This window comes from Clavelina lepadiformis, chromosome 4, assembly GCF_947623445.1.
Source record: "Clavelina lepadiformis chromosome 4, kaClaLepa1.1, whole genome shotgun sequence".
Classification (NCBI taxonomy): Eukaryota; Metazoa; Chordata; class Ascidiacea; order Aplousobranchia; family Clavelinidae; genus Clavelina; species Clavelina lepadiformis.
Genome location: NC_135243.1, coordinates 5,002,190 through 5,070,731, shown reverse-complemented (window position 1 = coordinate 5,070,731; position 68,542 = coordinate 5,002,190). Strand labels below are relative to the sequence as shown.

At 38.4% G+C, this 68,542-nt stretch overlaps 10 protein-coding genes across 12 annotated transcripts in view; 3 read left to right on the top strand and 7 right to left on the bottom strand.

The window, feature by feature from the left end:
- Positions 1-489, top strand: part of LOC143453179 (synaptonemal complex protein 3-like) — a 3,663-nt gene extending 3,174 nt beyond the window's left edge. The window contains exons 6-7 of the mRNA XM_076954358.1: positions 1-54; positions 284-489. The exon at positions 1-54 is cut by the window's left edge and continues 49 nt beyond it. Of these exons, the coding sequence (XP_076810473.1) occupies positions 1-54; positions 284-340 (111 nt within the window). The 3' untranslated portion in view covers positions 341-489. The remainder of the gene's footprint in view (positions 55-283) is intronic.
- A 24-nt stretch (positions 490-513) lies between these two features.
- On the bottom strand, positions 514-3,204 carry LOC143453180 (ras-related protein Rab-10-like). The gene is made up of 6 exons (XM_076954359.1): positions 3,014-3,204; positions 2,607-2,667; positions 1,969-2,107; positions 1,763-1,852; positions 1,335-1,436; positions 514-1,201 (listed from the first exon to the last, which is right to left on the bottom strand). Exons 1-6 carry the CDS (start codon positions 3,147-3,149, stop codon positions 1,082-1,084), a joined length of 648 nt encoding a protein of 215 aa, XP_076810474.1. The 5' UTR covers positions 3,150-3,204; the 3' UTR covers positions 514-1,081.
- Positions 3,205-4,964: 1,760 nt separating this feature from the next.
- Positions 4,965-8,331, bottom strand: LOC143452092 (ras-related protein Rab-13-like). The gene is made up of 6 exons (XM_076952932.1): positions 7,391-8,331; positions 7,187-7,247; positions 6,803-6,941; positions 6,619-6,708; positions 6,252-6,353; positions 4,965-6,105 (listed from the first exon to the last, which is right to left on the bottom strand). The coding sequence occupies exons 1-6, from the start codon at positions 7,527-7,529 to the stop codon at positions 5,935-5,937; spliced, it is 702 nt and encodes a 233-aa protein (XP_076809047.1). The 5' UTR covers positions 7,530-8,331; the 3' UTR covers positions 4,965-5,934.
- Positions 8,332-8,425: 94 nt separating this feature from the next.
- On the bottom strand, positions 8,426-11,610 carry LOC143452190 (ras-related protein Rab-10-like). The gene is made up of 6 exons (XM_076953060.1): positions 11,419-11,610; positions 11,166-11,226; positions 10,783-10,921; positions 10,489-10,578; positions 9,496-9,597; positions 8,426-9,342 (listed from the first exon to the last, which is right to left on the bottom strand). Exons 1-6 carry the CDS (start codon positions 11,561-11,563, stop codon positions 9,226-9,228), a joined length of 654 nt encoding a protein of 217 aa, XP_076809175.1. The 5' UTR covers positions 11,564-11,610; the 3' UTR covers positions 8,426-9,225.
- A 1,556-nt stretch (positions 11,611-13,166) lies between these two features.
- LOC143452915 (uncharacterized) lies at positions 13,167-17,940 on the bottom strand. The gene is made up of 10 exons (XM_076954058.1): positions 17,758-17,940; positions 17,429-17,601; positions 16,900-17,044; positions 16,559-16,734; positions 15,998-16,105; positions 15,659-15,782; positions 15,339-15,436; positions 14,956-15,084; positions 14,543-14,710; positions 13,167-14,366 (listed from the first exon to the last, which is right to left on the bottom strand). The coding sequence occupies exons 2-10, from the start codon at positions 17,523-17,525 to the stop codon at positions 13,636-13,638; spliced, it is 1,776 nt and encodes a 591-aa protein (XP_076810173.1). The 5' UTR covers positions 17,526-17,601; positions 17,758-17,940; the 3' UTR covers positions 13,167-13,635.
- An 850-nt stretch (positions 17,941-18,790) lies between these two features.
- Positions 18,791-29,141, bottom strand: LOC143451661 (E3 ubiquitin-protein ligase znrf2-like). Its single transcript, XM_076952364.1, has 5 exons — positions 25,008-29,141; positions 23,977-24,072; positions 22,794-22,899; positions 22,349-22,408; positions 18,791-21,042 (listed from the first exon to the last, which is right to left on the bottom strand). Exons 1-4 carry the CDS (start codon positions 25,408-25,410, stop codon positions 22,351-22,353), a joined length of 663 nt encoding a protein of 220 aa, XP_076808479.1. The 5' UTR covers positions 25,411-29,141; the 3' UTR covers positions 18,791-21,042; positions 22,349-22,350.
- A 5,306-nt stretch (positions 29,142-34,447) lies between these two features.
- LOC143452027 (GPI-anchor transamidase component PIGT-like) lies at positions 34,448-36,394 on the top strand. Its single transcript, XM_076952845.1, has one exon. The coding sequence runs from the start codon at positions 34,499-34,501 to the stop codon at positions 36,158-36,160; it is 1,662 nt and encodes a 553-aa protein (XP_076808960.1). The 5' UTR covers positions 34,448-34,498; the 3' UTR covers positions 36,161-36,394.
- Positions 36,395-36,422: 28 nt separating this feature from the next.
- LOC143452026 (ribosome quality control complex subunit TCF25-like) lies at positions 36,423-41,773 on the top strand. Of its 2 annotated transcripts, none has more exons than XM_076952844.1 (15): positions 36,423-36,566; positions 36,749-36,871; positions 37,613-37,746; positions 37,887-38,072; positions 38,349-38,445; positions 38,547-38,646; positions 38,886-38,979; positions 39,157-39,249; positions 39,541-39,646; positions 39,807-39,947; positions 40,049-40,137; positions 40,253-40,411; positions 40,585-40,675; positions 41,048-41,127; positions 41,421-41,773. In XM_076952844.1, the coding sequence occupies exons 1-15, from the start codon at positions 36,438-36,440 to the stop codon at positions 41,653-41,655; spliced, it is 1,857 nt and encodes a 618-aa protein (XP_076808959.1). In that variant the 5' UTR covers positions 36,423-36,437; the 3' UTR covers positions 41,656-41,773. The 2 variants fall into 2 exon arrangements, with proteins under 2 accessions (XP_076808959.1, XP_076808958.1); XM_076952843.1 differs by having other exon boundaries at positions 37,610-37,746.
- A 216-nt stretch (positions 41,774-41,989) lies between these two features.
- On the bottom strand, positions 41,990-48,348 carry LOC143452025 (uncharacterized). The gene is made up of 15 exons (XM_076952841.1): positions 47,715-48,348; positions 47,477-47,626; positions 47,148-47,307; positions 46,862-46,962; positions 46,060-46,168; positions 45,721-45,931; positions 45,318-45,495; positions 45,040-45,151; positions 44,503-44,710; positions 44,215-44,392; positions 43,360-43,499; positions 43,192-43,281; positions 42,953-43,089; positions 42,268-42,455; positions 41,990-42,128 (listed from the first exon to the last, which is right to left on the bottom strand). Exons 1-15 carry the CDS (start codon positions 47,794-47,796, stop codon positions 42,124-42,126), a joined length of 2,049 nt encoding a protein of 682 aa, XP_076808956.1. The 5' UTR covers positions 47,797-48,348; the 3' UTR covers positions 41,990-42,123.
- A 2,554-nt stretch (positions 48,349-50,902) lies between these two features.
- Positions 50,903-64,313, bottom strand: LOC143451386 (uncharacterized). 2 transcript variants are annotated; one of them, XM_076951884.1, is made up of 5 exons: positions 64,164-64,313; positions 62,658-62,793; positions 60,052-61,489; positions 55,696-56,350; positions 50,903-52,156 (listed from the first exon to the last, which is right to left on the bottom strand). In XM_076951884.1, the coding sequence occupies exons 2-5, from the start codon at positions 62,724-62,726 to the stop codon at positions 51,571-51,573; spliced, it is 2,748 nt and encodes a 915-aa protein (XP_076807999.1). In that variant the 5' UTR covers positions 62,727-62,793; positions 64,164-64,313; the 3' UTR covers positions 50,903-51,570. The 2 variants fall into 2 exon arrangements, with proteins under 2 accessions (XP_076807999.1, XP_076808000.1); XM_076951885.1 differs by having other exon boundaries at positions 62,658-62,763; positions 64,164-64,182.
- Positions 64,314-68,542: the final 4,229 nt, after the last annotated feature.

Genomic DNA, 68,542 nt, shown 5'->3' with positions numbered 1-68,542 from the left:
GATGAACTGCAAAAAGAACTAGCTAGTCTGCAAAAGAAATTCTTGTTGGAAACGGTAAATTGCCAAAATTCAGTGCCTATTGCGACCTATACGCACAAAGCTGCCCCGAATACCAATATTAATAATAAGCTCGCCACTGTAGAATAGCAGTAACGAGGTTTTAATTATGATGCTGCAGTTAGTGACTTTAGTATACAAGCGGCGCTCTTTGGGTGTATGTGAACTTTTCCAAATTGAAAGAAAAGTTCCAAAAAGCTGGTTACGCGAAACCTTTTTAATGCAGAGAAATCAGGAAATGGCCAATATGCGGAAATCTCTACACTCCATGCTTTACCAATGAATGCAGGAGATTGAAAGACCGGGGCCCAGTGCAGTCGGTCATCTCACCGCAAACTGACGATACTGCGTGATCAGGTCACCAGGATTATGTTTAGAGTTGTTTATTGTTGTTGGCGTTTTTGTTAGAATAAATGGTAAAATATCGATAAAGTAGACTCATTTAGCGTCAGCGCGTTAAACATATCACAAACACGACAAAATTGATTCAATGAAAATAAACACGGCACTTATTAGCACCAAACCTGAAACAAATTGAAGATTTGGCATGAAGCACGAAAACGGTAATTAAGCAATTAAAAATTAAGTTTAATTGTTTAATAAAAAGAAGCTTTGCAATTGCCTGCGACAGACAACAAACTGTTCAGTGATCTTGTAGAACAGTTTTAAAGTCGGGCAATACGATATAAATAAAAAATGTGTGACACAGGAAAACTCACTAATCGGGGCGGAATGGCGAGGAGTCATCGCCGAAGACTGTATTTAGTCCGCGAATAAAGATCATGGTACCAGACCGTAAATTTGGGAAAATGTAAAATTTATAAAAGTTTGATCAGGGAAAACCACAACTATACGTTAGCATTCAAAGGACTCTCCATACTGTATAGTCCGCAGCTCAAAATCCATCATTGCCTTTTACTTACGGGTTATGTTGAAATATTGAACCTAATGTGCATAGACTCTAGCCTTGTAGCGTGCAGAGAAACTTTATAGAAAATGTCCAATACAAATTGTGCTGGAAGTTTCAACAACATTTTCTCTTTTCCGCTTCGCCATTTGAAGTTTTTCGATCAAGTACGATGGCCTTGTCTTCAGTTTTCGTTTTATTGATACCTTCATTTTTAATTTTGTTGGCTTTCGTTTCCTAACAAAGCCAAGAAAAATCGCATTAAAATCTAATTTGTAAAGTCTATAAATCATTTATCTAACAATTAAAATTTCTTTATTCAAACGACGAACTAGTGGCATATCAAATAGCGTAGTGGCCCCAAACTTACTTTATCGATAATTTTCGTGAGCAGCTGCATGAACGCATGGTCAACGTTGACGTCATCTTTAGCACTCGTTTCACTAAACATCATCTCGCTTTGTTTGGCCAGCTGTAACATAGAAATCGTACCATAATAATGATTTACATATGTTGTTAGTTTGCATCATGGAGTTTAAAAAAAATTACTCTTGATCGCTACCTAAAGCTCCTAAAATATTAAAGTTTTTGTCGCAAGGGTGGTGAAATGTGTTTGCTTGTAATTCAAACTGAAACATGATGTTCTTTGTAATAGTTGAGATACTGTCTGCAGATTGGTGCTAATTTGCGAAACAACTGAGTTAAAAAGTTATACGAAAAAACTAGCAGAAATATTTCATGAAAAGCATTTCATTGCTTAATATGCGGCAAGGACTGACACCATCTTTCAGCACTTGCCTGTTCACCTTCGATTCTTTCAACTAGTCTCATGTCTTCTTTATCGCATTTGTTACCGATCAGCAATCTTTCCACGTCGTCTTCAGCCCACTGCGACAAACGAAAGAGAAGATTCAATCACTTACAACTATCCAATGCAACTAAAATTAGTCGAAAATAAAACTATTCAAACAGATTTACCGGTTTATTGCTAAGACTTAGCGTACCCTGCTAAAATTCACGATCCACTTTGTGACGTTTTCGAACGACTTCTGGTTTGTGATGTCATACACGATGATGACACCCTTAGCGCCCCGGTAGTACGCAGTTGTTATAGAACGAAATCGTTCCTGACCCGCGGTGTCCCTGAACAGGATCAGTTTGTGTGCAAAAACAATCAATAATTAATTTCAACCAATTAATTTTCCGTCAAAAGCGTGGGTATGGGGACAAACAAACCAAGTCAGGTGTTACTTACATGCGCTAATGAACGGGAAAATGTGACAAAACTAAATGGCTTAAAACGTGCTCGAAAATAATTATGGTAATAATTGCTGGCAACAACTAGCCTGGCCTATAAACCCAGCGTGATGCAAAGAATAAGAAGAACTTCTACTGCAACTTGTTATGTTATGCTACACAAACAGCGTTGTGTCAGCTGGCCGATTACATTGTTACGTGATAGATTTCGTAGGCTAACAGCGACAATGAACATATAAACAAAAAAGGCAGTGACATGTCTTCGTTGGATTGGTAGCGCCTACACAGTTGGTGCTGCAGCTCTTGGTACGAGTAATCTCATAATTCTGTTACGTACCTTTCATTCGTGACCTTACGTGCTACAGTGGACATGCTGGTAACTCACCAAATCTGAACTTTAACATATTTGCCGTTCACATTCATCATTCGGATCTTGAAGTCAATCCCTGCGTTTTACACAAAACACAGAAATATGAAGGGTAGTGCAAAAGTTCAGTTAACTGTATGTCGCTAAGATATTGCATTGACTTCTTATTATTCAAGCTTCATGATTTGATACCTCCCAGCAAAAAAAACATTGCTTTGTCGCTTAGTGCTAACAATCATACTATAAAGCGTCGGATTTCTGCTCTACTATTATGCAATGTAATGCAGCATAGCTGCCAACAGTATTGGAAGTTACTGTTTTGTTTACTATTTCAGTGATCTCAGAGTATAGAACTAAATGACATAACTTCGACTTGGTATTTTCGCGATAAAGTCAAGGCAAGAACTGTACTTATTAGACCTCACCGATGGTTGCCACAAAATTGTATGAGAATTCGTTGTCGATGAATCTTCTGATGACACAGGTTTTTCCCACTCCGGAATCGCCAATCATGACAACCTTGCACACATGCTCTGCCCTCTTGCCTGGTATTAAGTCCATGGCAAATCAATATCTTGTTTCATATAACCTTATTTACTAAGAAAAACATAGGGTTATGAAAACATATGCCCAGCGTAGGCAAAGTTGTTTGTAAGGTAAAGTACTGTACATAACCAAGATCAAATCACTGGGTATAACCTAAAAGAGACACCAGCATTCGCACAGAAATTATGCCTGACCCTTGGTTTATGTCGTACAGTGTACTTGTGAAAACATAATAACCGATTTCTAATGGTATGAAGCATTTTTTGGCGGTGACAAGCTTTTAACAATATTTTATTATGTTCCTGACGTACAAGCAAGCGTGTGTCAGCAAACAGGTTTTCTTTGACAAAGCAAATATTAATAAATATTACGCTGTAGTTCTAACCTCACAGCTAGGCTAATAAAAACGCTAAGACCTGAACCTGAGGAAAGACCTTGGTATCGGGTGAAAGTTGCATTTGAAACTGACGAGTTACTTACGGCTTGCCCTCATATAGCTATGAAAATGAACTCCAGTAACTTATGGTTCAAAGTTTTCAATTGTGCCCGAATTTATATCGGCTGTTTAAAAAATGGAACAAAATATCCTTACGGTGTCATTCTTTATACACGTGATCTCACTTCATATAAGGTATTGAACTTCAAATATATTTTGTTATGCTAATTGCGAGAGGCATAATCCTACACCAACACTGCGCATCTAACTGCATAATATTGCATTTGCCCCAAAGCATTTAGTTACAGGTTAGTTACATGTTCATCGTGGCAAATATGTGCGTTATATGAAGCGTATAGGGAAACTGTTATCGTAACCGTTAAGTGTTGTCTTAAAACTGTCTGCCTTTAGTTGAAAACCTAAACTCGTTTACAGTCCGTACACTTGAAGATTTTCGTATAGGCCGGTTCTGTCCTGACTGTAGACTACAAAGTAAACCTACTTGTCCATATTCTAAAGCCTTCAATGATCCCATGACTGACATGGGCAAAAGCATCGGTTGTAACACTAGTCGAAAACATTTCACTGCCCGTTGCACAGCTTACGAGTTGAAGCGCATGTCGTTATTCGTGACTTGTCTATGACATTAACATGCTTCACCCGGTACGAGCTAACTCTTATTATTTACACATTTACGTGGTTCCGCTTCACTCGGCCAAAACATTTGGTTTGCAATGTGCATCGGTGTATGTCTGGAACAGAAGACCCTTGACTAGACCTATACACAGGGTTGTCATACCGCCCTTATTTCTAAGATTTGTCCTTATTTTTAAGGTCCGTGTCTTAGAAAATATTTTTGTCCTTTTTTCTAAGAAATGTCCTTATTTTCACTTGCGTCCTTATTTTCTTCTTATTTTTAGGGCAGCGGTTCGTATTTTGGGCATTTTGACACCTTTAGTATACTATTTTGTACCAAAGAGATACTAAAATTAAGAACATGCAGGTAGTGTCTCGTTTTTTTTTTAGGAACATTGATTGCTTTCTCCTGTGGTGCATCGTTTAAGGTGGTATTCGTCTTTCATTTTCTGCATGGTCGTGCTTATTTTTGAGTTGAGACCGATGGCAATCCTGCCTATACTCTATTGTTAATCAAAACCTGCTTTTTATTTGTAAACAATGCTACATTCAATAAGTTAAGTGTTAAGTTGAAACTAAGCTTAGGTTACCAATCTCACTCCAACATTATAATAACTTTGTAACGTATTTGCTCAACACCTTATGCAACCATGTACTTTCTCGTAGCTTAAACACCTGTATCTTGAACGTAATAATGTGCGATGGTAAAACAGCAGTCATCTAATTTGTACCATACAATATTACTCAACCGTACGAAATAAAAATAAGCACATAGAGAAATAACTTGAAACAGACACACAGACCTGCAGAATCTGCGCTTTACGCAATGAATTGTGTGTTGCAAGGCATAAGAAATAGTTTTCAATATATTTCCTCGCTGAGCAATTTGCTCGGTTGCAGTGCTTTACGAAACTTGAAGTTTCTACTTAAAAGTTTCCAAAGCATCTGTCCAAACTGCAATGAATAGCCTTTGTCTTGAGGCAACGCCACCGGCGGATATGTAATGTCGATTTAATGATGGGTCACCAATAAAGGTGGTTACTTATTTTCTCTGCATTTCTCGTGCTCGTGCACGGTCAGCCGCACTGCTCTTACCTTGTATCATTTTGGCCTCAAACGCAGTCGTCGGTAAAAAAACAAAGTGACTATTTCACCTTATGTAGGTCATGCATCCCATTGTTGAAGGCAGGCGATTAGATTAGGAGAATGGGTACGCAAAAAGTTGATTTTAGTTATTTAAGGTTTTATCGGAGTTAGATATATATTAAAAGGTAGACTTAGCTAGGCTTAGGTTACTATGTTGTAACATTTAATTTACGTTAACAAGAAGTTAAAGAATAGCTTCGAAAGCATGACTTTTTCTGGCGAAATAGTGGCAGCCATAAAAAATGTCTGCTAAAAAGCACGTTGTGCGTTGCCCTCCTGAAAGGAACTGCTTCTCTGTTTTATAGTATTAGCTATAATCATTACGGCGGTTTAATGCGCATATACATTCAATTTAATTCACGTATAACATTGCCAGAACTCGAGTTAAGAAAAATTCAATAAAGTACTGTAGCAAAGGTCAGTCAGAATCATTTCTTCACAGCTGAAAATGCAAAATAAGCGGTGGACGGCGAGTAAAAACATTTTCGACCGAATTGAACAATGTTCACAAACTTCAAATCCGTTCCGTTCGCATTTGTTGCTTGTTGCTCTCGTATCATTGTCCCTCCCAGCATCGGAATGTTAGCAACATTTTTTCTTCGTTTTTTCTGTGCTATTGTCCTGAGTGACGCCAACGTTTCTTTCTTCGTTTTGTGGTTTCACAGTCGTTGCATCTGTCTCGCTGAAAGTCGGTTTAGGTCGTCGTTCACCGGCACTATTACTTTTCTGCGTCATGCGAGTGTTGTTATTTTCCTATCAATGAAAACAGTGTTATAAAAAAATGACGTAACATCCACTAACATTTGGAACGAAGACATAATTAAATGGAAGAAAAAAGACCACGAAAAGGGTAGAATATCAAAGAAGGAACATATGTTTAGTAACTGGTTACCACTTACCATATCAATCATGTTTTCGACAAGTTTCATAAACACATGTTCGATGTTAATGTTGTCTTTCGCACTTGTTTCATCAAACAGCATGTTACTTTCCTTTGCCAACTAGAAAATAGTTAAGCATCAGTTCAGCGGTTTAGATTACTATAAATTTTTGCTGCAAATTTGTTTTGGATTCATGTTTTCATATCATCATATCATAGCATACCTTGCAGGCTGATATGGTTTTATCTGGTTCTCAATAAATTACGCTTTTTTTAAATAAGTTTTTGCGTTACTCGCCGTAGAGGAGAAATGCCAATAATATACAGGTATGTTGGTATATTTGGGAAACGTCGTTAGGCTTGTTAAAGTCGCAAGCAACCGGTACCTTCTCTCCTTCAGCTTTTTCGATTTTTCTCTCCGTTTTCAAGTCGCATTTATTTCCTATCAGTAACTTGGGAACACCGGCATCCACCAACTGAAACATAAGACGCTGGAAGTAGATCGAAACTCAAAAGCGCATTCGTAGGACTACGTATAAGCAATGGGCTATGAATTTTACTTTGAAGTACCTGGTCAAAGTTACCCATCCATTCCTTGACATTATTAAAAGAATTATTGTTTGTGATGTCATAAGCAATAATAGCCCCATTGACGCCACGAAAATAAACGCTTGATATGGAACGAAATCTTTCCGCACCGGCTGTGTCCCTGCAAGTGAGACATAGTATAAGCATTTTTATCGCATTTCACCTCATGCTTCACTTTTCAGTTTAATTTCCAGGTTTTTGGCTCGCTTGCAATGGCTTTGTTTGCAAATTTCCGTGTCCGGGAACTTGTTTAAGTTCAGTGGAAATATTGGCAATACTTTATTCCCTTTCAAGTGTAGCCTACCGTTCTCGGTTCGGTTAATGCACGGGGACCTACAAATCTTTTGCATATAACAACTGGCTTACCACATTTGCAGTCTGCATGTGTTTGAACCCACTTTCAGAAGACGGGATCGAAAATCCTGACCTAAATTTGTAAGATCATTTGTATATTATTATAACTTACCACAAGTGTTTGTTCGAAATTGGTATGCAAGAGAAAGTTTAATTTCGAGTAATAGTATATGCCATTAGTATGATTAGAGATTGCTTCATTGTAAATCAAACTACCTAACGTTGTTGCAACATCAAAGGAAAATTCATTGTTTGCAAATCTTCTGATTACTGAGGTTTTTCCTACTCCCGAGTCACCTATTATGACGATTTTGCAGGTAATCTCCTGGCTAACTGCTAGATCTAAATGAGTCATTATTGTACTTATATGTACGCTACAAGAAAGGAGATGAAGGTATGATGTATTGCCGTAGATGTGTTTAGAAAGCTATTCAAACCAAACACAGTTACAAACAGATGGCAGCTAGTGTGATTTGGAGTCTAGCAGAAAGGTTCTTCGTCAATAATGAGAATGAAAAGATTACGAAACATCTGCTAAAATACACCAAGTCCTCACCAGCAAACCGGAGGCTAACAATTGCACTCGATTTTCAGGAACACGCAGCAGTCGCGCGTCATCCATGTACAACACCGTACAGTACAACTCGCCTAAGTCGCTGTACGGTACTATAACTCGCCTAAGTCGCCACTTTTTACTCTCCTTGAGGTGGCGAATTTTACTGTATGTGGCTTCGCTGATTTTGCTAAAGTAACTTTCCATAGGACACCGTAAGTCAACATTTAGTGGCTAAGAAGATCAGTTGCACTCGCTTTGCGTAAGAGCTACTGCAGTTCTTTAAACATAGACCCTAAGTACCAGCTGCAATTTCAACTTAATGTTCGGGTCCAGTTTAGCTAACTAATGAAGACTCTCATAGTCGTACTTACATAATTGTAAATTTAGCTGACATTGTGTCGTTACAACTCATCAATCGTAACGGTTGTTTATGCTCCACTACAAGCAGCAGTCGATATATTTCCTCAGAGTTAGCGCGTTTTAACTAGCTTGGGCGGCTTTGTAATAGTTCACGGTTTCACTGTTTGATCAGTCAGTGACTGCACTGACAAAACTTTTCCTAATGGTACAGCGTTCTGCAAATGTCTTCACATTGCTTATATGCTCGGTAGCTCGGAGGGAATTTCCCTACCTTATCTTCAATGCCAGCTTTCGAACAGTAAGTATTGGATGTGTTGTACAAGTGCCATAAGCTAGAATTATCTGGATTACTCATTAACTACGGTGTTGCACCACGAAAATTACGCCGTAAATTCCCCTCTGCGTAACAGATTACCTCCAACCAGTTACGTAAAACAGCATTTAAAAAGGTTCCGGCGTTAAATACACCTACGTTTACGTATTTCTAAACTCCGTTCCATAAAGCGGTCTGAAGTAGAAGTAATTAGGCCAAATAGATTAATGTTTTAAATATGCGTTATAACTGCTATTTTTATGTTATATGTGCAGTGTGGGCGTAACATTGCTTTTGCTGACATGTTGAAGTTGCAAATTTAAAACTCTACTTTTTGAAAACAATGATTTAATCAAACATACTTTTTTGTAAGTTGGTTTTGAACAACATCCAATGTTGTGAAAAGGTTTTAAGGTTGCCAGTCACGTTTGGCGACCATCCGTACGACTTAAGTCTTAAACCTTTTCCCCTAACATAATTTCTAGTTAATAAGACTTGTCTGATATCTTACGTTTTTCTTTGCTACATCATAATTTCAAACGGGAGCCGAAACATTATGGAAGAATTTTCCAAAATGAATTGATCGGAGCAGTTATAACTTTAAAAAACAATTTTGCTATTCATTGGGCACTGGGCAACGAACAGCGTTATACGAAAGAGTCAATAAGGCAACAGGCGCAAGAGGCGCAACAGCCAATAAGGCGAGCCGACCAACACAACAAAAACTTCAAATTTGGATAGAACGCAAAGTCTAATGAAACAAAAGCAAGAAAACACTGAAAAGGTAAAATAATTGGATCAAGCAAAGGAAAAGTTCAATTGTCAGCAACAACTTTTATTATTCTGGCTCGGGTTTGAAACTTCATCACAGACTGAGACGGAGTTTGCTTCCTTAGTGTTAGTTACCGCACTGCTCTGATGGGGCGACTTCACTCCGTTCTAAATATGTGTGTCGGTTGAAAATACGTAGAATGTTTAATTTAGCCAGGAGCCTTTAAGAGTTTAATGCTGATTAACAATATGAAATCAAACTATTGCAACTGATTCATCAATGACTCTGCAAAGAAACTCCAAAAATATCGCATTTTTTACTTTATCAATGATTTCTTTGACAAGCTTCATGAAAACGTGTTCGATGTTGATGTTTTCTTTGGCACTCGTCTCACCAAACAACATCCGTTTTTCTTTCGCCAGCTACAACACATGAAGTCCCAGCGATTAAAAATTCAACATTTTCACCCGATGCTGATATTGAATGGGAGGTAATGACAAGTTGCGCAGAGCCACGTTTACAAGTGCTAAAGCTCTGTATAGGGCTTGACAAAAATCCTGCCATTTCCTATTTTGTTTCTATATATGTCACACTTTATGTTTGAACCGGAGTTGGCAGAGGTATTTGAGTGGCGCTGAGGCAACACTTATAGTAGTGAATATATTTGGACGATACATTACTAGTAAAGTGATTTCTTTATAGATAAAATTTTGTTCGAGATAAACAGTTTGGTATCCAAAGACTGGACTCACAAACAAAGTGTTAAAATTCGTTAATTCTTGTTTTATTTACTTTCAAATTAAGTTAACATTTAATCAAGACAAATAGAATGATTAGCCTAAACAAGTTTGGCTTTTAAAATAACTCTTGTGGAGTTTGCAAACTTTTTTTGCAGAGCTGCAACTGTGCGGTAGTTAGCAATTGAAGTAACCTGTGGAGCTGAATTCGATAGGTTAATCCAGTGGTTGTGACAGTTGGTGAAAAAGCTTTTTGACCCTGCGCTGTTTAGCACAGTGTATAGATTGCGCAAGAGCGTTTGCTTAAAACTTAATGCTGAATTCCAAGCATAGCATAATAGGGAAATGTATTTGCGTTTAAGACGGCCACTGCAATTACGCGTTAAAACATATGGAACAGTAAAAAGCAGTCTGATTCTGACCGCAATTCTGGCAGACAGCAAAATAATAATCACTGGCAGCAACAGCACGTAATGGCGAATTAATGATGACGTCACCACAAATATAAGACATTAGCGGGGGTTAGGGCGTCACAACCTGTTTTAATACTTAAATATTAGCATATAGTTGTCCCACCTTTTGCCCTTGATGTTCCTTTACCATTCTCTCCTTTTTGAGGTCAGATTTATTTCCTATCAATAGCCTGATGACGTCGTCTTTCACCAACTAAATAGTGTAAGACCTTGTTTAAACCTAGTTGTTCGATTTTCAAATTTTTAGAAACTGTTTTTCGTTCTCATCAAATATGATCTTATGAACAATTGCGGATGGATCATCTCTGTATGGTTTCATTGGTCGAGTAAACTAAAAAGAAGTATGCATACAATTTCTCTTTTACTGCGCTATAAAATGGTCTATATTAGTCTATACCTGGTCAAAATTGTCCATCCATCTCGTCACGTGTTCAAACGACTTTTTGTCGGTAATGTCATAAACGACAATTACACCGTGAGAGCCTCGATAATAATTGCTCGTTATCGAACGAAATCGCTCTTGTCCGGCGGTATCCCTTCAAACATGGAGCAATGTTGAACTTAATTCTCCAGTTTTTAATGGTTGCGTAAAAGGCAAGCCAAACTGGGAATGCTTATTCATCGCATCATTCTAAGCCTTTCACTAGGCAGTTTAGAATTCATCGTTACAAAAACAATTTTGCAGGAATATGAAGAGAAGTATATCTTAGGATGGTTTATACTGGTACGCCTTGCTTCACCTAATTTACTGTGCAGAAGGTTTGCGATTACTCAACTTACCATATCTTCAGCTTGCATAACTTTCCATTAACATATAGCAAACGACTTTTGATATCCATTGCTGAAAATATTGAAAACATAACTTAAAAATGTATTAACTTAAAGTTTGCAGCTATATAGCAATATCTTTAGTTGGCAAAAGTAGTTTAGTCCACAAATAATTATCAAAATATTTGGCATATATACATTTCAAAATAACAATTACAAAAGAAAGCAGGCTAACTTTTGAATGTATCGGTTCTATGCGGCTTACTTATAGTAGGCATTTGGTTGAATGAAAACACGTTGTCTGTAAATCTTTGGATAACACAAGTTTTTCCTACACCCTTGTCCCCAAGTATTATTATCTTGCAGGTGTAATCTGCTTCTTTGCCTGGGTTCAGGTCGTACTGTGCCATTATTTAGTCCGAAGCATAAGTGTACAATCACAATACCTAAAACTGTAAAGGCTTACAATAATAGAAATAAGTTTTCCGGTTACCATTTACTATCATATTTCAACGAAATATATGTAGGCTACTCATTACTGGTGGAGTAGCCTATATTTGGTTAGTTTGCTAGTTTGTTTAGCGTGATTTTTATAGTTTAAGATTATTATTATTGCTTTATTTCTATGAAAATTAAGCTTTTTTGATAATTAATTAATGTATAAGTTATAACGTCCCAGATGACCTGCACTCTTAGAAAAGCGAGTCTTATTGTTCTAGACTCTAGAGCAGGGCGGGCAACATACGGCCCGCGGGCCGGATCCGGCCCGCGACGGGATTTTGAGGGGACCGCAGACAGTTTCCGGTCTTACATGATAATGTGGCCTGAGGCCACATTCTGCCGCAATCCCTGTATTGCGTCACTGAATAAGTCCAAGTTTGCCAACCTGAGAAAGATGGCCATGAATCTACTTGTTCTGTTCGGGTCTACATACGTTTGTGAGCAAACATTTTTGACCATGAACATTAATAAGACAAAGCTGCGTTCTAATCTATTCAGGAATCCGGCCCCCCAAGTACTTTATTTTCTCATATCAGGCCCGCCGACCGAATAAGTTGCCCGCCCCTGCTCTAGAGCTAAGCTGTTGCGCATTGTTTCAACTACTGTGCAATGATATTTGCCAAACTGCTTACCATAGGATAGGCGCATAGTTTGTCACAGAGCAAATTATTTTCACTGCGTTTGATAAATCTGCTGTGCTCTGTTTGTGAATGTTTAATTATTTACCCATCGCCTTTGCTGCAAAATGAGATCATCGGTTACTGATTAACTGAGAAGGATTTTTTAAATGATAAGTGTTTATATAATTTACGCATGTAATTACCTATCAAAGTTTGAGAGGATTAGGCCAGGAACGAAAGCTGAAATGCTTGACTTGCAATGAACTGAACAACGTTTGATCTATTTATCAAAATAAACAAATCATATGAAAAAATCGTAAAAGTGTGGATTTCAGCAAGGTTTTTCTGATCACTGCTCGAGTTCTTGTTACTGAGATTGACGTTTTCGCATCGTTCTTGCTTTTCTATTGTTGTAAAAGTGGTTGCAAGTGTAAGCGACTCCTTATGCTACTTACCATTAAGTCGTTTCTTGCAAAAGTGTTTCCTAGTTATTGATTGAAGTTTATGAAATTGTTGTTTTTAATAAACGCTTCAACTGTCGATTGATATTTGGAAACATGCTCTAAATAACTTTGTCTGAACACTCCTTTTAGTACGTTGCCAGGTTGTTTTCCAGCAGCTATTGTGATATGAAGTCTTTATTGGAAATCACAGCTTTTTAACCCTAACACAGAAAATTTATCCATGTCTCAATGTGTCAGATTTAGCTATGCGTATCTCCCTTTTGTCTAAACTTTTTTTCCATCTTGCAATTAATGAATTTTTAAATTAAGCTACTGTTGCAAGTTACTTTTTACTATACCAACTAAGTTAAGGTAAATCGCCATTGAAACACTATCTTGTGCTTATATTTGACAGATTAACTGTTTTAACCAAAAGATATTTTGGTTGATGGTTGTGATATTTTGACAGTTTTTGTAATTTTGGTGTGTCACATAATCATTTTGCAAAACACGATTGTTAGTAAATATGCCAGGACACGGTGGTTTTGAATAAAACCGCTCGGTATAATTTGCTACTTGTATAAGCTATGAAATTATGAAAGTATTGAACAACAAAGTTTAAAGAACTATGCATATTATTTATAATGTCATGTGGTTCTTCTGAAACAATCAAATGCGGCAGGTTAACTGATGGCAAACATATCCCTTATAGTTAAGGCCATGGTTTATCAAAACCTCTTTAAAATATGGTCTTATTGATGAGGCTTTGCTGGTACTCGGTGTCCTAATGGCATTACAATAGATTAGAAGTGAAGTAACTTTGTTCCAAATAAGGGAAGAAAGTTTTTACATCTTTGAAGGTAAATCATCACTAAAATCATCGTCTTCATCAATCTTCAAATCATCATCTTCATGAAATCATCTTTTCCTTCTCCTGTTTGATTTCTTCCCTTTGTGCGAAGACCCACGCTCCCTTGAAGCGTGACGAGGTTTTCTTCTCCCATTTGAAGCATCTGTACTGTGGGAGTGGGAACTTCCCTGACTACGATGAGTCCCTGATTTGCGTTGATGGGTATCACCCCTTGACTTCTTTGAGTCGGAGCTATATGCCTGCATGGGTTGTTTCTGGGTGTTTTGTGGGTTAACAGTTGGCGGTATAGGGTAAGGTTGGACCCCGTTTGTTGGGACCGGATACCCACCAAACTGGTTTTGAGTAACTGTGGTCGTTGTCCCATTAGGTGGGTTCACAACTGTCCCAGTGTTGGGATGAATATACATTGGGTTTATAATAACCCCGGTTGTTGCGTCATAATGACACGCTTGTTGCGGAACATTGTTTCCAGGAACATTGCTGTCGTGACTGAAAACCCCACCATTCGGGAAATATGCGGTCTGGGACGGGTTACCCACCATTTCAACGGATCCTGGATAAGCTGGGTTATACGGTGGCGGGTAATAGGGTTGCCCTTGCATGTATTGAGGAGGTTGTTGAGGGTAGAGTTGGTAGGGATTTTCAGTCGCGATCCCGTTGTTAGGGTACTGGCCGTTTGCAGCTTGGTCAGTTTCTTGTCCAGGCTGAGGAAACTCCTTAAACGCCTGATTGTCTGCTGAATATACGGGTTCAACAGCGGACATTGGAATATTGTTACCTGCAGTGTGGTTGAAACAAAAAAATACATTTTTAATTAAAACAGCAGCTTTAACGAAAAATGCGAGAGCAATTTGCTTAAAACGGAAACGTATGAACTGGTAGTTTCTTTTAAGTGCAACTTGATTCGATGTTATCGAAATATTAGAAATACCCATAATTCACGTAATAATTTACCGTATCCGGTCGGTGACGAAATCTCTTTGGATTTATTTCTTCGTCGACAAATCTGTCCCAATTTGCAAGCTGCTATGATGATTATTGCAAATAGGAGAGCTCCCCCGACCGCTATTGCCGCTATAATCTCCACCTGTAGCCCCGGTTGCTTTTTATTCTTATCTTTATCTGCATTCATGCGTATCGCTGTGTTATATAGCCTTCAATGACATTGTTGGTTTCAAGTATGTGACACCAACACGCCATCTTTAGGCGGAACTTCAGCTTTTACCCTTCGAACTTTTAAGTAGCCTAATATACACGAAGATTTAATGTGCTGCTACAGTAGCTTGCCTGGCAGTTAGGATTTTAACAACACAGAGGTAGTCATCATGCAGTTATTTTTGAGAAATATTATCCAGTTTAAAGCTTACTTGGACCGGGGTAATAGCTTTTTTCTCTTTCGTCGAGACGCGGAGGTCGTCTGGATGGAATAACAGGTCGTTTGTATGGAGTTATTGGTCGTCTGAATGGAGTTACTGGTCGTCTCGTGGGTCTCGTTGCTGTCAGAGAAGAAAAGTTCAGGTCGATTTACGAAGAAATGCAATTGTTGCAATTATATATTATGCAACTACTCGAAATGTGTTGAACAATGGAGTTAACTGTATCCACGCATACAAGCTGATATATTTGTAAGGGTTGACCTGACAATATGCTTTTATCAATAAGCACCATACACCAAACGTTCACTAACGAGTAATGAGTGAGTGTTTTAAAGCAAACCGCAAGTTAATGCAAACTTAATCATAAAACTCACGTTTTCTTAGAGGAGTTACAGGTTTTAAAGCTTTTGAAATCCCGCCTGGAGGATTGGTGGAGGTTCGAATATTAGGAGGTCTTGATGTTATCTCAAGCCTAAAAATTTTAATAACTATCCTTTAGAAAGACTTATAATTTGCATTTCAGTGACTGCGTTTCACGTTGAAAGATATTTCGTCCCATATGACACACACGTTTTCCAGAACGCTAAACAACTCATGCAATTATCAGTTATATAGGCCCAGTCTATGCAAGCTCAAGTGACCTATGAAAGCCCAACTCTTTCAAAAAATAAGTCTACATCGTTCTGTAACTAACGTGGTGGTTTTGGGTGTTGCATCTGGATATGTAGCGTCTGTGGGAGTGAGTTTGAACAGCAAGTTTGCAATTCCCTTGTAGTCGAGAGAAAATGTTCCGTCATTATTCCAGTTTGCAGGACGCACTAGAAATGCGAAATTGTATTGGTTAAATACCCGAACGTGAAACCCCGCAATCCAAAATCGACTGCAATTCTATTTTGTTTGTATCTGAATTGCTGTTTGACAAAAAGTTTACAGCTGCATGAACAAAAATAGTGAGTATAAAAAACTAATCGATTGTGTGTTCGAGACCTTTCGATTTCGAACTTATTTTTAAAACGTTTATTACGTCACTTACGTTCGGGGTTCGGAGTTTCATGAGCTTCTCTGAACGCAAACACGAATCCTCGATAATTTTCAGACGACTGAGGTATTTCAGCCCGCAGCGAAATCACCAGTATGTTACCTGAGAAGAACACGGTTAAAATGAGCGCCGTTTGAGTGTTACAAGCCTGTCATTTACTTGCGGTTTCAATTGATCTGGATTACACTTCCTATGCCAATGTAAATGCCACCGGCAAAACGATATAATTCTATCGTATTGTAGAGATTGCGTTGGCCTATAAGCTACAGTACATATTGTTGGCCAACTTAAGATAAGTATTGACAACAACTTGCATTTGAATATGTTTTGAGGTTGTCAATGTTTAGCGAAAACACGGTAAAGTGTAATTACTAGACGTTAACAAATGAGTTGATTGTACTTAAAACGATCACGGCGAAAGCATATCTGAACGTACAGATAATAAACACAACAATGACGTAGTCTATCTGTGATATCATGTTACGTCAAAAGTGAATAAGCGTATCTCATAAGCCTGCATGCAAACGCTCTCAGAGTATAGGCTTATATACCTACTTGCGGACACAATGGTTGGTAACCCGGAATTGCCGCAAAATTTTCCCATCTGGAATCCCGTGAGTGGCGACTTTACTATGACAAATTGATCGACGCAAGAACCGGTTCTGTCCGGTCCAATCAAGTAGAAATCACGAAATTCGACTCGAATTTGATGTCGCTCACGGCACTGCACCCTGAATAGAAAGTAAAGTAATGACGTATAACTGAGAATGATAGCTTTAAGTGCAGTAATAGCTATCGAAAAACGCTGTAAAATTGAATGATCTGCGACTAGAAATAGGCTGGCAAAGTTTAGCTTCTACTGTTTTTGTATGAATTTTTGGAACCAAACAACTTACGTCCAGATGCATTCTCTCTGAATAGGGAATCGATTTGGAAACCCCGGACTATAAGCCAGCTGCTCGTACTGTGTCGCGACTAACGAGGTAAGCTTGCAGTTTTTAGCCGGATTGGCCGGGTCGGTCGAACAGCACGTATCTGGATCTAAGAAGAAATTTTAAACGCCAAACCAACATTTTAGCAATGCACGTTACAGTTTGTATAATGTCATACGCTTCATTCATAAATCAAGCACTTGGCTCGAAATGATCTTAGGTTAACATATGCACTTTTGACACATACAGAAGAAAATCTGTGAAAATTAAAGAAAGCGTACAATGCTTGTCGTATGCATGTATATAGCTTCAATATACTTCACGTTTGCGGTGCTATTAAGTCATACAAACATCATAAAATATCGAGTAGCCTAATTTAGTTTTCGCCGACATATATTGCAGGATTGTATTTTATTCGTCACAACTAGTCGCAGCTTTAAACCTCGGTTTAGCGTTGCGAAATTCTCGCACATAAAATTTAAACAAAACTTACTTTTCATATAAGAATTTCCAAGTTTTGTAAAAGAACTTCCCGCTTCAAGCACAAGAAATGTCAGACTAAGCACAGAAAGATATCCGATCCTCTGCATTCTAGTATTCTTGGTTGTACTTCCACTTAAAAAGAACTTTTCCTAAAATATCTCTATACGCACTCCTTCATATTTCCTATAAAGACAATGGTTGAGTTACAGACTTAGATAGAAATTCTGTTTTTTGGAAAAAATTGAAAACTTAGTTCAATATAATCAAACTTTCATGGACGTCTATGACCACTTGTAAATAAAACAACATAATGGCTGTCACACTATATGCTGTAACTACCTCATGAGAAATGCGGTTTGGGCTTCAAAGCAACACAGAAAGGCTTAAACAGGCCTGATAAATACTTGATCATTTGCTGTGAACCTTTTATTAAAAGCATAAAGATCCTGCCTTAAAATACAACCAAGTCGTACTTTAAACTTGAAATTGACTATCACCAGATTAATACAGTGTACATAGATGTTGCAAATGCTGTGAGAATTGTTTTGTTGAGAAACTCGTTCTGTGAAGACACAGCATGGCCTCGGGCACTCGAGAAGCACGGCGGTCGCAATAATTCTGGTCGAAATAAATCTATTCTTACTCAACCCGTGTCTCTTTTACACAAGTTAGATATTTTTATGGGCTACCTATTTTGCTGGCCTGAAGATCTCTTGTTAAGTTTGAGCGTTCAAACCTAAACTTAAATTGCGAAGGAGGATGTTGGTTGCTACAAAATGCCTTTCTTACATACGACATTTAACGTCTTGTGGACAAAACAGCGAAAAACAGCTTAAACATTTCGGAATTGAAACGCGGTTGGTGATCTTATCGCATATACACCTACTAAAAATTTCCAACATAATGTAATAACTTAAATTATGTAAGTGGTTTCTGGACTCTGGTACTTACCTGTGTGAAGCAAGCCATTGTCTTAGCCTCGCCAGCTCAAGTTTTTCCCTGGGGGCATCATTTAACTTAACAGCGGCACTAAGCGAGTGATTAGTTGTTTGTGTCCAGACACTGGAGGTCGTTTAAGTTAATATCACACCAAAGGAGTAGTATTTGCTCAATAAAAACATGTTGAAATATGACAATACTCATAAAACTAATTGTCGATAAGTGATTATTTTCGTGTTGACCATGCTCCAACATACGGCCGTACTACAAGGTCCAAAAAAATATCGAAATTTATCAAGAACGTAAACGACGGACTCCTACCTTGAACGAGCTGTGGATATCCTGAATGAGTGGTTGTTCTGTGATTATTTGCAAGCGGGTCTAAAACTTACTCTTTCGCTTAAAGTAACTTCTTCAAATGTGCTCATAAATCAATGGTTTCGGGCAAAAGCGTTTATTACCAACAGCAGATCATAATTGCACAAAAAGTCAAACAACAACAGGGTGACATATCGAAGTAGTCATCGTAGAGAGAAAACACGAAATAGTTCAATTCAGCCAAATGCCAGCACCGAAAAGGTGTGACGTATTGAATGCGCCTATAAGTGAAATTAATTGTAACAAAACGATTTCAGGAAATGTTCCCATATTACTTGGTGCTGTACGTAAGCTGTAATGTTACATATTTTAAATCTACACAATGCTATACCGTACAAAGTCGAAAGGGAAACGGAAAGCGACTAAGATGAATAAAGAAAACGCAATAATGCTTACAGCATGTAACGGCGACGTTGACCCGATTTTGAAAGTTGCTAAATAAATTTGTAAAATTGATCAGTCAACAATCAGAAAATCATTCCAAAAACCAACGTGTAATCTCAGAAAGGGAGTTCCCCACAAGCAACTCAAAAATTGGAAAACGTAGGACGACAGGATACAAAAGTCGTATCATAAAAGGACAAACATCAAGATATAAGCGTAGAAGAAATGAGACAAGCTCCAGGCATTTAACGGGGAAGTAGATGAGTAACCCGGAAAAACTTGTAATATTATGGCAAAGGGGCCCGGATGCGTGTGTGACGTAACAAACAACCAGCGACGCGTAAAAAATCAAAATCAATGGTAGTGACGCAACGAGTCACTGCCTTCAGTGAGCCTCCCCTTGGTCAAACAATCAACCGAAAACGCGATATATCGATAACAACAAAGACGTCATAATAGGAAAATCCTGCTAAAACATGAGAGTGGAATACGCCGGTTGATACAAGGTAGTAAGTTAAGCGGCCTACAAAAATGAAATACCGGACAAATTCGCAAACCTTGTTGACATATTAATAAACAAAACTAATTACAAATGTCCCAAAAGATACACTAATGACGTAACAAAAGAAATTACGATTGCGATGCAATATTGGACGTTATTGATCGGCATGCTGTGTTTTACAGGACTTGCATGGGCATTAAGGACAAGCACTAGCGCAATTTGTAAGGACAGTGTAAACGCGTGATTTGAATCATTTTTTTCAAAGGCCAACAAGATGTCATTTACATCATCGTTACTAAGCAAAACAACCGCGTGTTGAACCAAGCGGACATGACTTTACGAAGTCACTGTTAGTTTCCACCCCATGTCAAGCTGTATCATTCTGTAGTTTTCAAGTTTGTTCATAGATTTTCGCAAGTTTTAATTAACATGAAACACGGGGGTGAAGTTGTTTAATTAAATTCTAATTGTGGGAAAACGACGAATGATTTCAGTCCGCGGTCCAGTAAATGCCAGATGTCATTCGTCAGCACAGAAAATAATCAATATTGCATTAAAGGGGTCTACATGGAGCCATTATGACCATCTTCTTTAGAAAGTGCTCGTGTTCCATCAAATTACCGCTTCCACTTGTCAAACGAATGTTCGCAGATTTTAACGAAACTAGAGCAGTAGTTAACTAAATATGAAATTATTTGCGCGGTTCAATGATACAGCGTTGGCATAAGATGATCAAACAGATTTCCTTACAATCATGACAAAGCCAAGCCAAGCTTCGTCAGTTAAAACGATCAAAAACGAATAACGACTTAAAAATATACGATGTACAAAAATTGAATCGACCTCGTTTCAGAGGGCCGGCCGCTACCATAAGACACTGGCTATTATGCGGTCAAAATGGCAAATAACTCAATGCCCAGAAATGTAGAGTTGAGGGAGAATTGTTATATAATTTGTGATGAATGGTCTTCCACAAGAATAGCTAGATAACCGGAATAGAAGAAACAGGGGAGAAGTTGGTGCAACAAAGATTCGGAGACAACGACTCTATTCAGACTTCAACGCAATAGGGCAAATGTGGGTTGTATTTGTACAGTTAGTACAGTCTTAGAGAAGTATCTATAAGGATCATATCAAAATATTATAAAGAGATGACGAAATTAAAATTTACTCGTCACTTAACATCAATGCATTAAGAGCGCGAAAAAGGGAAAAATGATTTTAAAAAAATCTTTGACACAAATCTCAGTTTTTAAGTTGGCACAGCTGTCCATTATGACAAGATAATACAAAGCTGCTTTTCATAATACTGTAGTCCAATGCTGCGGTTTCAAGTGGTGGAGACAGTGCATAACCTTTTTCATTTGACCAGTCTTATTGCGGCACATTGAATGACAAAACGAAAAGTCGTTCCTTGTTATCTAAATAAACAAACAAACAAAGACATTTTTAGTTACTAACGAACTTTAATCTACAACAAACGTGGTATCTGTTTAATAATAAGTAAAACACAACGAATTTGAAATCGAACTGACGATTTCATGTGTGAATAGAAATGAGTTGGGCAACTACAGTATGTTGGTGACAGGCAAACAGTTAAATTTCGTTAATAACAGTTACATTAAGGATTGAACTTGTTTTACATCCGGCCTTTGGTAACTATCAGCTTAACATATGAGCGATAAAAACCGCCCTAAATGTAAAAGGTTTGCAGAGAAACATCAAACGGACGCTGAAATTGAAACCTTGATAAGCATCAGTACAGTGCAAAGTGCTGATTAAATTCAACCACAAGCTGTGTTTTATGTGCTACGTTGTGTTACCTTAAAACCACTCAACATAATCGAACAACGAGTAGTAATTCTACGCCATGTAAAGGCGGTCAAACGTTTCCTTAACGGTTTATGTATAACAGGGCTTGAACTCGTGTTTGATGTAGGATAGGATATCCTGTAAGTAGCCACTACCACTTCAGCTAGCTGTAATTACAGACATATAAAATAGGCCAAAACTATTAGGATAATTATAGCACTACAGACTACACCATATAAAATACAGCCCTCACTTTCTTTGATATGGAAGTGTTTCTAGAAGCTAATGGCTTACCAGTTCAATATAATCAGGGTTAAACCAAGTGTTGAGTTTCAATGCTATTTTAGCACTGGCACATCAGTTTATTTAACAACCACTTGTAAGAAGGAGTACTTCATTGGTTATTCAATGTGGTAATTCAAATTTAAATTTCAACGACTGGCATTGAAAAAACTTTGGTATAAATATATATATATCTTTGTATAGTGAATAACAGTGCATATAATCTTTTTGGGAAAGTTATGTAATGTCTGTCCATTAAAAATACATATACTGTATTATATATAACTCAGAGTCTGATGCTTCTTGATTTAGTATGAATCATACAAGTAGACCAGCAATATGAATAAAGTTGGTTATCAAGATTGCTTACTAATGCCATGTACTTTATTATGTTCAAACCATTTGTCTGTGAAGTGTGTATTGTACGTTAGCAGCAAACCACTGATTAGCAAATTACTGATGGTGACAATCAAAAAGCAACCACGCATCGATATCTGTAGATGTGTTTGGTGGAACACTGTCTTGGTTGCAGCTTTGATGACTGACATCATGCTATATTACTTCCTAGTAAACGTCGGTTTAGAGCTTTATTATTTGAGTGAATATGTGAAATGATCAATATACCACACATACCTTCAATCAGGCGGGTGTTCTGGGCAGGTTTGACTCTTCAGAAACCACTGATCAATGCAACTGAAAGCAACAAATGGAGCACAATGAGACAGTGACAGTAAGATTAGGGCCGTTAATGTAATGTCTCATATTTCAGTGCTCCTTCTCTGGTTACTTCTGTGTAAAGTTGTCCAGACTCCAGACATGGACCAGAAAAATAAACCATTTAAACATGAAAGTTAAAGACTATGGACGTTTGGTTTTTAGTATTACTTCTGGTATGTGTTTTAAGCACACGCACATAATAAGTGTCATTAAATAGATATGAGATTTTTTTTAAATTTCATGCAGAAGTAAACATACTAGTCACACTGGCATACATACTGGGTACAGCATTATACAGTTAATACCAGTAGGCACAACAAAGAAACAAGTAATCCATATTTTTCATGATTAATAAACTCACGTTTTGTGATATATGCACAAGCAAGGTAAACGTGCTATTGATTCCCCTTGTTCTAAATCTTCTAAGCAAATTGCGCACTCACCGCTGGTTGTTGACAGAATGTCTTCTACAAAAACATTCATGTTCTACTTTACTGTGCCTTGCAAAGGAACAGAATTTCCGTAATTGTTACTATATATATATATATAGTTATATATATGTATGTATGTATAAGGCTGTTATAGGACAACATAATAAGAATCTTCACCGGCAACAAAAAATTTGTTACAAGAATTATGATTCCTTTTAAGGTAAAATCGATTATTTTTCTTTATAAATTCATACGCTATGATATGCATATAAGTCATCCATAGCTTGTTAGCAAGTAAATTCACACTACGAAGTATAAACACAACATTTAAAGCTATAATTTAACGAAGCGACAGTAATATTTCATGGTTTAATCCCATCAAATAAATATAATTGTATCCTTAAATTATAAGGACAATAGTGTTTACATACTGCCCATCAAAACTGAGAAAATTTGGATTGAAATTCGACTCTGTCGATTGATAACCCTGTCTGGAGTTTTACGCAGCTTTCATGTTAATGAAGTCTTAGAATTCTGTCTAGTTGAGTGTGAAGCGCTTGCCAGCAGTCTAATATTAATATTGTAGGCTATGAATAATTTATGAGAAACATTGGGAGAGAAACTCATCTGTCATCCCATGTTCCAAACAACGAATGCTAACCAACAATGCTAACCAGTAACCAACATCATCAAATTATGCAGCCGTTTTTGGACCTAAATCTAAACCAGCAATAAACTTCAGACTACTAATTTACCAGTAACCAAAGGATTTAAAACATGCACTGTGTGCACGTCGATTGTATGGACCTGTGTAAAAATTTGATGTTGTAAATGGGGTTCATAAAACCAGTTTCTTGTAAAGAAACTTTTATACTGATATGGGAAACAAGCTCGTAACAGTACATGTACGTTTTGCATATAAAGAATAAAGGGGTAATTGCTATTTGCCTACAATGTTTACATAGGAGCGTTAAAATGTTTTGCAATGTCTAAACAATGTCCACAGCATTATAATGAAAGAAAAGACGGATGACACACAGTTCCTCAAAGGCGGGAAGGACCTTTCTTCGCAAATATAACAGACCAACTCCAAAATTCACACCCTAAACTTACCGTTGTAAGTTACCCTGGGTTTAGTCAAGCACATCACAAAATGTACTTCCACATCTTCGGCTGGTATCATCTTTCCGCACATTGGACATCTGGCATCTGAAAAAAAAACACAACCAGACAATAATGTAACCCTAACACTGGCTAGAAATACAATATCTGTATGTGAGTTTGCATGTAAGGCTGAACAGAATAGCACACATTTAAACAATAAGAACTTTTTACTCGTATAGCACACCACATTCTTAGCAGGTCAGACAGATTGCGCACTTAAAAAACTCATGCAGCAACATATTAAAGCTTAAACCACCTCAAAACCTGTCTTATGTAATATTTTCCATACCATACAACTATAGTATAAAGAAGTGGCATGTAGTATTCCTAACAACATTTCTTGGTTTGTATATATTGTATTATACTTTTGCCGAATAAGTGGGGCTACTTTGCCACGTTGGCTATGTGACTTAAAGTTTTAATTTTGGAATAACTACACTGTTACAACATACTTTAGAAGAAATAATACATATACCATTAATACAAGGCAGGAAGCTTTGACATCTTCAACACTAATTAGTGGCAATACCTACAATTATTGCAGGTAAGCTCATATTTTATTCATGATGGTGTTAACGTACCGGTAAATGAAATATGATTTTACCTGCATTAAATACATTTCTGAAACCAATTGGTAAAAAAATGGAAGGAGTGTGAATGACTAGAAAAACTTATGGTTTATATGGAATTTATTGTAAACGCGTGATAAGCATATGGGTTAAATTTTTAATGGTAGTAACCAGTAACGTCACAACAATCGCACAGCTAGACATTTTTTACCATTTTCTTCAGTTTATTGAGATCTATTACAGTGTACTGGTGGTACAATTATGTTATAACATGAAGTACATAGAGTAAAGACAAATCAATATACACATGCATATTGCCTTTCATATTTTACTATTTTAATAGGATTTAACCGAGGTTTGAGAACATGTGTTTTGAATTGAAATTAAAAAATTATATAACAACTCACAAACCTCTCATTGGACTTATCAAATAAGGTGGAAGAGAACGAGCAGGGTTTCGTTGGCTAAATGCCCGAGCAAAAATCCTGGATGCCGAAGTATCATCATCTGGCGAGCTATCACTGTCCTCGTGATGATTTGTGTACAACCACTCGAATCCCCTTCTCGGGATCTGTAGTCCAGTTTCGTTGTTTGAATTTGTCCGAGACAAATGCGCATCAAACAGGACATAGTTTTCTGATTGATTGTGCCCAAACATCTGCCTGCGGTGCTGCTGTCCTAATGATCCTATTGTAACCGTGCTTCTACGAGCACCGTGGGGCATTCTATTAGAGCTTGATGGGCCCGGTGGAGGTTCTGCTTGTTGTGTCTGCAGTCCACTTGTGCTTGCATTGCTACTCTGCTTCCCACCCATTGTTATAGGTGGGTAGCTGTTGCCTGAATGAAGATTGTAGTATTGAGGGTTGGCTCGCTATCGAACACTTGACGATCCAAGTACCTTCAAGATCCAATTCCTTCTTGAAATATTGTCATTTTGATTTTGATATTAAAATTATTTCACCCCTTGCACAGCCACATACAAAAAAAACTGAAATTGCAAACCTGAAATGAAAACTATAGGTATGTATATATACATAAAACACATGAACTATAAAGAAATGCAAAACATAAGTACTGCACACTATGCAAAGTATGTATATAAGTTATGGAAATAGGGTTAAAAGCAATTTTATAATAAATAATACTGCGATACACTTTCATGAAAAAAACACAATAAGGTATTTATCAAGGCTTATATATATTGTTAACAGTAGAAAATTTATTTATAGCACATGTTTATGATTAACTTAACATCTAATAATACCATTTATAACATTTCTTGTAGAATCATTCTTTAGTTTTCATTGCTTTAACTAAAACTAGTTAGCTTGTTATGTAATCAAATTCTAAAACCCCTAATTTACGAAAAAATTATATAATATACATTTGTATACTTAGGCTATATAAAACAATATATATAGATAATACACTTCACAAAAAATAAAAAACGCTTAAAAATCAATAATGCTGTAGAAATATAGCATGTTATGTCATATACACTATATACTGTATCACAATTATTGTACCTTTCATATTAAGCCATCAAAATTATACAATTGCAGATTTTTTAAAATCTCAACACTGAAGCTAAGACTGGTATGTTAGTTTGGTCTGCAGTTTTTTCATCCATTCATACGATACAGTTTTACTCCTTCCCTGCACTGACACATTGGCATGTGCCCAACTAACAGATTCAGCACTAGTATGTATACAGGCTGGTACGCACTAACGCGATTAACTCACAAAAAAGAATCAAGCTACGTTTCTATATTTCATTAATGGTACGTCCTGACTGCAACATCTGAATTTCCTCTATTTAACAATTTGTCACAATGAAACAGTTAAGTATTGCACCGTAATGTAAACTAACCAGTTTTTGTTGATTTTGCTGTGAGACCTACACACTTGTATGTGATATAGCTTTCCATTTTGGTTAGTGTTATGTTTGAAAAGTCATTAAATTTTGAGGCAATGATATTTTAAAACTCTCTAGCCTAAATTTTCTGACTTCATGACTGCAGATGCCTGGGACAGATTTGAAATAGCATGTCCAGCACTGACCAACCACACATATGTTATCATGCTTGGTACAAGTTTTCCTATAAAATATAGATGCATCTAGATATTAGATAACTCTGCAAACCCTGCAGTTTATTTTAATGCAGAAAAACCAAAAGGCAGAAACAACAACGCATATACAGTGAGACCTTGTTAATCCGAACCTCGAACAACCGGAATTTTCGTTATCCGACACAAAGCTGCCAGGAATGGATTTCTTCCTATGCATTTTACCCCTTTAATCCGGAAACCCCGCTGTCCGACTCCGACACAAAAGTTTTGGAACAAATGTGCTAAATCAATAGCAATAAAATCCGATAAACCGGATTATTAACAGTGAATCGAAAATGATTCACGATTGTCCTAGATACAGTAGTTAGTTGACGAAAACAATAGCCGATTATCTACGCATAATAATGTTGCACTTTCTCTCTTTAAAGTCCAATGCATACTTTGAATTGGAGTAAGGTGCATACAGTTTTTTAAACACGGTGCTGCATTTGCAATATTGATTGACTTTTCGCTTTCTGATAGTCCGGATACCCGGCTAAGCCGACATTTTATATCGAAACAAAGTGGTCCGGATTAACGAGGTCTGACTGTACAGTGGTATAGTGTATAGCTGAACGCGAGTGGCAAATACAAAAAGAATCTGATTTTGAATCAAAAAAGAACTGTTTGATAGTATAACTGAGGAAGAATTTTTAATATGTATATATACCTCGCACAGTGGTTTAGCCGCTACTGCCACAAATGATCCAGTACCACAAATTTGCTGCTAATTATGAAGCTTTTTAAATACAACACCACCCCGTAGATAGGCAATTCCTAGCAGTTGATGTTAACTCCCAATATATACGGAAGTGGGCATGCAATTTTTGTAACTTTATTAGACATTTTTAGATTATAACTTTTAGACTACTTTTTGCTCAGTAAAACTAAGAAACTAGACACCAAAACCAAAAAAAATAAAGCAATAAAAGTGCTCACTAAAAATGGCACCAAGTTTTAAACTATCTTATAACTTTGAAGTAATCACTTTAAAAGTACCGAAACTTCTCTTTTTTGTAAAAGGTAATTTGGTACATATGATAATACTGCAGTACTGCCCACCTCTGAATATATATTTATAGAAATGTCACAGATGACATGATATGTACCAGTGAAGCATACGTATACGTCTTTATGACAACTATCAGTACCAACAAAGAGTTATATCAACTGCAAAGATTGGGATCAGTAAATTGCACCTTAGCATTTAGCTTCACCGGTATATTTACCAGTGTTGTAATGACTTGAGTCACATTTTAAAATTACTTGACTTGACTCGAGTCAATGCTTGAAATGACTTGACTTGAGTCTCAGGAACTAAGTTGACCAAGACATTAAATCTTGGTTATTAATTTATTGACCAACTGAATTACAGACAGATTCCAATGCGAACGATCGATTAAAGGTATAGCCAAAGACATGACTTGATTTGACTTGCATTATATTTTAACTTGACTTGATCCAATCAGTAATTTGACTGGACTTGAGTCAACTTTCCAAATGACTTGACTCGAGTCCTAAAAAATGACCTGGTTACAGCAGCACTGATATTTACACCAAAGTGTAAGTCAGTTTCATAGGTTTAATTAACACAAAATTTTAATGTTACACACTTTAGTATGCTTTTGCCATACTTTTCTCTAATAACCCAAAAAGAAACGTTGTGTTCATACAAAGATCATGTACAATGTGCCGTCATTACTCATAACTGCTACCATCAAAGGCACATACTTCTAAAAATCGTTCGTTGTTTATAACTGTTCTATACATACAGCACGTTTCATTTTCACGTCGGACCCATTCATACATTTGACAGTTGAATAGACTATGTATTTGTTTGCTATAGTCCAACAGATGGCGAAATATAGGCTAAACGATACCATATGCTGCATCTGACGGACAATGGATTACCCCTACCAACCTAAACGGTATCCCATCACTATCACTGTATCAGCCATTGTAGAAAGTGTGGCAGCTGCACACTTGAGTTTTATCAACGCACAAACCAAATTGTTTTATCTTCATGTTGAATTATAATAAATAAACAAATAAAAGGTCATGCTTGTTTGAACGCCAATTTATAATAAATAAACAAAGATTTGAGCCTTCAGTGCACGCCATCACACCAAAATTTGCATCTTTGTATGCACGATTTCTCGTTGAAAACTGCCATACTTTCCAGCCGGGTGTATCAGTAGCCTATAGGCCTAGGCTATCATCAATCATCAGATCATGCAGACATTAGGTAACAACGTCCACACGTCTCACTGGTCCCAGAACTTTTAAATAATTGTTGATTTGCTGGCCAGCAGGCTTTTGGCTAAATACAGTAAAAAGCCAAGATAGGTCGAGCCGACTCATTCCGGTTACTGAACAAAGCTATTTCCTAGATGGCAAGAAAAGCGAATCAATCTGCAGTCTACACTATGACTGCAGAGTGCAGACATGAGGCAGCCAGGTCTGTCTTCTCAAATTTCGCCACCTTGTGCTGCAACGTTAGAACGAGTGTTGCGGGTGTATCAAAAAACTTAACAAAAGCTGTTCAGGGAATAAAAACATGGGGCGCTACAAAATCCCAACGGAGATTTTAGCAAATTAGAATTTCCAAGAAGAAAAATGAAAGGACTGAAGAAATGTTGAGATGTGCCAGAACAGAAATTAATCCATATAAATCTTCTAAACAGGAAGTGGACTTTTGCACATTTCACCTTGCATATATGCCAATGGGTCTGTAATCTATAGTTTCTGTTCACAAATAGTGATGCCGGAGTCAAAAAAACGGTATGTAAGTGCTGGTAATTTGTAAAAGTTTATTTCGCTTACATAGTAAAGGAAATTTACAATGGACTAAAATATCTTTACTAATGGGGAGCGGGGATTGACATTTTGTGACGACGAGTCACAATGCACCCCTTACCATTCTCTATTGAAGATTTTGTGTGATGAAAATGGTCCAAATTTCTCCAGCGCAGAAAGTTGGCTTCTGCGCCAGTTTTCTGGTACAACATTGCCGTTTTTGTATTCTACCATATTCTATGTTGTGATGTATTACGTTGACGTAGCGCAAATTTTGGCTATTATATTTATTGGCACATTTATCCGACGCACTGAAAGCAAACTTTCCAGTAAGATTACCATTGGAACTTGTGGTCCTACGCCCGTGAATGCGCTTGGTTTATACTATTTGACACACCAAAATTGAGTGTGTTAACGTCATTTTCATTAAAAATAATACTCCAGTTTACTGGAAAAATATTTATTGAAGATGCGAAAGAGGCGTATTTTTTACTTCTAGAGAGGGAAATTCCCAAAATACGAAAGTTTATGACGTTGAAGAGTGTTTTTGTGATGTCATTTCTTTTGACGTAAAAATATTATTCCGTCATGGTTATGTTATAATAATGCCAATGCGGTTCTTTTGAGGTAGTTTTAGGACAGTGGTTCTCAACCTTTCGTGGTTCGTGCCCCCCTGTACAGTGACCCTGAAAATCAGCGGCCCCTTGTTCATCATTAAAAAATGTGGATTGTTGATTGCAAAACACTTTTTACTTTACTTAACTACGTGTGCAGTAGCCTTTGCGCCGCTTTTTTGCACTGCAGACTGCAAGCACAGACACAAAATCGTGAGAAACTTGTGTACCCCTTTGCCTCGTCTTCCCCTACTGCTACACTGTAGCTCACTAGTGAGGCATCTGCTTGTGGATCCGGTTGAGAAACCTTGTTCAAGGAATTGTGGAATAATATAGCCTATGGCCTTGAGTCCTGAAGTATTCAATCATATTATTTTTCGCCTTAAGTATGCGTGACGACAAACTGTGCTGACACAGATGGACGAAACATATAAACAATAACAATGATACTTACCACCAATAAGTCAGGCAAATGTGGCAAGGTATCGAAGGCAAAACGTGGATTATGATAGTAGTCCTATAAAATAAAAGAATAAAATTTTTAGCGTTAGCACAGCTACCAAAACCAAATCATAAAACATTAGTACTCTGCCATTAGTGTCTCATTTTAACATTGATTTGAAGTTAATAATGTCCATACTAGTTGTTAACACTAGAAGGACGGCAATTTTCGTATACCTAGAAGGACGGAGTGCGTCAATTGACGCAAAAGGTCAAAACGGCGCAAATATAACGTTTTTTGTTGAGAAAACTGTGCTGTTGCTCCGAAAAAACTACTTCTATCGCATGTCCGCTTTGTGCATTTTAATTAACAAAAGCAATCGCATTGAAAATACAAGTACTCGTGCCTAAACACTTCTGTTTCACGCAACTCCTTTTTCTTCTTGCACTCTTCCGGGACTTCTCTCCTGTTCTGGCGCATTGTCCCTACGAGGCTGCACTTCTTTTCCGCAAGTCGCAACGCCAGGTCAAGTGAGGTGAAAAAATTATCGCAAGTGACGTTGTAACCTCCTTGAAAAAGCGGAGCCATGAGTTTCAGTACAACGTCGGTGGGCACACTCACGTGGGGGCTCCTTGCGTCATCTTTTCCAACGTAAGGAAAACCGTTGAATAAATATTTGTTTTCAACGTCAACTGCCAGCCAGAACTTTAGACCAAACTTGTCTGGTTTATTGGCCATATATTGGATGAACTTGCAGCGTGCCTTACACGGCAATAGTTGCTCATCCACAGTTATCTTCCACTGTGGAATGAATGCTTTTTGGCAGTTTGATATAAAACTGTTCCAAAGTTGTGAAGCGAGTGCAAATTTATCATGCAATAGATTCCTACGCCTTTCCGTCTTCAGATCGAAGCGAAGGAATCGTATGAGCTCCAGAAACCTGTCTCTTGCCATGGTTTGGGAAAACATCGGATATCCCCACGACCTCCCCCACAAACTCTTCACAGGGAAGTTGCGCCCTCCTATCACGCCACGAGCAACCACCAAGCCGACGAATTTATCTAATTCATCTAATTTATCTAACTAAGAAACTCTTAGGGTGGGATGCACCACAACAGATCAACTTGATCAAGGATTAAGGATTAAACCAAGATCATATGATCCAGGTTTTAAGTGGATCCTTAATTGTCATGCACCAAGTCCGATCTGGTCAAGATCATGTGATCGACGCATGATCTTGATCAACGTCAAAAGCCTAATGATTTGGAACCGAGATTATATGCAGACTGCATGACATCCCATTGTTGAAGACAGCAATCACAGCATAAGTTAATACAGAGATAGATAGGCCAAGAACTTACTGACAGATTTATAAGCAATGGACATCATTAGTTTGTTGATTGGCATTAGGCATCATTAGCCTGGGTGTCTATTTGTTTATGAGATCCTAACCCAGATGTTGCCCTAGGGCAGGCATGCACAACTCAAAACAGTACACGGGCCGTTTTAGGGAAAAAAATTTTTCGCGGGCCGCGTGCTAACATTGTTGTAACTAACGTGTAGCCTACTTTATATAATGTGACCGTATGTGATGTAGTTGTTTTTAACGCTTATCGGCGGTAAAGCATCGGATTTGTTGATTATGTAACTGTAACCGTGGAGAAAATACCTGAATGAGCGAAATCACGGAATATCTCGTGGGCCGCACGAAAAGGTTTCGCGGGCCGCATGCGGCCCGCGGGCCGTATGTTGTGCATGCCTGCCCTAGGGCCTAGGCTATCAGGGATATATCAGGCAAGCTCAGGCTTTGGTATTATAGATAGGCTACCATAAAGTTCGTAATATTTTAAAATTGTAACTAGGCTAGGCTGCCGATAGACTGTTTAAATTGTACACGTACAGGTAAATTTGAACGGAAGAAAGTTCTGAATGGTTCTACAGTTCTATACATTGTGTTGCTGAATTTATAATACTGTTATGTTTGTGTATAAACCTAGACTTAATTTTGAAAAGTTTTGTGCGGTTCAGGTGGTGTAATTTTCATTATGGGAAGGAGAGTAAATTTTACAGTTACGGAAAAAAACATTTTTATTGACTTAATGAATAAGCCTAATTACATTAGTGTAATTGAATGCAAAAAAACTGATGGTAAATCTTTGGAATCCAAGTCCACTGCTTGGAAGGAACTCTGTGCAGAATTCAATTCAGCATCAAGTTATTGTTTCCGATCAGTTGAACAACTGCAATTGCTCTGGAAAAATTATAAAGCTCGCACTAAGAAAAGAGCTGCGGTTATACGCAGAGAGCGGGCTAAAACTGGATAACCCGGCAAGCACTGGATTGGTCAATGCCGATTAAGTCACCATCTGTCCGCTGAAAATGTCCTGCGGCATAAAACCGTAAAGTAGTGACAAGTTGAAGAATTGGTGGTATGCAGTGATTACGATTTGTGCCATGCTCTAAATCAGAGGAAATCATCCCCAAAAGTTGAAGAAATGAATCCTTTCTAAAGCGAAAACGTTCGCGAAATTGCTCTTCTGTAAAATTTTCAATTGGGTTTAGTCTGTCTTTTATGTTTCTTCTCGGTGGTGTCTCAATAAAATGCTCAATAAATTCAATACAATCCATTGTAATATTTGCAACGTTTTATTGCTAAATCTGACAGAAAATGACACAATAAACAAGGTAACATAAGGTAAGGTAACTAATCTATGTTAACAAAGGTTAACCGATGCTTGGTCTCATAGTTTTATTTGTATTCCATAAAAAATCTAGCTAACGCTTAATCTCTCTGCTATGTAGGTTGCAATTAATAATATAATGAAATAAAGCAACGCAAGCCTCTGCTACCTGCCATATAAGTTCAACGGTTGATAGGCCTACCCTTCTGTAGTACTGTATTACTGCCATTGCATATAATATTGGCTCAAAGGCTAGTAGCACTTCCAATACACAACCTATAGCACTCTCCAATACTTCCATAAACTTGCTTTTCATCAATTATTCACATTGATCTAGACTTAAACCTCCTCGTCAGTAGGATTAAATTCAAGGATTAAATGCCTTATTTTAATCCTGGATTATCTCTGATCGTCGCTGGTGCATACCGTTAGTAAAGATCAACAGTAGTTAATCGCGGATCAAAAGTAATCTGTACTTGATCGGGTTTGGTGCATCCCACCCTTACTACACTTACGCTTCGATAAACTTCAAAAATTCCGAAATTAGGCTGCGCTTGTGACGAAACTACTCTGTTTTGCGGAAAAGTCGACTTGCATAGTTTGTCGACACGTTTGTCACACCTCTGTGTTGGCAGCTGTGACCTAATTCGATAAACCTGTAATTATCAGCAGAAAGAAAACGATGCTCTCTATCGCGAGAACTGGTTTTTGTACTGTGAAGTAACAATGCGTCAATTGACGCACCCCGTCCTTCTAGGTAGTGACCACGTTAATTATCTCTACCGGTAAAATAAAAACTTCATATTCATGGGTTAGTTACCTAACACTAATGTAGGAAAAGTCAGGAAATATCACGGTTTTGCGATGCACCACTTAAAATTTATAGATGCACTTAGGTTGAAAATGCGTCAATTGACGCGCCCCGTCCTTCTAGTGTTAACAGCCTACATTAATTATTTTTGAGGAAGTTTTAAGGCTTTTCGATTTGGTCACTTTTTTCCCGTTCATAAGCACATGCTACAAACAACCGCCTTGATTTTATTTGTTCCTCCGAATTTTCGAAAAATAAACTGATTGATTGAATACTGTATAAAATAAACTACTCTAAGTTGTCCAGTCACCAGGCTATTTCTCAGCAGAAAGTTTGGGAGATGCTGAGGCTAGGCTATGATTTGTCCCAGGTTATTAAAATGTTGAACATTTGCAAGTCTATATTTTTGTATACATTAGAAAGTTGTAGGTGATTCTGTACTCTACAAAATGCAAAAAAATATGCTAGGCCTATTTGTGTTGATTTATTTTGCTATGTTTTGCACCTGCAATGGAAATGAGAATTATGAAGAATCCTTAAAATTGGACATGATCGATCCTGAACTTGTGTACGGATTTTTTAATTTCACCACCACCTGGAACTATGAGCATTGGTTTGCACCAAGACATTACAAATTATTTCCCCGTTCCCTTGGACAGCTCATACAGAAATATAATATTGCAGAACTACATTTTACAATGACCCAAGGCCTATGGAGATACAAGCGTTGGGGATTTCCCGATGCTTCTTCACCCACTGGGGCCCAGTTGTGGGTTTGGTTTCATAAGAACACAGAAGATGTGGATAAAAATTGGGTTGGATTTACAAACGCATTATCGGGTCTGTTTTGTGCATCATTAAACTTCATCAATAAAGCAGTAACTGTTACGCCAAAGATTTCATTTCGTCCTGTCGGCGTTGTAGAAGGTGGTGAGACTGACAACACATTCCTAAGATACGGTACGTTATCCCGTGAAAATTTGTGCACAGAAAACCTCACTCCATGGATGAAATTACTGCCGTGTGGTTCTAAAGCTGGACCTGGTGCATTGCTCAACCCAAGCCAACTTCATCATAGCAAATTCCTCTCAATTGGTTTGCACTTTCTTCACGATTGTAGTGAGGGTGGCTCTTGCGAGAGGAGGCATGTCAAGCTTGAGCAACACATTTCTGTTGTCTACGATCTACGTACGCTGAATTTGATGCCCAATTTTAGTTTGCTGTCTCTTTTTAAAAAAAGAGTGAAACCAGCTTGTCCTCTGTCATCAAGAAGTGTTTTAATGGTCAGAGTAATTGAGGGTGCTACTATTTCTCCTGCACTTACTGAATCTGTTGGTGGGTTTTCTGTTTTAAATTTACACAGATTAAAAAGTGACAGCAACGTTCAAGTAAAGGGATTAAAAACACCTGGTGTTACCACTAAGCTCAACCATGGTGTAACGAATCACTGTTACCTAACGGGTATTGGCCTAGAAGGTGGATTTGTATGTTCGATCGTAAATCATAATAACCGTGAAATTCCTATCATATTTTTCCAAGTTGTACCTTGGTTCCTACATACCCAAGTCCATACGTTAAAAGTTGTCTCAAGACAGAATGACATCATCAGTCCTGCATGGATATCTTATACACCAGGAAAAATCCGAGAATCTCCAAACATTATGGAGCTTATTGTGAGATTACCTTCTGATTCAATAACAGAACTTAGCTTTCACTTTACGAAAGGATTCATGACATGGATTGAGCATCCTCCTGATGCTAACCATGGGTTTTACATTAGTCCTGCTGTGATAACGACTAAAACAAATGATTTAAACATAAGTAAAGAGCTTCATGGCTCTGTCCAACACATTTACAGTGAAGCTATTCTTGTCAATATTCCTGTACCAGACTTCTCAATGCCGTACAACGTGATCTGCTTGGTTTGTACAGTTCTCGCAATTTCATTTGGCTCATTTCACAACCTTGCGACTCGAAGATTTCATAAACTATCTCCTAATGAAGTCAGTCCTGTTAAGAAGAAATTTTTATCCCTAATTGAAAGATTTAAATCCAGAACAAAAAAGAATGAAGATGATTCATTGGCTTCGACGGCAGAAAAATCTTCATAGTCTACACATGTCCATATCTCACTCACATTCTATGCAAAATAATGCTGAAAATTGAGATTAATTTAATGTGAAAATCACCAGTGGTTACTACTGCCAATAATGATGATGAATTGACAATATTTAAGTAATTTTGTGATTGATTGTAATATTGTATTGTGCAAAAAGGTTTGTTTATAATTGGCATATCAAGACGTTCTACATTTTTATAAGCATGTTTACTTTTCGTTAGCAAAACTCTAGTATCGAAAAATTAAATTGATTTAATAACTTGCACACAATGTCATCACGTGCTCTTCGGAGACTTCAGGGTCGCGGAAATGTCATGGCTCTACCTCCTGTGGATCAGGAAGAAAGTGAGAGTGATGAAGAGGAGACTGTGAATCATGTCGTGAACAAATTTGCACTGGTGAATTTTATAAATTGGCTTATCTTGTTGTAGCTGTTGAGCCTGTTGTTTAATTTGCATCACGAGCCATGACGGTTTAACCTTGAACTGGATTTGCAAGTGTTAAGCATTTGCTGGTTGTCTTGTGTAAAAGTTTATACATATGATATCAACGTGTATTTATGAACGAAAATTATTGACAGCTCGACGACTCCGATGAAAAGAGTGATGAACAAATAGCGACTGATGTTGTGAAACAGGACACTGCCGTAAATAAAAAGAAAAAAAATCGGAAAAAGAAGAAAAAGAAAGCAACAACCATGACGGTACATAAAAGCGTTTAAATACATTGCAAAAATGTTGTGGTTAGTATCAACTTAATCAAGAGTGTTCTTGCTGTAATTTTTTTCCTGCTATTACCACATAGCACAACTGGAAATGGAACATCGTTCGCATTTTTACAAACCAGGCAGGTTACAGGCGGTCTAACCTCCACTGTACCAAGGTCCCCACAATTGACCCCAAATAGATTGAGCTAAAGTTAAAGAGAATGGTAGCACTGTGATACAGGGACTTTGGGCCTATTTTATGCCACTAGGACCCCACGTCACCTTCTCAACAAATGTGAACCTATAGTCCAGCTGTTTGAAACCTTTATAAAGTGAAGAATTTTTTTCTTGGAACATGAGCGCAAAGTTATCGCGCACAAGTTATGTTGATGTATATATATAATAAATATGTGTGCTATTGTTTGGGTTCTTCTTTTCATTTTGCGAGTAAATCATAAATCCCAGCACTTAGCACAAGTGATAATTTTTTTTCAATCACCCTGATACAACGTGAACCTGTTTTTTGACATGGGATTTCATAAATCTCAACGATGACATTACAACGAAGTTTTACCTTAACCTGAAAAATCACTTTTTGTTCCTTGGCTTTCTAATTACATTTACTTCTTGGTCTATTTTAACTGAAAAAGTTTCTGTGTCTGTCTTTGCTGATTTTATTCTGTTGCGATCGCTTCTTATGCAAAATACATTTTGGTGTTGATGCTTTTATCACGGCAGCCAACAGAGGACTTGGATAAAGTACTTGAAGAAATTGAAAGCAATGGCCAAGTTGCACCTTCTACATCTCACCAAAGACAAGACAATTTAATGTCCTTTAAGTTTCAGAAGTCTGTTTTAACCGTCGAGCATAGGTTGGTAAACAGTGTTATCATGTCATGTTTCATGCTACGAAGACCTGTATAATTTGTAGGACAATTTTGCACTGTATGAATTAGTTTCAGCTACTTGGTAAGGTTCTCAAAATTTCTATAATTTCACTGCATTTTTGTAGACATTTAAACCCTGATAATGAATTGAGGAAGATTTTTGGAACAAGGGCGTTAATGGGTGACTCATCATACAGAAGAAGAAATCAGGGCAGCCAGTCAAGGGGCATGTGGCTGACTCAGCCTCAAAATAACTGGGCTAAACTGGGAAGAACCGGTATCAGCATGAAATCTCTGGAAACTAAAAATGGGTAAATTACCAGCTCTGATGTGTGATGTTGTTCAGAAAGTTTTCTTTGTGGATTGCATGCAATTTTCGTCTGTTTACCGCTAACATGGTTTTGTATAGCCATAATCATTCCCCGATCTGTATAAGATGCATTTTATCTTGTTGAATGCAGTGTCCTGCATCTATTTGTGTATTGGTTTATGCAAGGAGTGATTGTTATTAAGACATAAAAAAAAATTTTTCAAACAAATTTATGGATTGAAACTGAACTTTCCCTTCCACATTTAATATTTTTCAGTTGCCAAGTTTTTAAATTTGAACACAGCAAAGACTACCAGGACATCCAGTTCAAATTCCTTGATGCAGTCGATTCGTCTGACCACAGAAACATAGCTGTGAGTTTTTAAATGTAAAATACCGGCAAGTCTCGCTGTAAGTAAGTGTTCACTTCTAACAAAATTATTATCCATGCTTAAACTATTTTATGATCTGTTAGGTAATAATAGAGAAGCATTCCTACCATGTAGATGCACTTCTCACATTCAGTGATGTTTATAAGGTTCATGAAGACATCAGGATGGCACGAGAGTTGATAGGTTAGAAATTTTTGTTGCATTCTGGTGAAAATTTAGATAACTTTATACTAACTTTGAGTGCTTTGTCAAGCTCAATAACCTATATCCTACTGAACGTCTGTATACATTTAAGTCAATGTGGTGTGGTGCACTGCTTACAAGCGATGATTTGTAAGATATGTCAAAGTGCTGTGTTATATTCTTTTTAAACCTTGTTGTTATGTTACTTTAAATAAAATAGTTGGTTTTTGACCAATTAGAAAGATCGCTCTATTGCCTTGAGAGGTCCTTCCATTCTTGCTTTAACCTGACAACAGGGATGTGTAGGCTTCCGTATAAGTATCAGGAGAACAGGTAAGCTAAGCACTTAAGCACAATAACACATTCTTTGTTGCATGTCTATCACCTTTGCTTCCGATAGGTTATTTTTCTTCTCGTATTTCTTTATTGATGGTAAGGAACACTACACACATATCGCAATTTGATTAAAGTTAAAATCGTGTTTTAAAAAAGATTTCTTTCTCTCCACAGGTGCTTATACCTCTCACTGTACAAACATATGAATTTTGTGTCTCAACGAGGATGTAATCGAACAGCGTTGGAGTTGTGCAAAGTTTTGCTCAGGTATCATAAATTCCTCTGCTTTGTAATAGTATGTTTTACTACTGGAACTTGGAATGCATAGAACCGTGCAAATGAATGCATGGTATTGTAATGACGGTGCTTTCTTATTAATGTGCTTTCTACTGTGGCATGTGCACAACTATATGTGTCACTGTACTGTAGCTCCGAATTCGTGACTCAATCCTGTACAATCGGTGCATACACAGAGTCAGAGTGTAAAAAGCATTATAGTTAGTTTGTCGGTTCTTACCAAGATACAGTACTGTAGGAGTTCATTTTGTTGTCATTCAGTTTGGATCCTGAAGAAGATCCGCTTGGTAGCATACTTGAACTTGACCACTTTGCACTGAGGGCCGCTGAGTACGAGTATCTTATAAAGTTTGCTTCCGAGTGGGGGGTAAGTTGACGCCATAAACAAATATTAAATATCTTTAAAAACCTAATGGTTACTTTTCTTCTTTATAGAGTCCAAGGTGGCTGAAACTATTTGATAAAAATCGATACGTTGCATGATGATGTTTAATTTTGAAATTACTTCCACAATGTGAATCATTTAGGTGAGCAGGAATTTAACGCAGTTGCCAAACTGGGCCTATTCCCTTGCCTTGGCACATTTCCAATTGTCATTGCTGGAAAAATCTTCGGATAAAGAAAAAGCGGACAAAGCCTTGCAGAATGCCCTGATTATGTTTCCGTCTGTAAGTAAAACTCTGCCCGGTATAAACTTCACAAAGTATTCATAGAAATTACGCGAACGTGATGTGTATTAAAAAAACTTGTTTTCGTTCCCACGCATCAGGTTCTTGCGCTAATGCTGGAAAAATGTTCAGTTCAACCAGATCCTAAAGTTGCCGCTTGCGCCGTTTTCGCTTCAAAGACCAAGGAAAGGTTTGTGTTTTGTACAAGGTTGATTTTTGAGACAAATGTTTCACAACATTAACATCACATAAAACAACCAAATAACTCCAATAGATAGTCTAAAATCATGTTTGTTTTATGTTAGTCGTCCTCAAGGGTTAGAGCTACTTTGTCACATGTTTGTTTGCCGAAATCACTCGCTTTGGAAAGACCCTGAGATCCTTGCTTGGCTTGAGTCCAACGTAAATGCAGTGATTTCTCGAGTGGAAAAGAAAGATCGTTTTGTTGATGAATGCGCCCAAAAGTAGGTTTCATGTAGCACTGCTAATAATGCTGTTGCCAGTGTTTGAACTTCCATTGCATCACGTTAGTATTACATATTGGTAAAAGACTAAACAGCGAAAACATAATTACACAGTTTGCATTTTGCCCACGTTTTTTAACTTAAAACCAAAATTTTATTCTGCACTGTATTAGGCGAAAGACAAGATATCAAAAACCGCCTATGAATATCTATCGTCATGCCCTTATATCGGAACTCCCTGAAGTTAGCTCCCTACTGCCACTAGTGAGTATCAAATATGATAATAATTGTTAAGCAGGGTATGTCACAAGTAACTTAGATAGTGGGATACTTGCACATCATCCGGAAAGAAAATTGACACTTTTACTTTGTTTTTGTATCGAGTGAAAATTTTCATCCTGGGAATGAGAAACATTTTTGCATGAATTGAATTTAATGATGTTATTTGTGTGTCTGAGCACGAATTGCCTTTTCCAAGGAAGGCACTTTTTGTTTTTATTTCTTCTTTTCACGCTGGAATGTTACCATTATCACGCGCACTCGAGCAAAAAATTATATCATGCCGTGTACAGAATGCGAAGCTTAATAGAAATTGTGTAACTTCAGTTTTTATTCTAAACATCGGTTTTTAATCAGGACATTCGTACCGGGACCATGCTAAGTCACGATCCACTTCCACCACAGGATACAGTCATCTCGTATCAACGGCCTGCCAGGTTCGAAACTGTTTTATCTCTAGTTTGTATATGACTTTTTCAAATTGATCTTACACTGACGTTTTTGTATGATTCCTGTTGCACTTAAAGATACCCAATTCACAATTAGTTTCAGTTAAGCTTAATTTCTAACGAAGGTATCCTATTCTTAAATTAAATGTCTGTCTGTTATTATGAACCATGTTAACGTACTTCAAGTCAATGGAAAATGGACTTAAAGTCAATGATTCGAGTCATTACAACACTGTCAATAAAGCGTTAGATACCATACTTCACCCATACTGTTATTTCAGGTCCAGCCACGGTCGTTCTAGGCACCCAGTTAGCCTCTTCTTCCATTCCCTTCTACCAGGATTCAACCCCGAGGAGCCATTCGATGGCGCCCCGGAGTATTTGGACCGCGCCGATGCCGGTCAAATGCGCGGCAATGTTCAGACTTTGATGAACGCAATGCGAGAACTCTTAGATAATTTTCAGCGCCCACTAGCGGAAGACGAAGAAGAAGAATTTGTTCAAGATTGGGATTGATTGTTCTGGTGCCTTCTACTTTATGACGTATGCAATATTTTACTTCGATGGAAAATATTTTAATAATTAGCCGCCACGGCTATTGTTACGACTCTAATAAAATAACCTTAGTACTGGGTTTTCAACTTTGGTGTTACCGTAAGGTCCTCATTCGATTGCAGTTTTTTTTTTAATGTGCGTATATAAAATGCATACTTTTTGTTTAAAAAATTTATTCAAGCAAAGTCTTGGTTTTTAAAATGGATTAAATATGATCGTTCACAACGTCATCGACGGTCCTTTGTGGCTTTAACTTTGCTATTTGAAGAAAGCAAATGTAACTGAGCATGAAATGAGCCTGTTGTTATTAGCCACCATCTTCTATTTGGGTGGCTACACTCATCACGACTTCCATCTACTTCATACGCGTCTCTGAGACGTAGGTTACAGCGTAGACTGCTCCATTTTTCTCGCAAATTTCAGTAATAATCAACCTGTAAAATGAAGAAAATCATCTCTCGGTAACAAAGGTAGTACGCAGTAGCTTATAGTACAGTCCCACCACAGCAGTTTGTGTAGTTTTCCTTTGTTTTTGATGTCGTTTGGTGACATCATGTTAAACGGCAAACCCACCTGACGGACTTGAAAATATTGCCTGCACAAGAGGCGTCGTCAGAAGCGGTAACTGCTCAAATGAGCTACTTGATAAGACAAAACCAACACTGGAAAGCAGGGACAACACGTTGCCTTGTGGTTGAACGCTGATGGAGAAAAATTCTATCCCTGAGTTTTGTGCTGCAACTGCCGCTGCTAGAAATGGTCTGCAACAAGGAGTCACATTGAATTGGTATTCGTGGAAACGAATTAGGATAATTTCTGCGCTGTTAGTCGTTTCATAATTGAAGCTGGTACTTCGTACAATTCGCCCGTAAGGCAAGCTTCGTATACTTTGATGGAAACGCAGATCACGATAATACGTTTTTAAATTGGTAGTCACAATTTTATCCAATAAACAATAATAAGTTTGGCGATATTTTTGTCCGTTTCTGGTTAACCTTTAGCTTTACAGTTACACTACTGTAAAGTACCAAACATCAAACCTAAATTTATCTATGAACATAAGTTTAACTTCAATTAAACAACCAATAAGTACAATTAAATTTTTACATATTCTTTTCGCAAACTCAACAACTTCTTTTACAACAAATGACCTATTTGCGATGGAAAAAATCATTTTCTTTTGAGTTGTGACCAGACTTAGGTCTATTGCACTGGTAGATATGACTTTCCTGTACATGCATTTTGACAAAACACTTACGCTACGTTAAGGATATCGCCCTGGTGTACAAGGATGGCTATTCTTCTTGCCAATGGGTATCGGTTGGCGGGAACGGTAAAATCTTGTGTAGTTGCCTTGACAACTGCAGCCGTTACGTCACCTCCTCCGCCAGTGTACTAGCAGAAAAATCTTGCGTGTTTTAAACTGTGTAAGTTTAGTTAAAAGATAAAATAAGTTTAACTTCAGTGATTTTTATCAAAATGCGCCGTAGTAACTACCTGAACGGATCGAATTGCGTTGTCCACTTGGTCATTGGTTGAATGCTGACCAAGTAAGAATTGCGACCGTGGAACTGTAGCGTAACGTATCTAAAAACGTCGACAGTTTTTACCCTAATTCCGAACTAATCCACTAATTGGTTATCCACGTGATAGAAATGCACGTACCATACCAACTTGGGCCACTCCATTTGAAACGGGAATACTTCTTGACAGGGTGGCCAGCCATTCTATAGCGAGATTAAACTGAGTAGGGCCGACTGAGTTTGACGAGTCCACGAGCAACATGATATCAAACAACATTACGGCTGAAAATTATGAAAAGACGATCTTTGAATATTTGTTTAACTTTTTCTAATCATAGTTTCCTAATCTCAAGTTTTCGAAAACGCAGTTTAAAACTACTGTACTGAAAAGTTATTTGGGTTAGATTATGACGTCATAAATTGGTTGTTTTCCCGCGTTTTGCCTGTGAATTAAAAGTTCAGTTCTTTGCTCACTATTTTGGTCTACTCTAGAGTCTAGAATGTTAGAGAAGTGTGCTGGTTTTGTGTCAGTGTGATGCTTTTGAAGTCGCGAGAAAACACTGTTTCGCAAAGTTTATCTTGTCAAGTGTTGCGAAATGTTTAATTAAAAAGCTTTCGAGTTGCAAAGCAGTTTTAGGGTGTATCGTGAAATGAACCCAACATCGTCGAGTGAAACATTATGTAAATTGTCTTCAATTTTATCGTTATTCGTCTTTGAGAAAGGCTCGAAAAGCTTATGTGGAGTGGGTTGCAGCTATGTATATGGACGTAGTAGGGTAAGATTAACGTGTTATAACTAATTGCATATAATTTGTGCTTGAATTTTTATTCGCTGTAATGATATGAATTTAACTTAGTTGTTGGTAGGGTTTCTTATGACATAGCCTATTGTAATAATCTAGAATTTTAACCAGTCTGCGTAAATTTTGTTTTGAGGCTTAATTTGATTATATTAAGCAGCAAATTGCCGAAACTTTAAAGTACTTCAATCACTTACGACATGGACTTAAAACACACGGTTCCTTTCTGCTTAAGCACTCTGATGGTAGACTGGGGGCATTGCTAATGCAAGTTCTTGATAAAGTCCGCGTCGCTCCGTCACCGCAAGTCGCAGAACAAGTGCCAGGGATAAAATTAGTGAAGCCCGGACATAGGTGTTCGTTACATTGCGCGTCCTAAAAATATAACGTTAGAGTTGGCTGTATGGAACCGTTTTTAACTGTAGCCTATGGGCCTATACTCATTTGTGTTGTCGGTATAAAATTGAAATTTGAGGTCTGCTTACTCGCTCTGTGTTAGCATTTCCTCCTTGGCAGTAAGTGCTGTCAACTATTTGGTTGTTTGAATTCAGGCAATATCTTCGCTCGCGGACTGTTCCGACTAGACAGGCCGGCTCTGGACTTACGCATGTACCTTGCGGCATCCAGTTGCTCCAATTAGCTCCTGGACAGGTCACCGTGCAGTCCTGTTGCTGACTGGAATCTCCCTGGCAACTGTATTATATAAATATCGAGTCACAGTGAATACTTATTATTACACTATAGTTATTTCCGATCGACATAGTTTAAAGTCATAACCGGTCAACACCTGTGTGTTTAGGTATTACGGTAATAGCGAAAATGCCTTTATGGACTTTTTTACTGTTTATAACGATAAGCATTTTAATTATTTATTAATTAGCCTATTTCCTAAGCATTTACAAAATTGCACGAAAGATATTGCAACTGCATGTTCTTTTTTAAAAGAATATTTATGATTTTAATAATTTGTTAGTGCTCTGACAACACATACGCTGCATTGAAATAAATGTTTGGTTACTAACCTTCCGTATTTCATGTTATTACACATTCTTGTTCTTGTTTGAACTCCGCTTGTACATGTCATTCCGATGCATGATCCCCAGCTACTCCAGTTTGACCATTCGGGCTGTTTCGCTGCAATTGCAAATTAAAATCGTTTCGAAAAGAAACTTATTGCTACCGTAATAGTGTTCCGTGTATATTCTGAACCGTGTAATAGCAGTAACACCGTATACATCCAAAATTTCTAAAACTTGGTCGAGCAGCTGCAAGACTCAATTAGGAAATGACATATACTTACGGCAAGAGTTTACGGTGCATTGTTCAACAGTTTGCGTACACGTTACTGGCAAATTGAGCACCAAACTTGTACATGTTCGTACTCCGGTTCGAAATCCGGCGTCTCCGCAGCTTGGCGAACAGGGACCGAATTGATATTCGGTAAAGGATGGACAGAGATGCTCCCTGCATTGCGCTTCCTATGGAAAAAATGAATAAGGGTTAGTGAACAGTGAAAGTTAATAAATGCTGGCTTAAACTTATAAGTCAAGAATTGCTGTCAGAAATCTGTCGTCAGAAATGCTAGTCATGTCGAAATACTTACCACCAAATACTAATACTACCAAAAACGCAATTATGCTAGCTTATGAATTAATATTGACAAGGCGATAATCAATATCTTAATTTATTTCAAGTTTTCCAACCTGTTCTGTGTTCCCTTGTCCTCCGGGACAGTTGCTGCTGTCAATCCTTTGGTTGTTCGGACCGAGACAAAATCTTCTTTCGCGCATTTTACCTGCTAGGCACAGCGGATCCGGACTTACGCACGGCCCTGCAGGTACCCAAGCGCTCCAAAATGCACCTGGACATGGCACCATGCACTGCTGCTGCTGTGTGCTGGGTCCACGGCATCGGCTTAGAATTGTCATTGTATTAACTTACCAAATGTTTGTTTGATAAATTTTGCTACACTTTTCGCGTAGGAATAATATAATTTTAGTTTTTCATTATACTTACTGCATTAGGCCTAGGAAGTAGCTTACTTTTTAATGTAGTTGCTACATATTCTTGTCCTAGTTTGAACTCCGGTCCCGCAAGGTACTCCTGCGCATGCGCCCCAAGTAGACCATTGTGACCACTTGGCATTTTTATCTGCGTGAAAATATCGAAAAATAAGTATTTTATATATATTTATTACATCATCATTTCGCACTATTCCACGACACTAAATTTGGATAACATGAAATTCCGGTAACTCTAGTAAACCGAATAAGATTATTCTGCCCACGTTTTCTTGCTTGTTTGTTGTAGAAATTAGAACAAATTCGCGGAAAGCAAAATAATTTATTATTGTCTTATTTCGAGAATATCACCCTTTAACATTATTAAAGGATAAGTTTCAAACAGCTGTTTCTATATTGGTTCATTAAGAAGTCGGGTCAATTTTAACTCCATGTTATGTTACACCAACACGTCCTTCACGAACAACCTTATAAGTAAAAGAGCGTGGGCACCCATTATGTTGTATGATGTAATCACATTTTGTTAATCGTGACACCGAGATGCCTCATTTAACTCATAACCTACTTTTTAATTGTAATTTATTACAAGGGGTATAAGTTTTTAATAACAACGTGGGAATTGCTTGAATGGCTGGGAAATCGCTACATGCATGTAGTCCGTCTGCTAACTTTGTTAAAGAAAGCAAAGCTTGGACTAACACCGTGGCTTGATTCACGATAATACGTTTCTAAATTTTAACAAACTCGAAGAAATTGTTGATGTACTGTATTGTGGCAACAAAACTGGTATATAGAATATGGACTATAGAGACAATGTGAATACCCGGAAAGTTTAACCAATGCCAACGCACGCTGAAGCATCTGTGCTGTATTGGTCTAGAATAATTGTCGTCCCAGCAGCATCGAAATCTTCTGCATTGCTCCCTGAATTACCAACAAAAACGTGTATCAAGAATTATAAGTCATTTTGTACTAGAGGTCGGTTTAAGTTATCAAACGGGAGTTTTTTCTTTGCATTTACGCGTCGTGCGGTTGTGTTTTATAAATACTTTTTAATTGCTTTTGGGCCTCAAAATAAAATTTAGGCCAACATTCACCATGTCTCTTACTCTGTAGTGCGTCGACCACCACAAGGTGTAGTACTGCCGCACACCCTTAGAAACCTGAACGGCCCCAGACGTTCGTATGTTTGTGATCTCGATGCAGACGCGATTGGGTTGCCTGCTGATGGCGTTGTGGACAGGGGAATACCACGAATCGGTTTCGGAGCTTAAGAGTAGAAATATATATACATTAAAAATCTAAGCGTTTTACAGCAAAAATCCTACTGTATACCTTATCAGTCCATGTAATCTATATACACTGCTTGCACCAGGTTGAAGACATACCCAATTTATTCTAGCTTTCAATTTAAAATGAAATTAATACGTGTGCTCACCATTGCTTTCATAGCATACAGGAACATTAAAAAAACGAGTATCCGCTCGGTAGCAACAACCCTGTTCCGCACAAAGATCCGCTTTTAAATTTCTTCCCCTTTCACACGGTTTCCGCTTGTACCAAACTATGTCGCAATGCTTGGTTCGTGCTGGTTAATGACCGTCAATAATAATCGTTAAGCTTCGGGTTTAATGATTATTTTTACGTAAATGTATTGAATCAATCAATCTACTTACTTGGGTTGAATTGTCCTCTTCCATAACTAATTATTAAAAGGAACATCAGGCTTCTCGCCAAAAGAAGCGTTATCGTAGTCATATTTGGCCTTAAAGCTTGTCACTGGTACATACAAATCGCGTTTTGATAACCAGAAATGATTAGGGTACGTTATACTAAAACTATATTTACGTCAAAGCGTGTATAAATTTGCATATAGCGACAAAGGGCAGTTTCCTAAAGCGATTTGGTCAGTTTTACTATAGCGGCAATCAGCCTGCCGTTGAAGGAAAACTCACAAGTTGGCTGTATGGAAATAAACGCTTCTATAACTGTGCTATTTACTTGCTATTGCCTGATTAAGTCTAAGTAACGGCCCATCTGACCATGATTAATGTTTAATTAACCCGTGCGCATTTTATGGAAATCTCGAACTAACTCGGTTAAAAACTCAAAGTACGGTGCTATGTTGTTATAAGAAGCCCGAATAGCCTAATCAAACTCTGTCTGTGTTACAGCTTCTTAAACATTTTTCAACCAGGCGCCATTTACACGCGTTTACCTGTTAGACATGATATGACCCCGCTGTGCCATCAAAAAAATCAACCAAAAATTCATACCCCTTCAATAGATTATATACGTAGCCCTGTTTCCAACTGCTAATATCTCTTTCTGTCGGTATAATCAGTGACCAAGTGCGCATATAATGTTACGTCGAGTGCATTTTGTTCTTTCCTACCTATCATAAGCTATTATTATGTCCTGTAAATTTTGAAGTACACGTTGAGTAATTAATCATCGTTTCTTTATCACTCCTTCAATAGCCGCTTAATGACAACTTATAGCATACGTGCTGCTGTTATGACAATTCATTAGTCTATATCAACAAGTTAACACGTAATGACTGGTGATAATGGTCAGTTATGTTTCATTCTATATTGGCCATTACCCAACTCTTCGGAAATGGGTCTTTAATTTACCCTTTCTAGATTGAAATTACGTCATTTCTATACACGCTAGGGCTAGGTCATGTTGAGGTAGCGAATAGACGCTTTTAAGACAGATTTTATATTACGTCTCTCACCCTAAAGTGCAATTTGAGATTCATAAGGTGAAGTATTACAAATGAGTCGAAGAACTCCACACTTCGCTTTATGTATTGTAAATTAATTATTAAACTGCACACTGAACTGAATATTAGTAGTGTACCCATATGGGTAAAGAGATATGCGGTATTAATTCATCTCTAACTCATTGATTGCTATTTCATAAATCGTTATCTACTCCCTTCTATCCCGAGCTATTAAATTTGTGCGATTAACCGCTAAATCTATGCGCTACTTATGTTGTTCTAATACGGTTTTACTATTTGCACTTTTTTTCCTATAGCAAAATTCCTTTTTGGGAAAGATAAACGTTAAAGATTATTTCAAAATTAGCACATAAAACAATGGTATCTAAACAATTCATCATGGATCATCTGTATAAAGTAGCTAACCGGGCAAAAATAACTTGTATTTCTGCAAAGTCATTTCGCTTTTTACTTTTTGGGATCTTGCGGACTTGTATTATACAGTAAATACAAAAAGTGTGGGATTTTGGGCTTCCAAAAGCGTTGTAGTCTGCACGATTAAACAGTTGTTAACACAATTTGATTAACTGATGTTATTTTTAAAACATTGTTTTCGGGGAATTTTATGTTCACTATTAAATTCAGCCAAGTCGTGCTTTCTCGAAACTATTTTTGGATGCAGATTTACTTTGCCGCTATGATATTCCAGCACATATGGGCGTTTAGTTAACGATATGGTTCCCAGAGACATTACCATAGACTTGCATTCGTGAGTTTAGTATCGTTGTTCAGTGGGATTAGCTTAAATCGCTTACTGGACTCGTTCTATTTTAGTATAAGATTTGTTTTATACAGAACGCTGCATTCTGCTTCATCAATTGCAGAGGTTGTGTTTATATTTGGAAAAAAAAAAACATTTGTTATATGAGAATGTTAAATAGCTGCTCATGTCAAAATCTGGAATTGGGGAAAGAGGCCTTTTTCACTTTTGCATTATTTAAAGCCGATAAAATTTCACACGAAAATTTTTTACACGACCAGGATTTTGGAAAAGGAAGTTCTTTCTACGTAAATCGTGATCGCGCAATGATTTGGTGAAAGCATTTGTATAAAATAACTGTTTTGAAAAGAATTCTTTTAATAACAATTGTACTTTGTTTTATCATCCAAGCATATCACGCAGGAGATTGTAACAACATAACTGTTTACTAAAAATTACCATTTATTTTTATACAAGCAGCCGAAAAAACGAAAAACAAATTTTCAAGCTTACAGTTGACAAGTGGAAACTTCAGCGGTTTTGAAATATAGATTACGACGTTGTTCAATGCGACTGGTTCCAATTTTTTATCTCATGTGCATTCAACCGCAAAGGCATGCCGTTGTAGTCGGTTTTCTGTCCCAGTAAAGGTTCACTAATATCTACATTTCCAGTATCACATTCTTTATTTGCTTAAATTATCCTAACACGTGCAGCATTGTAGTTCTTTCGGTGCGTGCAGAGGTGACATGACTTGTACGACCTACATGTATTTATTCAAAATCTTGGGCAACTTATCAAGTCAGCAATCTTCTTTCTTTCTCTACTTTGCGTGATTATTTGTAAAATATTACATAAGAAAACATTCTTTTATGTATGTTCGTTGATCTCAGTTTTAACTACGTTCTAATTTTCTTCAAGTACAGTATATACTGGCATTGTACGACACAGAACCGCTGTAATTAATTAGCCCCAGCTGGTGGGCTGTTTTTACTGTATAGTTCCATCACTATGTGGTGTTATGAACCTAACCGAAGCCGCTTTATGCAGAATTAATGGTTTGAGGAACTTGCAAAAATATTCTAGTCTGATGTTTGAGCAATGAGTGTGGCCTTTGGCAAAATACAGGCACTCGATATGACACGAAAGCGCTCGATTCTGTGTAAGGTTAAGTCGAAAATTTATCTCGTTCCGCGTTTCTTGGAACTGATCGATGACGCTGCCAAGCAGTTTACTGGCAAGTAACATATGGCTCGGCTCACGTCTGCCAGATAAGCCCTACATAACCATATTTGAAAATAACCGCGCACTCTGTTAAACACTGTATGTTCTGCGAATCCGGTACACGATTGCAAACAAAAAATATGAAACGGAAGTATGTAAAATAGTAACTTTATTACGTCAAATAATATATACTGTGTGTGAGAGTGAAGAGCAAAAAAAACGAAGAACAACAACGACAAAACAACACCGAATTGGTCTACAACTAAACACGCAATAGGGCACTGAACCACGTTGTAAGGTATATCCGCCTCTCAAAGCATTTTATTCAACTATCAGTCATTTTGAATTGTTCGTCTATAAACCGGTCGTGGCTTGAATTGTATTCTAAGAACACTGTCACTAATTTGTTATCAGTACTGTACTTAATTGCATTGGCTGAATTTCTAACCAAAACAACAATTCTAAAAAACAAAAACAATTATATGTACTTTTATGGTGAATGGAAATATTTCAAAAATAAAATAAACGACAACACGCTGTTAGCCAATTAAAGGAATATCACAAAATGCATGAAAATTCCCACCAGGAAATCGCATTTACGGTTAACAAAGGTAATATGTAAAAGGGAGGGTCAGATTGCAATATTCTTAAAAGTTAATTGTAGCAAAGCGCCGAATTGCTATCTGGCTTCAATGTTGGTGGATATTCCCGATCAAACGGCAAATAACACATAACTAAACGGCATAGCAAACACATATTTAAATAATAACATACTGGTTCAATAATAGAAACAAAACGCAAAAGATTTCGAAATAAAATGTTAAATTGGATACGGGTATTTACGGACATAATTTTGTAATAGTTCGGGCAGTGGTAAGTCTTGGACCAGTTCATGATTTGACCAAAGTCGCAAGTGTTTTGAGATAGCGAGTCTGCTTAAATGTTGAAGATTGTGAACTTTCTTGGGTTGGGGATGCGTCAGCAGGACAGGGATCTCCTTTCTTCCTCCACGCTCCATCCAGTAACACATGAATAAACCGTCGTCTTTTGCGCCGTTTCTCTTTGATTGTCCGCCATTAGGCTGACTCCTGTCACTTTCCGAACGACTCTCGTATGAGTTGGTTCGCGAAGAGGTGTCGGTGTGAGGACAGTTTACATCACTGGACACGTCCTCCTCCTGTTTGCATTTGCTCTTCCTCATCAGATACTTCGTATAGTGCAGGATCATGTGGATCACGCACTGTCGTCTCTCTCCTTTCGGACGCGGAAAGGACGCGGGTAGAGGTCTCCGGCGACGGTGGGATTCGTCCTCCCTTTCCGAATCGAAACGAAAAAGTCCGTTTGAGTAAACGATCCGTATACTAGTTGGTCCTCGTTTGGTCAACAGACTCAGACTGAAGAGATATCTGTAGAGAAGCAGGTCAAAGGTCAAATGAATAAAAGAGGAAATAAATCACAGTCGGTGTAACTAAAAGTGATGTTGCGTCGACATAAAAGCTTACACGTTGTAATAATTTTGCTAAGTTCCGCGGAATTTGACGGAACACGGCTTCATTAATTACATTGACGCGCAACTAACACTTCCTTCTGTTTTCTCCCTTATCAGGAAGGACGTATAAAAACAACGCGTCGCTTTCTCGCTAAAAATCATACGTTAAACTTTGCTCAAACTGACAACTACTTTGTAATACGCAAAGCTTGACATCGCGAAACGTTTTTGAAAATATCGCATAATAGTCAACGCGCACACAAACAACCGCCTGGATCGAAAGCAACGGGCTGACACCCACAGCTGGAACTACATGACGCCAGAGAAAGCTGAAAAGTAGGAAACACGCTTGAACGGCCTTATGCTCCAAAGCAACAACATACGCGAATTCAAATTAGTCGTTTGGACGTTTGCTGGCGTCGAATTCTATTTATAACATGATCTTTCATCCTGCGCTCACCCATTTTGTGTTGGCATTTCATTTGACGTTTGGCTGTTACTATGTTTTAGCTAATAGTTAATCATAGTGATCTTCAAATTGGTTTAGCTTTTACCTATTTGTTGACATGCCTATTAATAATTTAATTAATACAAATGAAACTGTATTCGGAACAATGGGATTTTCGCTGCACTAATTTTGGAAAATGCTGGGTGTGATATTGTGATATTTTTAAGTTGCATAACTTAAAGTGACGTAAAACAGATTCTTATTCACTGGCTGATGGCCTTGGGCGTTCATTGGTAACATCTTAGCACCACCACTCACATATTATACAACTGGGTTGTATAATATATTGACTCATATTAAGTAGCACTGGTTGTGAGAAAAAAGGTGCGTCTTATCTGTGCTTAGTAGGCAAACTTAAGCGGCATAACCTATGGCGCTTGGACAAAACAAAATATTTTTATAACGATCGTTGTGTCCTGTAAGTTCTTATTAGGACATGACATAAGGTTTGACATATGAGCTCTTTTCAGTTGACGAGGTAGCAAAATGATGTTTTTATAAAGCGGCCTTAGGCAGATTGTAATGAATAATTAAAATCAAGGAAACCGCTACCGAATGCGTGTTATAGAACGACTAATACGATGCAAACCCATTTGCACAAACTCAACGGAAGCACGTCGCATCTTTCTCTGAAACTGACGTCTTTTTTATGACTCAGATACGATCTCGTCACGCCAACCCTCATAATTTACCCAATACTTATTGCTGATTCAGATTGCATTGCAATATACGTTTGTAAAAACTATTTGCTGATGGGAATCTTATCATTTTGACGCAGCTGATGTTAGTAAGGATGGCCTCACTTCCCTTATAAAAGCTTTGTAATTACTACTAAACCTATTCGAGGTATCCTACTATTACAGCCCGAAGGTAAATCATTTATTTACTCGTAAAAATTATCAATGGTTTTCGGCTTACTGACTTTGAAACGATGTTTGTCATGTGTGGTTTGTTTATCATTCGATCGAACTTTTGTATAGATTCGTGGAAATTGAAACACATAAAAAATACCCGTGATTACGTGCGCGGGTCACTTAAATTTGACAAGTCTTTCCTATTTTACGTGAACAAGCGCATCTCATAGCAAACGCCTGTTTGTCTTTCGTTATCAACCTATCCCACTACACGTCGCACATGACGCCACAGATTACACAAGTGGCCACGTGATCACCGTACTAGACCACCTAATAGTTTTTCGTCGGAATTGTCAACGACCTATTGCCAACAATACCTAACGATGACGTACACTGTAACCACTGTATATTTTATTTGGAGTTTAAACATTTTGCTGCGGACTTAGATGGTTTCTTTGACAATCAGGAAGGCCACGTATTTGCTGGCAGTGGTGAAGTTTATTTTAAAGGTTGTTCACAACGTAACAAAAACAGTCGGTCGAAATTGACAATTCCGATTCCTGGATGACTCAGTCATTGTTTCTACGTCGCCTTCGGTTATCCGCAGTGTTCCCGTTGACTCATAACACATTCAAGCATCGGAAACACAATCCCCATTCAAAATACTTCAGGGGTAAATCATTTCGAAGTACACTTAGCATTTCAAACACTGCCCGAAAGACCAGCATTTACCGGCTGCGCTATAACTACCACCCGGCCATCTATTAGGCTAGTGTTACAAAAACAACTCAAAATACTGCCAACCATTAACTCTATTTCCACAAAATTCCACAACGATTTTCGAGTAGAAAGTTTTCCGAAAAAGAATGTCGTATACGCGGTGTGGTCAGTGATGCCAGCGCAGCGGATCTATTGCACCACACAGCATTTCTAAAGGCGTCAACTGTTCTAACGAAAACGTTGCAATCGTCATCGGATCGAAAGCTGTAAAACTCGTTACTTTACCAAAAAGACCCACAATGCAATGCCATTATGCGGCTTAGGAAATCAATAAACCAAGTTTTATGATTTAATCTGCACCGGCGGACTTTCGAAAAGCTTTAAAGTACACTAATCAAACAAAAAGGAAACCGCGAACGACATTTACATTAGGCGCACTAAACAATGTTTAGATAAGCGAACATACCTTCATATTTAAATTATATTTTACTTCAGACACTGCGCCCTGTGTTTACCTGTGTTAACATTTGCATTTTCGTAATGACACCTTCACCGTAGTCAGGCAGTGCTGGGATAATTTGACAGTTACAGTGGAAAATCGCCACAGAATTATCGGGAACTATTTTTACTTTCACGCAGCGCTGGAAGCACGTAACACGCAAATTCTTTCCCGAGCTCGCTTCCCTGTAAATGTATTTCTTTTGTATACGTTCGCATTTGAGACAACGGGAAAGCACACATTACAGCTTGCGGTACAATTGTGACGTACGCAGCGACATGTGCGATCTATATTAAGTCTGCGGCCTAATCAGGGTAGTTGCTACTCACTGTAATGATCCACTGTATATGCACTCCAATTTGGACAAGCAATGAAGCTTGGGCTGCGTTCAAGGTATAGAATTCGTATTGTTACAGGTTAAGACCGCAAAGTAAGTGAAATTGCCAACGATCACAACTTGCTTGCTATCTCAGAACAGAAGCAACCGACACAAACAATTAAACGATGTTAAATAAAATTGTTCTCGGTACACAACCTATCCACCAAACCCTGGTATTAGCTTATTATATAAGGCATAACACTACGCTGGTTAAAGGCGATTGATTATACCTCTGATATTTAACAAATTTCTGCCTGTTGCGCAGAAATTGGTTTCCAAGAAAGTTTTTTATGCCCGCGGCTTTTTAACAAAGCAGTGATCCCCGTATAGTTGAAAGGGTACATGTGCGTATTACATAGCTAATTATGCGTTACGATATCGTTACGTAGTGCAATGACAATGGCGTAATTATTATGCTCAAATGTGTGCTTCACACGTGGGTACATAGAGTACTTTTGGAAGGCGTTACTTTTTTGCTATTTCAACACAAGCTTACCGTGGATCACTGCTGTCGCGTAGTAGGAAAGTTCCTTGGGAGGTGCCGCTTAATTGTTTCTTTGCTTCGGCGCCACTCATTTCGCCCCAGTACCAGGGACATTCTTCAACAGTTTCGAAGACTCTGGCAAGGGTACAAAGCTCAGTCGCGTCGTTTTCGAAGCCCACGAGATTTGAATGGAATTGGCCGGGGTCGGCGTGTCTATTGCCCGAGGAAATATTACCAGAAGTCCGATAGTGCCACGATAATTCTTGATTAGACGATGAAACGACCACGCTTTTGCTCGATATCACTTTCTTGTTGTGGCAAAAGGCAATCAACTTGGCGTACGACTTTTGTGAAAGTTCAAAGTGACCGAGAGGTGACAGTTGTTGTCCATTGCCCTCGGCTTCTTCTTGGGCTATGGCGTAAATGTCCGAACACGGGTAACCGTTTGGATTGCACAGGAGTCTGTCCAGGACAGCCTCCTCAGTTTTTCTAAAACTTTGCTCACTGCGAGCGGCCATGCTACAGGTAGCGTTCGTGCGATTGGGTGCGCGTGGTCTCGCAGTTTCTTGATTCGTAAAGAAACCAACCGAAGGCGCCATATCGACAAGTCTTGGACGATGTGACTGGTCAAGGCTTTTACAAGAAAATTTAACAGGTTGCTGCGAAGCTGAAAGAACAAAAAAGAAACTCCGTTTAGTCTCGGACCCTTTAGAGTTTAGACCTCTTGAAAAAATGCTATTTTACTCCTGTATTAGACAACCATTTAACTGTTTAATAATCTGTTATAGAATGCTTTAGTAAAGCAAAGTGCTTGAAATTTCAGGATTATCGTTCCTGTCCTTAGACAAAACGATCTAATGTACATACTGAAACACCGCCTAATAATAGAAAAGGAACCAAGCTATATAAGGTCAAAGTATCAGCAGCAGTCTATCTAACTTTACACACCACGCAGCTATATAACACTAGTTGTATATATCATCATAACGGGTAAGTTCCGACTTCCATCTGTTCTTCCATGTTCAAATTACATCGCTTTATAAAACAATAAAAGTCAAAACCAACCCAATACTCTGAAATGGGTTAATGATTCACTACTTCGGTTCAATTCTACGTCCTGCCGTTATTCAGTCATCAAGATCTCTCTGTTCGTTCTACTTCTAATAATATGAGAGATAGTTCGACGAAAAAGAAAAAAGGTGGCTCGCGATCACCCGAACTCGTTCTCTCCAATTCTAAGAACTACGTGAGGGATTGAAAGGACGACGAAAAGCTGTTTCACGAAATTCAACTTCAAGCAGCAAAGACTCATAACAGGGCAGCGCGTACTCTTGAATTTGAAAGTTGGAGCAACATGATCTTAATCACACGTTCAGTACCCCGTACTCTTGTTTGTATAGTATCGAGGCCTATTAGTAAGTCGCGCAACTCTTTGCACTCTATGGTACACCTTATGCTTTTATCGTAATGTACACTTGATGATAGATGGTACGACGATTTTGGCTTGGTAGTCAGAATCGTAGCTAACATTAGAAACAGGTGAATCATTGCCGTTAATAAAATGTTTTAACATTCCAGCTACGGCAGAATCATTAATTGAAATCGGACGTTCGTAAAAACATACTTGATGCAAAACGGCAAAAGCGAAGCGTTTGAGTTCTTGGTTTGTTGATGGCTCGTTGTCAAGCAGTCACGTATGCACGACTTGGCTTGCTACGTTCACCTGCTTGCTTGCCAATATGCTGCGAGGAAAGTATTGCGCCTCGCAACCTGGACCATAAACACCATGAAATATTTTCTTTCAAAAGCTTGACTTTTCTGTTTTTGTTTATGCGTCTAGCAGTTTGTCATAATAACGTTGCGTACGTCGTAGCGTTCTTTGTTTACCTCACAGCATATTTCCTAGCAGCGGGCACATTTGCATGCAACACGGTGGGCTGGCGTATTCACGGTGTTCACGGGATATGCGATACCTTTGTCCCATTGCCTCAGAAGCATTTAAGATAAAATTATAACAGCGCTTGTAGAGGCGTTTTCCTTTTGAACGTCAGCAATGTGCTCACAGGTCAAATATTGCCTGTTTATACACCCCCTAAACCAATCAATCTTTATTTACCAATTAATAATTCCCCAGGTCCTGTGTAACGCCCTCCAATAAACTTAATTGCGATGCATATAACTTATCCAAACTATGGTGCTGGTGTTTGATTAAGATAACATCTTCCACGGTCTTTGTCATGAAATAAGTTCTTTGAAATGACGTTAGGTCAACTACGTCGCACATTATAACATCCACTCCTTTTATGTGAATTTATGCGCAGTTTCCTTTCCAGTTCGACTCCGAGTCTCGTTTAGTTTAATTGGGTGATTTTTGCGCGGCTGGCAGTCTGTTTTTTTCTTCAGGAGTGATTCCAGCGACAAAGTCCATCCTTATGTTAAGAGCATGCTGCTTTTGTCACGCCCACTTCCGTTTCTCGTCCCCTGTACTCTTTAGATATGCGCACATTCTGTTTTTAGATGTTGCTGAATTGTTTCTGCAATTATCGCCAGCACCCAACGAGCTTCCGTCTTCTCTCAGTTTCCGGTCATTCGAATTATTTCGGGATGACGTCATATTTCAATGACCAAATTCGGACAAACCGATTCAGTTTGATTGGATCGGTGCCAGATAGGAGTTACACGTTATTTGACATAGAAATGTCATGATGAGCGACACAGCTGTGATTCGAACATTTGTTTTTCACATTTCCCACGACCACTGAACGTTGTCATCGGCCGTCCACTCATATCCTGCGGTATTGCCTATGGTTTAACGCCGAAGAGACATTACTATCTCGGCTGGTATTTCGTGATTCTACTGGAGCAGGGACTTTTCTTTTCGTGATAAACCTTTATTACGTAAAAATCAAAAGAAGGCCGAATGGGAAAGGCAGCTTCCGATTTCACGCAAACGTATTGCTCAATAGCTTTTCTCGTTGCGTGTATATGCATCAGCTGCTTTGAAATGTAAACTTTGGACTCTGTCGCGATTCCGGCAGCGCGTGCCACAATGGGCACACTCTGGAAATTGTGTTTTTCATGTACACCTCAGTTTTAGTACAGCCAGACAATGGAGCGAATTTTAACATTAAGTTTGGTTTCGTCATTTACATAACATCAATAAATCACCCTTCTAAAATCGATATACCTGGGCCGAACGTATTAACAGTATCGCTTACTACCGCGTTGTTGACGTGTTTAATCATCGTCAAGTCAACAAAGAGCAGGCGAACTTATTCACAGTTTGGCAGTAAAAACCCCACCCACTAATATTTTCACCATTTCGCTTTCGTCATGCAGCCAATAAATACGACTGCCATTCATAAATTAATAGCTGTCACGCCGTACCAACCTAACCAATGGTTCCTCGTGATAACTCGATAAGCAATGACGTACAACGTAAACGTCTTGTTTGCTTCCGTCGTTTTGTTCAGTTAATTCTATTGCGCATATTCAGCATTTTCATAAATCGAAATAGCGGGTAATCGCTACAGCTCTTCTACGTCATACTGTTTGTCGATATATTGTTTCTCTGCTTGATCTTATTTTGAGGAAATCGGAATAAGCGCCGATGTTTATTACGTCAGCCTTTTACGGCGTAAACGCCGATTCAGCTGATATTGTATTGACACATCTCCTCGTTTTCACTTTCGCAACTACACCTTCCTCTTATCGTCAAAGCAGAGAAGTGTTCCGCTGTGCTTAGCAAGAGAACTTGCCACACCGAGAGAAAAGAAGAGGAATAAAGCCTATGGGGTTCGACAACTACTCAATGGCTGATGACGACAACTGTTCAACTTCCTGAAAGATCAGGTCATATGGACAATTACCTCCTCCCTAAGCCATTGGCCATTGTCCTGACTTGGATAACAAGTCCATCATGATGCAGACTAGTTCGCAGAGAGTAATTAAGATTGTCTGAGCAGTCCAGGGGAGTGTAACGAGAAGTTTTGAATTTTCGTCCGTTTTGCTAGTTATTCAGACAATGTGTTACAAAAGCAATAGACGTCAGGGAAGAATACATTTGACAGGTCCCTTAAGCTTAACAACCATTTTAACCGCGATCATTACGATTCTGAAAACAAGTATTAAAACATTTCAACCCAAAGTTCATCATCTAAAATTAAAATTAAAATTATGGCTAATCATACCAGTTTCGCGTTCATTCGTTCATTTTTTAAATTGCAATTAGTTTGTCTCAGTAGGTAATCATTGGATTACTTTACTCTTACGAAATGCCAGCGGCCCAAGTTATCTAATTTGGCACAACAAGAAATATAAACACAGTACAGTATGGTGCAAGAAAAAATCAACCGTTGAATAACTCACCTCTAAAATCATCGATTTGGTGGTCCTCTAGATGGCGCTTACAAGCCCTTACGGCGACACTTTCGCATTCAGTGGAGATATCATGATGTTGACAAGCGGTTGAGGTGTTGTGATCGTGATGATGTAAAAGCTGTGATGAATCAGCATCTTGCGCGCTTCCTTTTGCAAACTCTAGAATTCTCGGAAGTCTTTCCGACGCATCTTCATCAACAATAGTGAATAAAACGGATATGCGTCGACCCACTGACGTTCCGGAACACTTTGTGACGTGGATCGATGCCCCAGGTGCGCAAAAGTGGCATAATGTGGGCCTTGGGGCCGCTGCACCACCCTGTGTGGCGTGATGACAGCACTGGCATGCAGTTAAGTATGTCCAGCAGCCGCAAGTACGTCTGTGCGTGGCGCACCTGCCCAGCGCCGTACAGTGCAGTGAGGCGGCTGCGTCCAAACGTCTCGGGATTTGGGTATGTTCGTGAAAACGTTCTTGCCCGCAATTCTGGTACCTTGGCTGGGAGAAACTAGACAGCGCGGGTTGTCGCCCGCAAGTACAAGGGGCGTCGGTCTGTTGCTGGGCGCCACCGCTCCTTGCTGCGCATCCCTCCCAATTGCCGTTTTGAAAATGTTGGTCCCTTTGCCCGAATTCCTTTACTTGCTCAGACTCGATAATGCCAGTCTGTGAAGGCAATTGTTTGAGCGGAAGGCAATGTTCCATTTCAACAGAGTTATTTTGGCCTTGGAGAAATCTTTTCCCACGCGTTGAGCCGTACTCCACGGACGCTATTAGATCCTGTTGAAGAACTGTTCCACAAATAGACCTTGGGTTCTCGCATGCTGGTGCTTGTAGCGTGACGTCAATTGGCAGACTGTCCTGTTTCTTGCGTTTGGAAGAAAATATTTTCGACGAAGGTTTATCAAGAACCGCGTTTTCTTCTTCGCAAAGACCTCCCCATTGTTGATACCTTACTTGCGAATGATCTTGCATAAGTTGATCTCCTGGTTCGTTTAGCCTCGCCCCGGGGCAGGAGTTATTACGTAACAGTTGATCCGTGCAAGTGTCTTCCGCCGTTGCAAGTCGACCATTTCTCAAAGATTCGTTCATCATACGCACGGCCGGCTCGCGATATTGCTCCATGTCCGTTATTCGGTCGATTTTGACCACCCCTGCTTCAGCTTCTTTGTGCAAATTCGAATCCTTATCGTTATCGTTCATTGTTTGATCTTCCTCATCTCGTCCATGGTTTATTGGCTCCAACGTGATCTCTGTTACTTTCTCCTCCGCTAGCTCCGGTTCCGGGAGCTCGATTACGTCTCCGACCTTCTCCAAGTTCTTTTCGTTCTTTAAATCATCCTCAACCTCTTTGGTCTTTTCATCAGTCTTGTAGTAATAATTGGGGGCCGCCGTTGATCTTTCAGCCAGCAAAGCGGGAAGTCTTTTGTTCTAAAGACGAAACATAGACATCATAAGCGTATTGTGTTCGAATAACAATCACGACTCCAGTTTTAAAAAATTACGTCTTAGAATGACGAGATTGTTATCAGTCGCACCAGATTTTGATTTTCTCGCGATAGAACGAAACACCAACGGGTAATGCATTTGGTGAAGGCAAACTCAAACTACCCGGTTTTTTCACGAAGCTAGCGCAGCACACTAAAGTATTCAGACGACGCTTTGGTAATTTTACAGCCTATCAATGTAGTAGTAGTTTTATTTGCTTGACTTACGGCTCAAGCGCGCTGCACCCAAACATTTTTACTCACATAGTTACTCCAAAACATGCTGTTGAACACACCAAACAGATATTTCTTGCTGAAAATCACAGCTTAGCTGTGTTCACGCCGTTTCTGCAACTGACAACGTCCCTACGTAAGCATATTGAGCAATGCGAGTGGCTAAGAAAGGTCTCGTAGAACGGGAAATAAGTTGAATTTACTGTAAATTGAAGCGTTCAACTCCCGTCGTGCTTGTTTGCTTGTCGCTTTCAACCATCTGATGCCTGCGCTCGCATATATGTACACACGTGGCCGTGATATTTTGTGACACAGGTTGGAGTAGTGGAAATAGCTCGCAGTTTTTAACGCCGGATTTCATTTATAATAAATATGTCTAAATCCACACTGGACTTACTATAAACGAAACCCGATTACAATTAACTACAAATTGCTATAAGACCGTTATTGGAAATCTACTTGTGATAAAATAAAAGCTTTATTAGAAATCGGTAGTTATATGAAAGATGTCAAAGATGTCAATGAATTTTTACGGCTATTAATAACCATCGTGTAAGCGCCTGATGGTGAACACTCGTTTTGCATTTACCCTACATGCGTTTTGCACAGAGTTTAGTCCGTTTGAAGTTTGCAACTACGGTATCAAAATCATGAGTTTTCATGTCATATACAACACCATTAGCAAATAACGCGTTTGGCTGGCAGCAGTGACATATTAATAGTTGTATATAGTATATTAATAGTAATATAGTATATTAATAGTATATTTATAGTAGCCAATTTACAGAGTTAATCGATGTTTATCTCTTGTTGAAGTTTCTTTGTATCTATAAAAACTGGGTAACTTTAAAATGTTTTAGAGTTTATTTTAGTGTTACCTTATTTTCAGCCCCATCTGAGCTCGGCTGCCTTCCGCGTCCCAAGAGTCGACGTATCTTTTTCTTCATTTTCACTTGACAAGATTTTTCATTTTCTCAATCTTTGCTTAACACACAATGTCGCTTTAACAACGAGCTAAACAGTACAAAAATATGCACCTGTGATAAATGAAATCCATCCCCTGCACCAGGTATTGTAACGTGTTGTCAAAAAACACGCAAATCGGCGCAGCACTGTCTCACTTTCGCGTTATAAAATAACCGTGCGTGTTTTAGCACGCAAAGTTTTGCAATGTTTTAGGAATTAAAACTACGAAAAAAGCACTTCTTAATCTTTTAGCGGCACGTAGTCAGCAAGAACGAACGAACAAGAACGAATTTCCTCAAAACATTTTAACGCTCCTTAAAATACTTGCTCCAGAAAGCCAAAGTTTTTCCACTCCAACGAGCGTGCTGGAATTTCTCGGCACCAAAAACTCGGTGACGTCCACAATCGACATTATGACGGAATATTTACGGGAAGAGAAAGTAGTAGCCCAAAAGATTAAAAGAAGAGAAAACGACTAGAAAATGTTAGGAATAAGCCCTCAAGCTACGATGCCAGTTACATAACACACGACCAAGGAATCTCGTGACATCATCAAACATGCTAAAACGCCGTTAATACGAAATGCTGTTTGGGTCCATTTTAAATAATGGGAAGAAAATATTAGATTTCAAAAGCTTATATTTCTAACCTTCTACGTGTACCGTGAACTTGTTTAGGCCGCCAGAGAAAATGACTGCGTGGAACGACCAATACGCTCTTGGAGCAACATAACACGGGCACGGGTTTAATTTGTCGGCTCGCGTAACTTAGAACGCCGTTATTGCGCGTAAACAGCTCCTAGTATCTCGAAACCCTCAATTTGAAACACTTAGTATTTGCGATTACTGAAGCCGGTTGCTGGGCTTGATCTTAAACTTCTATCGCGAAGCAAATTGCGTAGAAATGTGAGTAACGGACGGCCGCAAAGTACACATGCCAACTTCACAATCTCTCATTCTAACAGATCTTTTAAAATGGCTACGGCTTACACGTCGAGGTCGAGGTCGATGCTGTCGGCTCCGGTCACAAAATAGACTGTCCCTTTTTTGGTAGGAACGCCATCCATTTATAACCGCACTTACAGTTGGATACGGCGCCTGGTTCTATGAAAACGCGACACGGTCACGGCGGCGAATCTATTGTAACTTTCATTAGCTTTCCGTCTCACATGCCTAAAACATCATGACCTTTTGCAGTCTGCTTATTGCAATACGACATTTTTGTCTGTAGCACCCTGTCTTGTAATATTTCTTCGTGACGTACGTATTTTGTAAGCTGTGAGAATTTAAATTGACCATCTGGGTTTTAAATCAGGAGCGATGCATTTCACTCTTATTCGCGTAAAATGCGAGAGTTAAATGCTTCAAAACGCACGAACAAAGCTAAATTAACCTAAGACCTCACGAACAATTACTTACGTTTTGCGTTTGTTCAAACGGTTTCAAACCAACAGCGTCATTCCCTGGTGGTCAAGACCGACTTTAGGTAGGCAGCCATGAGCTACTTACTGGCCCAGCTTCTGACGTTATGTAACATGGCGCCCCGGGCTAAACTAGACCAGGTTTAATCCTGATTTTTAACAGAAGGTTAATGGAAGATCGCGCCGGCTTTTCAGTGCTTTTTATCATCAAGAAACAATTAGGCATTCTCTTTAGAGTCGGGTTATGTAACCTCAGATGTTTTGGTCTCATTTTATACAACTATCTTTTTGGGGTAAATATTTGTTTGACTGCTGCGAAACCCCTTACATAAGGCGCACGTCTTCGCAGAAAAATTTTTCACAGTCTGACCCAAAAATTAAGGAAAAACGTGCGTTGAGTTGATTGAGTACAATTTCGGAAGATGATAATTTTTCCTTATAAAGTATCTTTCAAACTTTTTCCAACGCTGAAAGGTCTTTTTCAATCGTGATTTTCACCAGCGTGATATTTTTTGCGGAATGTCAAAGTTATTTATTAAGTTTGCCATAAACATTGTTTTGAGCATTCGCGACCATACACGACGGTCTTATAGTATTTTCAGTGAGACGCTCAATGTTTTGTTTTCATAGATTTGAATTTTCAGGCGCGATAAATTTTCTGTTTCTTTTTTTTTTTTTTAAGTTATATAACCCAACGCCCCGGGGCGGCTCCTTCCTCCAGAAGCAAAAAGAAGAGTCAAGAAGAGAAAGATAACCTTTAGACGTGGATGCCCACATAAGGATATGGTTTACTTCTATGAATTGACTTTCCAATAATACGTTATTCGTGCTGTTCAAAGTCCACGGGCATTTTGGTTACACCTCGGCCTTCCAAGAACCAAATGGTTGATAATTGAGTTAAGAACGTATTACGCTATCCGCAATCGCATTCTTATCAGCTACATCATTAGGTTAACTCATTTACAACTTGACGGCTTTTTTTCTTTCCACATAAGTTTACACTCGATCTAAACTGAATAAACTGGTCAGATTTCCGGCAACCTTCGTATTCGATCGGCATTTACACGCTCTTATTAACAATCGTTCCATTTTTTGTACAGATGTTATTGCGACGACCCCATAAAGCACTCATATAATAGCTTTGACGTTCAGTTACCTATAAGAAAGTGATCTAATGCTTCGTCTTCGCAGAGTAAATAGACGTATCTGTTCATTTCTCAGAATTGGCAGGCTCTGTTTACCGACCATATAGACAACAAAGTGCTTAAATATAATACAGCTACAAGCTCTAACGTGTCTTGTACGTGGTTGTAACATCATGCGAACGCAACGAAAACGGCCCTCTCTGACCCACGCACATTCAATCAAATAACACAGACACGTTTATGCGTCGCATTTGCTGTGATCGAAGTCAAGCTATATCTAAACTAGAAAAACAGTTTTCTGAACTTGTAAAACTTCTTATGTAAACACTTTTTTTCCTTTAAATACAAATTGCTTCTACCCGGGCCATATATTTTACAACATTAGTACAGTTATTGCTCTAAGTTAAATATTATGGACTGCGCAGCAGAAGCTACAACTCTGCAGAACAACTCAAAAATTTTGCCAAAGAATTCATAGTGAATTCATCATCGATTTTATATTCCCTAAAGCTGTCCTACGCAGTTGGACGTGAAAGGTGTTTTTGCCTCTTTTCTAAGATTTGTTGACGTTTGACGCAATTCAACGTTCAGTAATTCACGTTCATTGGAATAATTTCACTTAACGAACCGAAACCTTTACTCTCTGGGGAGAGGCATATAGTATAACCTAAAACCGTTGAGAAAAACCGAACATAATTTAGATTGCTACACTTTAGACACGTCTTGTCGGTTCGAAATGCATTCAACATCGGGTTACGGTTGTTTTTTATATAGCAAGCAACAGTGGACATAAAGTGAAAATCTTCACGTGTAAGTTATTGGGTTGGCCTTGAAGGACAAAACCGCACGACTACGCGTTAACAAAGAGCGGAGTGGTGGATCGGGATTGTTGTTGGCCGAAGTGGACGAATACGTTTTAGTCTGCGGAGGCTGGAGGCTGCGATGTGCATGCAATCTGGGTTCAGGCTATGGGCAGGGTTGCCATCGGTCTGGACTCAAAAATAAGGACGACTAGGAAACGAAAGAAGAATACTACCTTAAACAGTGCACAAAAGGAGAAGGCAATCAATATTCAATGCTCAAAAAAATAGGATAAAAGTAATTTCTGTGACACAGACTTTCAAAATAAGGACAAATCTTAGAAATAATGACGGTATATGGCAACCCTGGCTATAGGTTGTAACTATATAATCCATATTGGAAAGTGTAGCATATGCACGCACGAGATTCATGAATTTTCGAGCCGAATTCTTTTATCCATATACGTGACGTTTCGTTCAGTTTGGCCTTAACGATCTATCCAAACTCATTTAGTCACTCTTTGTTAATCACACGCAATAAGGCGTTTCTGTTCCCACCTGGCCAACCCAATATATCTTACGCGAACGATTTTCGCTTTGGTCCAGTGTGGCTTGCTTTATTTTTAGATCGTAAAGGAAGCATTGCGCTACTACTACATATGCATTATAGTTCTAGCAGGGTGGTCGATTCAACCCACCGATGTTGGTTGGGTTGTCCTGGGTTTCATCCACCCCTAACCTAATGGCACTGAACTGTCGAACATGTTCACTGACAGTAGTTTTTCATTAAAACTAGCATCAAACATTTATAATCCTCTGAAGGGCCTGTCTCTGTGCTCTCCACACGTTTCGTGGTGAGCGCTCGTCAACCTACTGTAGTATAAAGAAAAGCTATTGCAGAAACGAATTCAATGAATCATTTACGTAATGATTAAAATTCAATCCATTCGTTGCCGGATACGATTTATAAATTTAGTAGCCCATTGTTTAGCATCGTCGCCTAAATGCGTTCTGCTTTATAGCATGCTGTCATAATGTTCATTTTCCTGTCGTTAGAATTGCATGTCGTGTCTACCGCCAATGTAAGCTACTGTCAATTAGACTTTTGGGGAACAGCCTTAGCGTGTCTTAAACTCGGCTATAATTACTCATCGCTCGAGCCCCAGTTTCCGAGTTTGGATGTATGCATTTTTGGATGAATATAGCTTCTATCCGGATTTTAATTTTTTCGTCGGCTTGCCCGACGTGGAACTGTCGGGATCACTGAACAGGAATAAGCGTCAGAAAAGCCTTCCCCAAGAGCATTACAATAACAGCGTCGCGTATTCGCAAATCGAATCGGATGATATAACCGTCAGTCTAACCGCTACATCGGTAAACTGACGACGTTACATCACTGTACTTTATCGCCTGTAAAAAATGCAAGCTCGAGCAATTTAAGGTAGCAGAGTACTCGAAGCCCACTTCGGGATTTTGCTCATTCACACCGGTGTTGATGTTTCTTCAAATGCTGACGAAGTTTGCGTCCAGTGACCCCAAAAGTTCTGAATAAATTACCAAGCTTGACATTGCTACATAACGTTTTTCTTACATCGATCCTGTGTTTGGTAAATCTGCTTAGACGGGAACCAATACCTGCGCAGGAATAATTTCATCACACAAAAGAATAGAAAGCTAACAATAGAAAACATAGTTTAGGGTTTATTCTCACGGTTCGGATTATACTGGGCTTTAGGATTAACGAAAATTGAAGAATTTGGAAAAAATTTCAAGTTAAAATTTTTGTTACAGAGTAGGATTGGTTCTTTCGAGATTATTGGGATACTATGGACTGTTTCGGGATCAGAATCAAGGTATAGTTAGTTAGTTACACGTCTCAACATATACAGTAGCCTGCAATAGTATTTTAAAAGCACGGCTACCTTTGCGTTGTGATGTCATGAGCGGACTCAATGGCGTTTTATATAACGCACAAACAAAGGTTCTCAATTCATATCAGTAAGGCAGTGCAACTTTATGAGCTTGTGAAATGCTTTGAATGCCTACCTTACGATCTTTCACTTTGTTCTGTCGAGATTGAGAACTGTTTGTCACGATATTTAGTGAGCAGCGTAATGTTATTGGCGGAAACGCACAACTCGCGTCCGTGTGCTTTCAGCAGAACCAATTTTATGTTCGCAGAAATTCTCCTAGTTTCCGGTTTGCATCTTTTTGCAAGCACCTGCAAAGCACTCAGCAATCTTTTGGAAAAAAGCTACGTCGTTTCGAAGACGTTGGAATATATCGTTATGATTCACTTGTATCGTGTCGTGTAAAGCAAAACAGAAACAAAGTCGTGCTTCAATGAAAGTTTTTTATGAGTTTCAAAAAGTGTTCGGTCGTTGACCCAAGGCAACTACAAAATCACATCATTAAAAGTCGACGAAAAACAA

Excerpts from the sequence above, each read along its gene's own strand:
- LOC143453180 (XM_076954359.1), bottom strand. The coding sequence starts at position 3,149 with ATGGACTTAATACCAGGCAAGAGGGCAGAGCATGTGTGCAAGGTTGTC. Across the intron at positions 2,108-2,606 it reads TATGTTAAAGTTCAGATTTG|GGACACCGCGGGTCAGGAAC; the intron begins GTGAGTTACCAG and ends GATCCTGTTCAG. Across the intron at positions 1,853-1,968 it reads GGATCGTGAATTTTAGCAGG|TGGGCTGAAGACGACGTGGA; the intron begins GTACGCTAAGTC and ends CGTTTGTCGCAG.
- LOC143452092 (XM_076952932.1), bottom strand. The coding sequence starts at position 7,529 with ATGACTCATTTAGATCTAGCAGTTAGCCAGGAGATTACCTGCAAAATC. Across the intron at positions 6,942-7,186 it reads ACATGCAGACTGCAAATGTG|GGACACAGCCGGTGCGGAAA; the intron begins GTAAGCCAGTTG and ends TCTCACTTGCAG. Across the intron at positions 6,106-6,251 it reads TCGAAAACATGATTGATATG|GAAAATAACAACACTCGCAT; the intron begins GTAAGTGGTAAC and ends TTTCATTGATAG.
- LOC143452190 (XM_076953060.1), bottom strand. The coding sequence starts at position 11,563 with ATGGCACAGTACGACCTGAACCCAGGCAAAGAAGCAGATTACACCTGC. Across the intron at positions 10,922-11,165 it reads TTATGCAAGCTGAAGATATG|GGATACCGCCGGACAAGAGC; the intron begins GTAAGTTGAGTA and ends CCATGTTTGAAG. Across the intron at positions 9,343-9,495 it reads TCAAAGAAATCATTGATAAA|AACGGAGTGAAGTCGCCCCA; the intron begins GTAAAAAATGCG and ends ACACATATTTAG.
- LOC143452915 (XM_076954058.1), bottom strand. The coding sequence starts at position 17,525 with ATGCAGAGGATCGGATATCTTTCTGTGCTTAGTCTGACATTTCTTGTG. Across the intron at positions 15,783-15,997 it reads TGAAACTCCGAACCCCGAAC|TGCGTCCTGCAAACTGGAAT; the intron begins GTAAGTGACGTA and ends TCGCATTTCTAG. Across the intron at positions 15,085-15,338 it reads TGTAACTCCTCTAAGAAAAC|CAACGAGACCCACGAGACGA; the intron begins GTGAGTTTTATG and ends CTTCTCTGACAG.
- LOC143451661 (XM_076952364.1), bottom strand. The coding sequence starts at position 25,410 with ATGGGTGGGAAGCAGAGTAGCAATGCAAGCACAAGTGGACTGCAGACA. Across the intron at positions 24,073-25,007 it reads TTTGATAAGTCCAATGAGAG|ATGCCAGATGTCCAATGTGC; the intron begins GTTTGTGAGTTG and ends TTTTTTTTTCAG. Across the intron at positions 22,409-22,793 it reads TTGTGCATATATCACAAAAC|TTGCATTGATCAGTGGTTTC; the intron begins GTGAGTTTATTA and ends TGTTGCTTTCAG.
- LOC143452027 (XM_076952845.1), top strand. The coding sequence starts at position 34,499 with ATGCAAAAAAATATGCTAGGCCTATTTGTGTTGATTTATTTTGCTATG.
- LOC143452026 (XM_076952843.1), top strand. The coding sequence starts at position 36,438 with ATGTCATCACGTGCTCTTCGGAGACTTCAGGGTCGCGGAAATGTCATG. Across the intron at positions 38,647-38,885 it reads GATGGCACGAGAGTTGATAG|AAAGATCGCTCTATTGCCTT; the intron begins GTTAGAAATTTT and ends TTGACCAATTAG. Across the intron at positions 40,412-40,584 it reads GTTGATGAATGCGCCCAAAA|GCGAAAGACAAGATATCAAA; the intron begins GTAGGTTTCATG and ends GCACTGTATTAG.
- LOC143452025 (XM_076952841.1), bottom strand. The coding sequence starts at position 47,796 with ATGACTACGATAACGCTTCTTTTGGCGAGAAGCCTGATGTTCCTTTTA. Across the intron at positions 45,496-45,720 it reads GACAAGGGAACACAGAACAG|GAAGCGCAATGCAGGGAGCA; the intron begins GTTGGAAAACTT and ends TTTTTTCCATAG. Across the intron at positions 43,282-43,359 it reads GAGTGGCCCAAGTTGGTATG|ATACGTTACGCTACAGTTCC; the intron begins GTACGTGCATTT and ends CGACGTTTTTAG.
- LOC143451386 (XM_076951884.1), bottom strand. The coding sequence starts at position 62,726 with ATGAAGAAAAAGATACGTCGACTCTTGGGACGCGGAAGGCAGCCGAGC. Across the intron at positions 61,490-62,657 it reads CAGATGGGGCTGAAAATAAG|AACAAAAGACTTCCCGCTTT; the intron begins GTAACACTAAAA and ends TTTCGTCTTTAG. Across the intron at positions 56,351-60,051 it reads CCAAATCGATGATTTTAGAG|CTTCGCAGCAACCTGTTAAA; the intron begins GTGAGTTATTCA and ends TTGTTCTTTCAG.